This window comes from Ovis canadensis, chromosome 24 (assembly GCF_042477335.2).
Source record: "Ovis canadensis isolate MfBH-ARS-UI-01 breed Bighorn chromosome 24, ARS-UI_OviCan_v2, whole genome shotgun sequence".
In the NCBI taxonomy this organism is placed as follows: Eukaryota; Metazoa; Chordata; class Mammalia; order Artiodactyla; family Bovidae; genus Ovis; species Ovis canadensis.
The window spans coordinates 8,071,285-8,141,171 of NC_091268.1; positions in this window are offsets into that span (position 1 = coordinate 8,071,285).

Below are 69,887 nucleotides of genomic sequence, written 5' to 3' on the forward strand. Positions count from 1 at the left end.
GGAGAGCGCCTCCTCTTGAGATGCGACGGGAACGCCGGGAATTCTTTCCCTACCAAACAGGGAAAGGATCCCTCATCTCGAGCTAGGAGGCGGAAACGGGGCTCCCCTGGATGTGTGCGGGACCCCACGTGCTTCCTCTCGAGTGGGGACGGGTATGTTGGGGAAATTCTTGAGTTGCAGCAAGGGTGTGAAGGACCCTTTAGAAGTTCCAGTGGTTACATGTGATTAGCCTCGAGAAGCCTCAGCGGAAATGGGCCTCATCTCGCCTGGAGGGCAAAACCTCCTGGATTTTCTCGAGTTGCGGCAGGTGCTCTCGACTTTCGACGGGGACCTCAGGGACCCGCTCTGGAGGCCTCAGGAAAGGCCAGTCCCCATGCGAGTTCCTCAGGGGACCCTCGGGATTCCTCTCCCGTCGATGCCGGGGCCTAAGACCTTGTGTGGAGTCGGGGCCGGAACCTGAGGATTCCTCTCCAGTGCTGACATGGATCTTGGGGTACTTCTGGAGTCTCCCCAGGGGAGTCAGTCCTCGTCTCGAATGCGGGCATGCACTTGCGCTTTCCTCCAGAGCGGTAGCAGCAGTGTCACGCAGTCCGCCGCGTGGATCAAAGGATCTATGGTTTTCCCTCGAGTCTTTCCCACGAGGCTTTCCCACGAGGCTTTCCCACAGGGCTGTCTCACGTGCACACGTGGTGGGAGTCGATCCTCGGCTTGAACGTCAAGGCAGTGCAGGGAAAACAGGTTCCTCTGTAATGGACTGACCCATATGGGGGACTCTTGGAATGGTGGCACGACCCTGGAGTTCCTCTCGCCTTTCCTGTAGAGAGCGCCTCCTCTTGAGTTGCGACGGGAACGCCGGGAATTCTTTCCCTACGAAACAGGGAAAGGATCCCTCATCTCGAGCTAGGAGGCGGAAACGGGGCTCCCCTGGATGTGTGCGGGACCCTCGTTCTTCCTCTCGAGTGAAGACGGGTATGTCGGGGAACTTCTTGAGTTGCAGCAAGGGTGTGAAGGACCCTTTGAAAGTTCCAGTGGTTAGATGTGATTAGCCTCGAGAAGCCTCAGCGGAAATGGGCCTTATCTCGCCTGGAGGGCAAAACCTCCTGGATTTTCTCGAGTTGTGGTAGCTGCTCTCGACTTACGACGGGGACCTCAGGGACCCGCTCTGGTGGCCTCAGGAAAGGCCAGTCCCCATGCGAGTTCCTTAGGGGCCTCTCGGGACTCCTCTCCCCTCGATGCCGTGGCCTAAGACCTTGTGTGGAGTCGGGGCCGGAACCTGAGGATTCCTCTCCAGTGCTGACATGGATCTTTGGGTACTTCTGGAGTCTCCCCAGGGGAGTCAGTCCTCGTCTCGAATGCGGGCATGCACTTGCGCTTTCCTCCAGAGCTGTAGCAGCAGTGTCACGCAGTCCGCCGCGTGGATCAAAGGATCTATGGTTTTCCCTCGAGTCTTTCCCACGAGGCTTTCCCACGAGGCTTTCCCACAGAGCTGTCCCACGTACACACGTGGTGGGAGTCGATCCTCGGCTTGAACGTCAAGGCAGTGCAGGGAAAACAGGTTCCTCTGGAATGGACTGACACATCTGGGGGACTCTAGGAATGGTGGCACGACCCTGGAGTTCCTCTCGCCTTTCCTGTGGAGAGCGCCTCCTCTTGAGATGCGACGGGAACGCCGGGAATTCTTTCCCTACGAAACTGGGAAAGGATCCCTCATCTCGAGCTAGGAGGCCGAAACGGGGCTCCCCTGGATGTGTGCGGGACCCTCCTTCTTCCTCTCGAGTGAAGACGGGTATGTCGGGGAACTTCTTGAGTTGCAGCAAGGGTGTGAAGGACCCTTTGAAAGTTCCAGTGGTTAGATGTGATTAGCCTCGAGAAGCCTCAGCGGAAATGGGCCTCATCTCGCCTGGAGGGCAAAACCTCCTGGATTTTCTCGAGCTGCGGCAGGTGCTCTCGACTTACGGCGGGGACCTCAGGGACCCGCTCTGGTGGGCTCAGGAAAGGCCAGTCCCCATGCGAGTTCCTCGGGGGCCTCTCGGGATTCCTCTCCCGTCGATGCCGGGGCCTAAGACCTTGTGTGGATTCGAGGCCGGAACCTGAGTATTCCTCTCCAGTGCTGACATGGATCTTGGGGTACTTCTGGAGTCTCCCCAGGGGAGTCAGTCCTCGTCTCGAATGCGGGCATGCACTTGCGCTTTCCTACAGAGCGGTAGCAGCAGTGTCACGCAGTCCGCCGCGTGGGTCAAAGGATCTATGCTTTTCCCTCGAGTCTTTCTCACGAGGCTTTCCCACGAGGCTTTCCCACAGGGCTGTCCCACGTGCACACGTGGTGGGAGTCGATCCTCGGCTTGAACGTCAAGGCAGTGCAGGGAAAACAGGTTCCTCTGTAATGGACTGACCCATCTGGGGGACTCGTGGAATGGTGGCACGACCCTGGAGTTCCTCTCGCCTTTCCTGTGGAGAGCGCCTCCTCTTGAGATGCGACGGGAACGCCGGGAATTCTTTCCCTACGAAACAGGGAAAGGATCCCTCATCTCGAGCTAGGAGGCGGAAACGGGTCTCCCCTGGATGTGTGCGGGACCCTCGTGCTTCCTCTCGAGTGGAGACGGGTATGTCGGTGAACTTCTTGAGTTGCAGCAAGGGTGTGAAGGACTCTTTGGAAGTTCTAGTGGTTAGATGTGATTAGCCTCGAGAAGCCTCAGCGGAAATGGGCCTCATCTCGCCTGGAGGGCAAAATCTCCTGGATTTTCTCGAGTTGCGGCAGGTGCTCTCGACTTACGACGGGGACCTCAGGGACCCGCTCTGGTGGCCTCAGGAAAGGCCAGTCCCCATGCGAGTTCCTCGGGGGCCTCTCGGGATTCCTCTCCCATCGATGCCGGGGCCTAAGACCTTGTGTGGATTCGGGGCCGGAACCTGAGGATTCCTCTCCAGTGCTGACATGGATCTTGGGGTACTTCTGGAGTCTCCCCAGGGGAGTCAGTTCTCGTGTCGAATGCGGGTATGCACTTGCGCTTTCCTCCATAGCGGTAGCAGCAGTGTCAGGCAGTCCGCCGCGTGGATCAAAGGATCTATGGTTTTCCCTCGAGTCTTTCCCACGAGGCTTTCCCACGAGGCTTTCCCACAGGGCTGTCCCACGTGCACACGTGGTGGGAGACGATTATCGGTTTGAACGTCAAGGCAGTGCAGGGAAAACAGGTTCCTCTGTAATGGACTGACACATCTAGGGGTCTCTTGGAATGGTGGCACGACCCTGGAGTTCCTCTTCCCTTTCCTGTGGAGAGCGCCTCCTCTTGAGATGCGACGGGAACGCCGGGAATTCTTTCCCTACCAAACAGGGAAAGGATCCCTCATCTCGAGCTAGGAGGCGGAAACGGGGCTCCCCTGGATGTGTGCGGGACCCCACGTGCTTCCTCTCGAGTGGGGACGGGTATGTTGGGGAAATTCTTGAGTTGCAGCAAGGGTGTGAAGGACCCTTTAGAAGTTCCAGTGGTTACATGTGATTAGCCTCGAGAAGCCTCAGCGGAAATGGGCCTCATCTCGCCTGGAGGGCAAAACCTCCTGGATTTTCTCGAGTTGCGGCAGGTGCTCTCGACTTTCGGCGGGGACCTCAGGGACCCGCTCTGGAGGCCTCAGGAAAGGCCAGTCCCCATGCGAGTTCCTCAGGGGCCCCTCGGGATTCCTCTCCCGTCGATGCCGGGGCCTAAGACCTTGTGTGGAGTCGGGGCCGGAACCTGAGGATTCCTCTCCAGTGCTGACATGGATCTTGGGGTACTTCTGGAGTCTCCCCAGGGGAGTCAGTCCTCGTCTCGAATGCGGGCATGCACTTGCGCTTTCCTCCAGAGCGGTAGCAGCAGTGTCACGCAGTCCGCCGCGTGGATCAAAGGATCTATGGTTTTCCCTCGAGTCTTTCCCACGAGGCTTTCCCACGAGGCTTTCCCACAGGGCTGTCTCACGTGCACACGTGGTGGGAGTCGATCCTCGGCTTGAACGTCAAGGCAGTGCAGGGAAAACAGGTTCCTCTGTAATGGACTGACCCATCTGGGGGACTCTTGGAATGGTGGCACGACCCTGGAGTTCCTCTCGCCTTTCCTGTGGAGAGCGCCTCCTCTTGAGTTGCGACGGGAACGCCGGGAATTCTTTCCCTACGAAACAGGGAAACGATCCCTCATCTCGAGCTAGGAGGCGGAAACGGGGCTCCCCTGGATGTGTGCGGGACCCTCGTTCTTCCTCTCGAGTGAAGACGGGTATGTCGGGGAACTTCTTGAGTTGCAGCAAGGGTGTGAAGGACCCTTTGAAAGTTCCAGTGGTTAGATGTGATTAGCCTCGAGAAGCCTCAGCGGAAATGGGCCTTATCTCGCCTGGAGGGCAAAACCTCCTGGATTTTCTCGAGTTGTGGTAGCTGCTCTCGACTTACGACGGGGACCTCAGGGACCCGCTCTGGTGGCCTCAGGAAAGGCCAGTCCCCATGCGAGTTCCTTAGGGGCCTCTCGGGACTCCTCTCCCCTCGATGCCGTGGCCTAAGACCTTGTGTGGAGTCGGGGCCGGAACCTGAGGATTCCTCTCCAGTGCTGACATGGATCTTTGGGTACTTCTGGAGTCTCCCCAGGGGAGTCAGTCCTCGTCTCGAATGCGGGCATGCACTTGCGCTTTCCTCCAGAGCTGTAGCAGCAGTGTCACGCAGTCCGCCGCGTGGATCAAAGGATCTATGGTTTTCCCTCGAGTCTTTCCCACGAGGCTTTCCCACGAGGCTTTCCCACAGAGCTGTCCCACGTGCACACGTGGTGGGAGTCGATCCTCGGCTTGAACGTCAAGGCAGTGCAGGGAAAACAGGTTCCTCTGGAATGGACTGACACATCTGGGGGACTCTTGGAATGGTGGCACGACCCTGGAGTTCCTCTCGCCTTTCCTGTGGAGAGCGCCTCCTCTTGAGATGCGACGGGAACGCCGGGAATTCTTTCCCTACGAAACAGGGAAAGGATCCCTCATCTCGAGCTAGGAGGCGGAAACGGGGCTCCCCTGGATGTGTGCGGGACCCTCGTGCTTCCTCTCGAGTGGAGACGGGTATGTCGGGGAACTTCTTGAGTTGCAGCAAGGGTGTGAAGGATCCTTTGGAAGTTCCAGTGGTTAGATGTGATTAGCCTCGAGAAGCCTCAGTGGAAATGGGCCTCATCTCGCCTGGAGGGCAAAACCTCCTGGATTTTCTCGAGTTGCGGCAGGTGCTCTCGACTTACGGCAGGGTCCTCAGGGACCCGCTCTGTTGGCCTCAAGAAAGGCCAGTCCCCATGCGAGTTCCTCAGGGGCCTCTCGGGACTCCTCTCCTGTCGATGCCGTGGCCTAAGACCTTGTGTGGAGTCGGGGCCGGAACCTGAGGATTCCTCTCCAGTGCTGACATGGATCTTTGGGTACTTCTGGAGTCTCCCCAGGGGAGTCAGTCCTCGTCTCGAATGCGGGCATGCACTTGCGCTTTCCTCCAGAGCCGTAGCAGCAGTGTCACGCAGTCCGCCGCGTGGATCAAAGGATCTATGGTTTTCCCTCGAGTCTTTCCCACGAGGCTTTCCCACGAGGCTTTCACACAGGGCTGTCCCACGTGCACACGTTGTGGGAGTCGATCCTCGGCTTTAACGTCAAGGCAGTGCAGGGAAAACAGGTTCCTCTGGAATGGACTGACACATCTGGGGGACTCTTGGAATGGTGGCACGACCCTGGAGTTCCTCTCGCCTTTCCTGTGGAGAGCGCCTCCTCTTGAGATGCGACGGGAACGCCGGGAATTCTTTCCCTAAGAAACAGGGAAAGGATCCCTCATCTCGAGCTAGGAGGCGGAAACGGGGCTCCCCTGGATATGTGCGGGACCCTCGTTCTTCCTCTCGAGTGAAGACGGGTATGTCGGGGAACTTCTTGAGTTGCAGCAAGGGTGTGAAGGACCCTTTGAAAGTTCCAGTGGTTAGATGTGATTAGCCTCGAGAAGCCTCAGCGGAAATGGGCCTTATCTCGCCTGGAGGGCAAAACCTCCTGGATTTTCTCGAGTTGTGGTAGCTGCTCTCGACTTACGACGGGGACCTCAGGGACCCGCTCTGGTGGCCTCAGGAAAGGCCAGTCCCCATGCGAGTTCCTTAGGGGCCTCTCGGGACTCCTCTCCCGTCGATGCCGTGGCCTAAGACCTTGTGTGGAGTCGGGGCCGGAACCTGAGGATTCCTCTCCAGTGCTGACATGGATCTTTGGGTACTTCTGGAGTCTCCCCAGGGGAGTCAGTCCTCGTCTCGAATGCGGGCATGCACTTGCGCTTTCCTCCAGAGCTGTAGCAGCAGTGTCACGCAGTCCGCCTCGTGGATCAAAGGATCTATGGTTTTCCCTCGAGTCTTTCCCACGAGGCTTTCCCACGAGGCTTTCCCACAGAGCTGTCCCACGTGCACACGTGGTGGGAGTCGATCCTCGGCTTGAACGTCAAGGCAGTGCAGGGAAAACAGGTTCCTCTGGAATGGACTGACACATCTGGGGGACTCTTGGAATGGTGGCACGACCCTGGAGTTCCTCTCGCCTTTCCTGTGGAGAGCGCCTCCTCTTGAGATGCGACGGGAACGCCGGGAATTCTTTCCCTACGAAACAGGGAAAGGATCCCTCATCTCGAGCTAGGAGGCGGAAACGGGGCTCCCCTGGATGTGTGCGGGACCTCACGTGCTTCCTCTCGAGTGGAGACGGATATGTTGGGGAACTTCTTGAGTTGCAGCAAGGGTGTGAAGGACCCTTTGGAAGTTCCAGTGGTTACATGTGATTAGCGTCGAGAAGCCTCAGCGGAAATGGGCCTCATCTCGCCTGGAGGGCAAAACCTCCTGGATTTTCTCGAGTTGCGGCAGGTGCTCTCGACTTATGACGGGGACCTCAGGGACCCGCTATGGTGGCCTCAGGAAAGGCCAGTCCCCATGCGAGTTCCTCGAGGGCCTCTCGGGATTCCTCTCCCGTCGATGCCGGGGCCTAAGTCCTTGTGTGGAGTCAGGACCGGAACCTTAGGATACCTCTCCAGTGCTGACATGGATCTTGGGGTACTTCTGGAGTCTCCCCAGGGGAGTCAGTCCTCGTCTCGAATGCGGGCATGCACTTGCGCTTTCCTCCAGAGCGGTAGCAGCAGTGTCACGCAGTCCGCCACGTGGATCAAAGGATCTATGGTTTTCCCTCGAGTCTTTCCCACGAGGCTTTCCCACGAGGCTTTCCCACAGGGCTGTCCCACGTGCACACGTGGTGGGATTCGATCCTCGGCTTGAACGTCAAGGCAGTGCAGGGAAAACAGGTTCCTCTGGAATGGACTGACACATCTGGGGGACTCTAGGAATGGTGGCACGACCCTGGAGTTCCTCTCGCCTTTCCTGTGGAGAGCGCCTCCTCTTGAGATGCGACGGGAACGCCGGGAATTCTTTCCCTACGAAACTGGGAAAGGATCCCTCATCTCGAGCTAGGAGGCGGAAACGGGGCTCCCCTGGATGTGTACGGGACCCTCCTTCTTCCTCTCGAGTGAAGACGGGTATGTCGGGGAACTTCTTGAGTTGCAGCAAGGGTGTGAAGGACCCTTTGAAAGTTCCAGTGGTTAGATGTGATTAGCCTCGAGAAGCCTCAGCGGAAATGGGCCTTATCTCGCCTGGAGGGCAAAACCTCCTGGATTTTCTCGAGTTGTGGTAGCTGCTCTCGACTTACGACGGGGCCATCAGGGACCCGCTCTGTTGGCCTCAGGAAAGGCCAGTCCCCATGCGAGTTCCTCAGGGGCCTCTCGGGACTCCTCTCCCGTCGATGCCGTGGCCTAAGACCTTGTGTGGAGTCGGGGCCGGAACCTGAGGATTCCTCTCCAGTGCTGACATGGATCTTTGGGTACTTCTGGAGTCTCCCCAGGGGAGTCAGTCCTCGTCTCGAATGCGGGCATGCACTTGCGCGTTCCTCCAGAGCCGTAGCAGCAGTGTCACGCAGTCCGCCGCGTGGATCAAAGGATTTATGGTTTTCCCTCGAGTCTTTCCCACGAGGCTTTCCCACGAGGCTTTCCCACAGGGCTGTCCCACGTGCACACGTGGTGGGAGTCGATCCTCGGCTTGAACGTCAAGGCAGTGCAGGGAAAACAGGTTCCTCTGGAATGGACTGACACATCTGGTGGTCTCTTGGAATGGTGGCACGACCCTGGAGTTCCTCTCGCGTTTCCTGTGGAGAGCGCCTCCTCTTGATATGCGACGGGAACGCCGGAAATTCTTTCCCTACTAAACAGGGAAAGGATCCCTCATCTCAAGCTAGGAAGCGGAAACGGAGCTCCCCTGGATGTGTGCGGTACCCCACGTGCTTCCTCTCGAGTGGAGACGGGTATGTCGGGGAACTTCTCGAGTTGCAGCAAGGGTGTGAAGGACCCTTTGGAAATTCCAGTGGTTAGATGTGATTAGCCTCGAGAAGCCTCAGCGGAAATGGGCCTCATCTCGCCTGGAGGGCAAAACCTCCTGGATTTTCTCGAGTTGCGGCAGGTGCTCTCGACTTGCGACGGGGACTTCAGCGACCCGCCCTGGAGGCCTCAGGAAAGGCCAGTCCCCATGCGAGTTCCTCGGGGGCCTCTCGGGATTCCTCTCCCGTCGATGCCGGGGCCTAAGACCTTGTGTGGAGTCGAGGCCGGAACCTGAGTATTCCTCTCCAGTGCTGACATGGATCTTGGGGTACTTCTGGAGTCTCCCCAGGGGAGTCAGTCCTCGTCTCGAATGCGGGCATGCACTTGCGCTTTCCTCCAGAGCTGTAGCAGCAGTGTCACGCAGTCCGCCGCGTGGATCAAAGGATCTATGGTTTTCCCTCGAGTCTTTCCCACGAGGCTTTCCCACGAGGCTTTCCCACAGAGCTGTCCCACGTGCACACGTGGTGGGAGTCGATCCTCGGCTTGAACGTCAAGGCAGTGCAGGGAAAACAGGTTCCTCTGGAATGGACTGACACATCTGGGGGACTCTTGGAATGGTGGCACGACCCTGGAGTTCCTCTCGCCTTTCCTGTGGAGAGCGCCTCCTCTTGAGATGCGACGGGAACGCCGGGAATTCTTTCCCTACGAAACTGGGAAAGGATCCCTCATCTCGAGCTAGGAGGCGGAAACGGGGCTCCCCTGGATGTGTGCGGGACCCTCCTTCTTCCTCTCGAGTGAAGACGGGTATGTCGGGGAACTTCTTGAGTTGCAGCAAGGGTGTGAAGGACCCTTTGAAAGTTCCAGTGGTTAGATGTGATTAGCCTCGAGAAGCCTCAGCGGAAATGGGCCTTATCTCGCCTGGAGGGCAAAACCTCCTGGATTTTCTCGAGTTGTGGTAGCTGCTCTCGACTTACGACGGGGACCTCAGGGACCCGCTCTGGTGGCCTCAGGAAAGGCCAGTCCCCATGCGAGTTCCTTAGGGGCCTCTCGGGACTCCTCTCCCGTCGATGCCGTGGCCTAAGACCTTGTGTGGAGTCGGGGCCGGAACCTGAGGATTCCTCTCCAGTGCTGACATGGATCTTTGGGTACTTCTGGAGTCTCCCCAGGGGAGTCAGTCCTCGTCTCGAATGCGGGCATGCACTTGCGCTTTCCTCCAGAGCTGTAGCAGCAGTGTCACGCAGTCCGCCGCGTGGATCAAAGGATCTATGGTTTTCCCTCGAGTCTTTCCCACGAGGCTTTCCCACGAGGCTTTCCCACAGAGCTGTCACACGTGCACACGTGGTGGGAGTCGATCCTCGGCTTGAACGTCAAGGCAGTGCAGGGAAAACAGGTTCCTCTGGAATGGACTGACACATCTGGGGGACTCTTGGAATGGTGGCACGACCCTGGAGTTCCTCTCGCCTTTCCTGTGGAGAGCGCCTCCTCTTGAGATGCGACGGGAACGCCGGGAATTCTTTCCCTAAGAAACAGGGAAAGGATCCCTCATCTCGAGCTAGGAGGCGGAAACGGGGCTCCCCTGGATGTGTGCGGGACCCCACGTGCTTCTTCTCGAGTGGAGATGGGTATGTCGGGGAACTTCTTGAGTTGCAGCAAGGGTGTGAAGGACCCTTAGGAAGTTCCACTTGTTAGACGTGATTAGCCTCGAGAAGCCTCAGCGGAAATGGGCCTCATCTCGCCTGGAGGGCAAAAGCTCCTGGATTTTCTCGAGTTGCGGTAGGTGCTCTCGACTTACGACGGGGACCACAGGGACCCGCTCTGGTGGCCTCAGGAAAGGCCAGTCCCCATGCGAGTTCCTCGGGGGCCTCTCGGGATTCCTCTCCCGTCGATGCCGGGGCCTAAGACCTTGTGTGGAGTCGGGGCTGGAACCTGAGGATTCCTCTCCAGTGCTGACATGGATCTTGGGGTACTTCTGGAGTCTCCCCAGGGGAGTCAGTCCTCGTCTCGAATGCGGGCATGCACTTGCGCTTTCCTCCAGAGCGGTAGCAGCAGTGTCACGCAGTCCGCCGCGTGGATCAAAGGATCTATTTTTTTCCCTCGAGTCTTTCCCACGAGGCTTTCCCACGAGGCTTTCCCACAGGGCTGTCCCACGTGCACACGTGGTGGGAGTCGATCCTCTGCTTGAACGTCAAGGCAGTGCAGGGAAACAGGTTCCTCTGTAATGGACTGACATATCTGGGGGACTCTTGGAATGGTGGCACGACCCTGGAGTTCCTCTCGCCTTTCCTGTGGAGAGCGCCTCCTCTTGAGATGCGACGGGAACGCCCGGAATTCTTTCCCTACGAAACAGGGAAAGGAACCCTCATCTCGAGCTAGGAGGCGAAAACGGGGCTCCCCTGGATGTGTGCGGGACCCTCGTGCTTCCTCTCGAGTGGAGACGGGTATGTCGGGGAACTTCTTGAGTTGCAGCAAGGGTGTGAAGGATCCTTTGGAAGTTCCAGTGGTTAGATGTGATTAGCCTCGAGAAGCCTCAGCGGAAATGGGCCTCATCTCGCCTGGAGGGCAAAACCTCCTGGATTTTCTCGAGTTGCGGCAGGTGCTCTCGACTTACGGCAGGGACCTCAGGGACACGCTCTGGTGGCCTCAGGAAAGGCCAGTCCCCATGCGAGTTCCTCGGGGGCCTCTCGGGATTCCTCTCCCGTCGATGCCGGGGCCTAAGACCTTGTGTGGAGTCGGGGCCGGAACCTGAGTATTCCTCTCCAGTGCTGACATGGATCTTGGGGTACTTCTGGAGTCTCCCCAGGGGAGTCAGTCCTCGTCTCGAATGCGGGCATGCACTTGCGCTTTCCTCCAGAGCAGTAGCAGCAGTGTCACGCAGTCCGCCGCGTGGATCAAAGGATCTATGGTTTTCCCTTGAGTCTTTCCCACGAGGCTTTCCCACGAGGCTTTCCCACAGGGCTGTCCCACGTGCACACGTGGTGGGAGTCGATCCTCGGCTTGAACGTCAAGGCAGTGCAGGGAAAACAGGTTCCTCTGGAATGGACTGACACATCTGGGGGACTCTTGGAATGGTGGCACGATCCTAGAGTTCCTCTCGTCTTTCCTGTGGAGAGCGCCTCCTCTTGACATGCGACAGGAACGCCGGGAATTCTTTCCCTACGAAACAGGGAAAGGATCCCTCATCTCGAGCTAGGAGGCGGAAACGGGGCTCCCCTGGATGTGTGCGGGACCTCACGTGCTTCCTCTCGAGTGGAGACGGATATGTTGGGGAACTTCTTGAGTTGCAGCAAGGGTGTGAAGGACCCTTTGGAAGTTCCAGTGGTTACATGTGATTAGCGTCGAGAAGCCTCAGCGGAAATGGGCCTCATCTCGCCTGGAGGGCAAAACCTCCTGGATTTTCTCGAGTTGCGGCAGGTGCTCTCGACTTATGACGGGGACCTCAGGGACCCGCTCTGGTGGCCTCAGGAAAGGCCAGTCCCCATGCGAGTTCCTCGAGGGCCTCTCGGGATTCCTCTCCCGTCGATGCCGGGGCCTAAGTCCTTGTGTGGAGTCAGGACCGGAACCTAAGGATACCTCTCCAGTGCTGACATGGATCTTGGGGTACTTCTGGAGTCTCCCCAGGGGAGTCAGTCCTCGTCTCGAATGCGGGCATGCACTTGCGCTTTCCTCCAGAGCGGTAGCAGCAGTGTCACGCAGTCCGCCACGTGGATCAAAGGATCTATGGTTTTCCCTCGAGTCTTTCCCACGAGGCTTTCCCACGAGGCTTTCCCACAGGGCTGTCCCACGTGCAAACGTGGTGGGATTCGATCCTCGGCTTGAACGTCAAGGCAGTGCAGGGAAAACAGGTTCCTCTGGAATGGACTGACCCATCTGGGGGACTCGTGGAATGGTGGCACGACCCTGGAGTTCCTCTCCCCTTTCCTGTGGAGAGCGCCTCCTCTTGAGATGCGACGGGAACGCCGGGAATTCTTTCCCTACGAAACAGGGAAAGGATCCCTCATCTCGAGCTAGCAGGCGGAAACGGGGCTCCCCTGGATTTGTGCGGGACCCCACGTGCTTCCTCTCGAGTGGAGACGGGTATGTCGGGGAACTTCTTGAGTTGCAGCAAGGGTGAGAAGGACCCTTAGGAAGTTCCAGTGGTTAGACGTGATTAGCCTCGAGAAGCCTCAGCGGAAATGGGCCTCATCTCGCCTGGAGGGCAAAACCTCCTGGATTTTCTCGAGTTGCGGCAGGTGCTCTCGACTTACGACGGGGACCTCAGGGACCCGCTCTGGTGACCTCAGGAAAGGCCAGTCCCCATGCGAGTTCCTCGGGGGCCTCTCAGGATTCCTCTCCCGTCGATGCCGGGGACTAAGACCTTGTGTGGAGTCGGGGCCGGAACCTCAGGATTCCTCTCCAGTGCTGACATGGATCTTGGGGTACTTCTGGAGTCTCCCCAGGGGAGTCAGTCCTCGTCTCGAATGCGGGCATGCACTTGCGCTTTCCTCCAGAGCGGTAGCAGCAGTGTCACGCAGTCCGCCGCGTGGATCAAAGGATCTATGGTTTTATCTCGAGTCTTTCCCACGAGGCTTTCCCACGAGGCTTCCCACAGGGCTGTCCCACGTGCACACGTGGTGGGAGTTGATCTTCGGCTTGATCGTCAAGGCAGTACAGGGAAAACAGGTTCCTCTGGAATGGACTGATATATATGGTGTCTCTTGGAATGGTGGCACGACCCTGGAGTTCCTCTCGCCTTTCCTGTGGAGAGCGCCTCCTCTTGAGTTGCGACGGGAACGCCGGGAATTCTTTCCCTACGAAACAGGGAAAGGATCCCTCCTCTCGAGCTAGGAGGCGGAAACGGGGCTCCCCTGGATGTGTGCGGGACCCTCGTTCTTCCTCTCGAGTGAAGACGGGTATGTCGGGGAACTTCTTGAGTTGCAGCAAGGGTGTGAAGGACCCTTTGAAAGTTCCAGTGGTTAGATGTGATTAGCCTCGAGAAGCCTCAGCGGAAATGGGCCTTATCTCGCCTGGAGGGCAAAACCTCCTGGATTTTCTCGAGTTGTGGTAGCTGCTCTCGACTTACGACGGGGACCTCAGGGACCCGCTCTGGTGGCCTCAGGAAAGGCCAGTCCCCATGCGAGTTCCTTAGGGGCCTCTCGGGACTCCTCTCCCCTCGATGCCGTGGCCTAAGACCTTGTGTGGAGTCGGGGCCGGAACCTGAGGATTCCTCTCCAGTGCTGACATGGATCTTTGGGTACTTCTGGAGTCTCCCCAGGGGAGTCAGTCCTCGTCTCGAATGCGGGCATGCACTTGCGCTTTCCTCCAGAGCTGTAGCAGCAGTGTCACGCAGTCCGCCGCGTGGATCAAAGGATCTATGGTTTTCCCTCGAGTCTTTCCCACGAGGCTTTCCCACGAGGCTTTCCCACAGAGCTGTCCCACGTACACACGTGGTGGGAGTCGATCCTCGGCTTGAACGTCAAGGCAGTGCAGGGAAAACAGGTTCCTCTGGAATGGACTGACACATCTGGGGGACTCTAGGAATGGTGGCACGACCCTGGAGTTCCTCTCGCCTTTCCTGTGGAGAGCGCCTCCTCTTGAGATGCGACGGGAACGCCGGGAATTCTTTCCCTACGAAACTGGGAAAGGATCCCTCATCTCGAGCTAGGAGGCGGAAACGGGGCTCCCCTGGATGTGTGCGGGACCCCACGTGCTTCCTCTCGAGTGAAGACGGGTATGTCGGGGAATTTCTTGAGTTGCAGCAATGGTGTGAAGGACCCTTTGAAAGTTCCAGTGGTTAGATGTGATTAGCCTCGAGAAGCCTCAGCGGTAATGGGCCTCATCTCGCCTGGAGGGCAAAACCTCCTGGATTTTCTCGAGCTGCGGCAGGTGCTCTCGACTTACGGCGGGGACCTCAGGGACCCGCTCTGGTGGCCTCAGGAAAGGCCAGTCCCCATGCGAGTTCCTCGGGGGCCTCTCGGGATTCCTCTCCCGTCGATGCCGGGGCCTAAGACCTTGTGTGGATTCGAGGCCGGAACCTGAGTATTCCTCTCCAGTGCTGACATGGATCTTAGGGTACTTCTGGAGTCTCCCCAGGGGAGTCAGTCCTCGTCTCGAATGCGGGCATGCACTTGCGCTTTCCTCCAGAGCGGTAGCAGCAGTGTCACGCAGTCCGCCGCGTGGATCAAAGGATCTATGCTTTTCCCTCGAGTCTTTCTCACGAGGCTTTCCCACGAGGCTTTCCCACAGGGCTGTCCCACGTGCACACGTGGTGGGAGTCGATCCTCGGCTTGAACGTCAAGGCAGTGCAGGGAAAACAGGTTCCTCTGTAATGGACTGACCCATCTGGGGGACTCGTGGAATGGTGGCACGACCCTGGAGTTCCTCTCGCCTTTCCTGTGGAGAGCGCCTCCTCTTGAGATGCGACGGGAACGCCGGGAATTCTTTCCCTACGAAACAGGGAAAGGATCCCTCATCTCGAGCTAGGAGGCGGAAACGGGTCTCCCCTGGAAGTGTGCGGGACCCTCGTGCTTCCTCTCGAGTGGAGACGGGTATGTCGGTGAACTTCTTGAGTTGCAGCAAGGGTGTGAAGGACTCTTTGGAAGTTCTAGTGGTTAGATGTGATTAGCGTCGAGAAGCCTCAGCGGAAATGGGCCTCATCTCGCCTGGAGGGCAAAATCTCCTGGATTTTCTCGAGTTGCGGCAGGTGCTCTCGACTTACGACGGGGACCTCAGGGACCCGCTCTGGTGGCCTCAGGAAAGGCCAGTCCCCATGCGAGTTCCTCGGGGGCCTCTCGGGATTCCTCTCCCATCGATGCCGGGGCCTAAGACCTTGTGTGGATTCGGGGCCGGAACCTGAGGATTCCTCTCCAGTGCTGACATGGATCTTGGGGTACTTCTGGAGTCTCCCCAGGGGAGTCAGTTCTCGTGTCGAATGCGGGTATGCACTTGCGCTTTCCTCCATAGCGGTAGCAGCAGTGTCAGGCAGTCCGCCGCGTGGATCAAAGGATCTATGGTTTTCCCTCGAGTCTTTCCCACGAGGCTTTCCCACGAGTCTTTCCCACAGGGCTGTCCCACGTGCACACGTGGTGGGAGACGATTATCGGCTTGAACGTCAAGGCAGTGCAGGGAAAACAGGTTCCTCTGTAATGGACTGACACATCTAGGGGTCTCTTGGAATGGTGGCACGACCCTGGAGTTCCTCTTCCCTTTCCTGTGGAGAGCGCCTCCTCTTGAGATGCGACGGGAACGCCGGGAATTCTTTCCCTACCAAACAGGGAAAGGATCCCTCATCTCGAGCTAGGAGGCGGAAACGGGGCTCCCCTGGATGTGTGCGGGACCCCACGTGCTTCCTCTCGAGTGGGGACGGGTATGTTGGGGAAATTCTTGAGTTGCAGCAAGGGTGTGAAGGACCCTTTAGAAGTTCCAGTGGTTACATGTGATTAGCCTCGAGAAGCCTCAGCGGAAATGGGCCTCATCTCGCCTGGAGGGCAAAACCTCCTGGATTTTCTCGAGTTGCGGCAGGTGCTCTCGACTTTCGGCGGGGACCTCAGGGACCCGCTCTGGAGGCCTCAGGAAAGGCCAGTCCCCATGCGAGTTCCTCAGGGGCCCCTCGGGATTCCTCTCCCGTCGATGCCGGGGCCTAAGACCTTGTGTGGAGTCGTGGCCGGAACCTGAGGATTCCTCTCCAGTGCTGACATGGATCTTTGGGTACTTCTGGAGTCTCCCCAGGGGAGTCAGTCCTCGTCTCGAATGCGGGCATGCACTTGCGCTTTCCTCCAGAGCGGTAGCAGCAGTGTCACGCAGTCCGCCGCGTGGATCAAAGGATCTATGGTTTTCCCTCGAGTCTTTCCCACGAGGCTTTCCCACGAGGCTTTCCCACAGGGCTGTCTCACGTGCACACGTGGTGGGAGTCGATCCTCGGCTTGAACGTCAAGGCAGTGCAGGGAAAACAGGTTCCTCTGTAATGGACTGACCCATCTGGGGGACTCTTGGAATGGTGGCACGACCCTGGAGTTCCTCTCGCCTTTCCTGTGGAGAGCGCCTCCTCTTGAGTTGCGACGGGAACGCCGGGAATTCTTTCCCTACGAAACAGGGAAAGGATCCCTCATCTCGAGCTAGGAGGCGGAAACGGGGCTCCCCTGGATGTGTGCGGGACCCTCGTTCTTCCTCTCGAGTGAAGACGGGTATGTCGGGGAACTTCTTGAGTTGCAGCAAGGGTGTGAAGGACCCTTTGAAAGTTCCAGTGGTTAGATGTGATTAGCCTCGAGAAGCCTCAGCGGAAATGGGCCTTATCTCGCCTGGAGGGCAAAACCTCCTGGATTTTCTCGAGTTGTGGTAGCTGCTCTCGACTTACGACGGGGACCTCAGGGACCCGCTCTGGTGGCCTCAGGAAAGGCCAGTCCCCATGCGAGTTCCTTAGGGGCCTCTCGGGACTCCTCTCCCCTCGATGCCGTGGCCTAAGACCTTGTGTGGAGTCGGGGCCGGAACCTGAGGATTCCTCTCCAGTGCTGACATGGATCTTTGGGTACTTCTGGAGTCTCCCCAGGGGAGTCAGTCCTCGTCTCGAATGCGGGCATGCACTTGCGCTTTCCTCCAGAGCTGTAGCAGCAGTGTCACGCAGTCCGCCGCGTGGATCAAAGGATCTATGGTTTTCCCTCGAGTCTTTCCCACGAGGCTTTCCCACGAGGCTTTCCCACAGAGCTGTCCCACGTGCACACGTGGTGGGAGTCGATCCTCGGCTTGAACGTCAAGGCAGTGCAGGGAAAACAGGTTCCTCTGGAATGGACTGACACATCTGGGGGACTCTTGGAATGGTGGCACGACCCTGGAGTTCCTCTCGCCTTTCCTGTGGAGAGCGCCTCCTCTTGAGATGCGACGGGAACGCCGGGAATTCTTTCCCTACGAAACAGGGAAAGGATCCCTCATCTCGAGCTAGGAGGCGGAAACGGGGCTCCCCTGGATGTGTGCGGGACCCTCGTGCTTCCTCTCGAGTGGAGACGGGTATGTCGGGGAACTTCTTGAGTTGCAGCAAGGGTGTGAAGGATCCTTTGGAAGTTCCAGTGGTTAGATGTGATTAGCCTCGAGAAGCCTCAGTGGAAATGGGCCTCATCTCGCCTGGAGGGCAAAACCTCCTGGATTTTCTCGAGTTGCGGCAGGTGCTCTCGACTTACGGCAGGGTCCTCAGGGACCCGCTCTGGTGGCCTCAGGAAAGGCCAGTCCCCATGCGAGTTCCTCGGGGGCCTCTCGGGATTCCTCTCCCGTCGATGCCGGGGCCTAAGACATTGTGTGGAGTCGAGGCCGGAACCTGAGTATTCCTCTCCAGTGCTGACATGGATCTTGGGGTACTTCTGGAGTCTCCCCAGGGGAGTCAGTCCTCGTCTCGAATGCGGGCATGCACTTGCGCTTTCCTCCAGAGCAGTAGCAGCAGTGTCACGCAGTCCGCCGCGTGGATCAAAGGATCTATGGTTTTCCCTCGAGTCTTTCCCACGAGGCTTTCCCACGAGGCTTTCCCACAGGGCTGTCCCACGTGCACACGTGGTGGGATTCGATCCTCGGCTTGAACGTCAAGGCAGTGCAGGGAAAACAGGTTCCTCTGGAATGGACTGACACATCTGGGGGACTCTAGGAATGGTGGCACGACCCTGGAGTTCCTCTCGCCTTTCCTGTGGAGAGCGCCTCCTCTTGAGATGCGACGGGAACGCCGGGAATTCTTTCCCTACGAAACTGGGAAAGGATCCCTCATCTCGAGCTAGGAGGCGGAAACGGGGCTCCCCTGGATGTGTGCGGGACCCTCCTTCTTCCTCTCGAGTGAAGACGGGTATGTCGGGGAACTTCTTGAGTTGCAGCAAGGGTGTGAAGGACCCTTTGAAAGTTCCAGTGGTTAGATGTGATTAGCCTCGAGAAGCCTCAGCGGAAATGGGCCTTATCTCGCCTGGAGGGCAAAACCTCCTGGATTTTCTCGAGTTGTGGTAGCTGCTCTCGACTTACGACGGGGACCTCAGGGACCCGCTCTGGTGGCCTCAGGAAAGGCCAGTCCCCATGCGAGTTCCTTAGGGGCCTCTCGGGACTCCTCTCCCGTCGATGCCGTGGCCTAAGACCTTGTGTGGAGTCGGGGCCGGAACCTGAGGATTCCTCTCCAGTGCTGACATGGATCTTTGGGTACTTCTGGAGTCTCCCCAGGGGAGTCAGTCCTCGTCTCGAATGCGGGCATGCACTTGCGCTTTCCTCCAGAGCTGTAGCAGCAGTGTCACGCAGTCCGCCGCGTGGATCAAAGGATCTATGGTTTTCCCTCGAGTCTTTCCCACGAGGCTTTCCCACGAGGCTTTCCCACAGAGCTGTCACACGTGCACACGTGGTGGGAGTCGATCCTCGGCTTGAACGTCAAGGCAGTGCAGGGAAAACAGGTTCCTCTGGAATGGACTGACACATCTGGGGGACTCTTGGAATGGTGGCACGACCCTGGAGTTCCTCTCGCCTTTCCTGTGGAGAGCGCCTCCTCTTGAGATGCGACCGGAACGCCGGGAATTCTTTCCCTGCGAAACAGGGAAAGGATCCCTCATCTCGAGCTAGGAGGCGGAAACGGGGCTCCCCTGGATGTGTGCGGGACCCCACGTGCTTCTTCTCGAGTGGAGATGGGTATGTCGGGGAACTTCTTGAGTTGCAGCAAGGGTGTGAAGGACCCTTAGGAAGTTCCACTTGTTAGACGTGATTAGCCTCGAGAAGCCTCAGCGGAAATGGGCCTCATCTCGCCTGGAGGGCAAAAGCTCCTGGATTTTCTCGAGTTGCGGTAGGTGCTCTCGACTTACGACGGGGACCACAGGGCCCCGCTCTGGTGGCCTCAGGAAAGGCCAGTCCCCATGCGAGTTCCTCGGGGGCCTCTCGGGATTCCTCTCCCGTCGATGCCGGGGCCTAAGACCTTGTGTGGAGTCGGGGCTGGAACCTGAGGATTCCTCTCCAGTGCTGACATGGATCTTGGGGTACTTCTGGAGTCTCCCCAGGGGAGTCAGTCCTCGTCTCGAATGCGGGCATGCACTTGCGCTTTCCTCCAGAGCGGTAGCAGCAGTGTCACGCAGTCCGCCGCGTGGATCAAAGGATCTATTTTTTTCCCTCGAGTCTTTCCCACGAGGCTTTCCCACGAGGCTTTCCCACAGGGCTGTCCCACGTGCACACGTGGTGGGAGTCGATCCTCTGCTTGAACGTCAAGGCAGTGCAGGGAAACAGGTTCCTCTGTAATGGACTGACATATCTGGGGGACTCTTGGAATGGTGGCACGACCCTGGAGTTCCTCTCGCCTTTCCTGTGGAGAGCGCCTCCTCTTGAGATGCGACGGGAACGCCCGGAATTCTTTCCCTACGAAACAGGGAAAGGAACCCTCATCTCGAGCTAGGAGGCGAAAACGGGGCTCCCCTGGATGTGTGCGGGACCCTCGTGCTTCCTCTCGAGTGGAGACGGGTATGTCGGGGAACTTCTTGAGTTGCAGCAAGGGTGTGAAGGATCCTTTGGAAGTTCCAGTGGTTAGATGTGATTAGCCTCGAGAAGCCTCAGCGGAAATGGGCCTCATCTCGCCTGGAGGGCAAAACCTCCTGGATTTTCTCGAGTTGCGGCAGGTGCTCTCGACTTACGGCAGGGACCTCAGGGACACGCTCTGGTGGCCTCAGGAAAGGCCAGTCCCCATGCGAGTTCCTCGGGGGCCTCTCGGGATTCCTCTCCCGTCGATGCCGGGGCCTAAGACCTTGTGTGGAGTCGGGGCCGGAACCTGAGTATTCCTCTCCAGTGCTGACATGGATCTTGGGGTACTTCTGGAGTCTCCCCAGGGGAGTCAGTCCTCGTCTCGAATGCGGGCATGCACTTGCGCTTTCCTCCAGAGCGGTAGCAGCAGTGTCACGCAGTCCGCCGCGTGGATCAAAGGATCTATGGTTTTCCCTTGAGTCTTTCCCACGAGGCTTTCCCACGAGGCTTTCCCACAGGGCTGTCCCACGTGCACACGTGGTGGGAGTCGATCCTCGGCTTTAACGTCAAGGCAGTGCAGGGAAAACAGGTTCCTCTGGAATGGACTGACACATCTGGGGGACTCTTGGAATGGTGGCACGATCCTAGAGTTCCTCTCGTCTTTCCTGTGGAGAGCGCCTCCTCTTGACATGCGACAGGAACGCCGGGAATTCTTTCCCTACCAAACAGGGAAAGGATCCCTCATCTCGAGCTAGGAGGCGGAAACGGGGCTCCCCTGGATGTGTGCGGGACCTCACGTGCTTCCTCTCGAGTGGAGACGGATATGTTGGGGAACTTCTTGAGTTGCAGCAAGGGTGTGAAGGACCCTTTGGAAGTTCCAGTGGTTACATGTGATTAGCGTCGAGAAGCCTCAGCGGAAATGGGCCTCATCTCGCCTGGAGGGCAAAACCTCCTGGATTTTCTCGAGTTGCGGCAGGTGCTCTCGACTTATGACGGGGACCTCAGGGACCCGCTCTGGTGGCCTCAGGAAAGGCCAGTCCCCATGCGAGTTCCTCGAGGGCCTCTCGGGATTCCTCTCCCGTCGATGCCTGGGCCTAAGTCCTTGTGTGGAGTCAGGACCGGAACCTAAGGATACCTCTCCAGTGCTGACATGGATCTTGGGGTACTTCTGGAGTCTCCCCAGGGGAGTCAGTCCTCGTCTCGAATGCGGGCATGCACTTGCGCTTTCCTCCAGAGCGGTAGCAGCAGTGTCACGCAGTCCGCCACGTGGATCAAAGGATCTATGGTTTTCCCTCGAGTCTTTCCCACGAGGCTTTCCCACGAGGCTTTCCCACAGGGCTGTCCCACGTGCACACGTGGTGGGATTCGATCCTCGGCTTGAACGTCAAGGCAGTGCAGGGAAAACAGGTTCCTCTGGAATGGACTGACACATCTGGGGGACTCTAGGAATGGTGGCACGACCCTGGAGTTCCTCTCGCCTTTCCTGTGGAGAGCGCCTCCTCTTGAGATGCGACGGGAACGCCGGGAATTCTTTCCCTACGAAACAGGGAAAGGATCCCTCATCTCGAGCTAGGAGGCGAAAGCGGGGCTCCCCTGGATGTGTACGGGACCCCACGTGCTTCCTCTCGAGTGGAGACGGGTATGTCGCGGAACTGCTTGAGTTGCAGCAAGGGTGTGAAGGACCCTTTTTAAGTTCCAGCGGTTAGATGTGATTAGCCTCGAGAAGCCTCAGCGGAAATGGCCCTCATCTCGCCTGGAGGGCAAAACCTCCTGGATTTTCTCGAGTTGCGGCAAGCTCTCGACTTGCGACGGGGACCTCAGGGACCCGCTCTGGTGGCCTCAGGAAAGGCCAGTCCCCATGCGAGTTCCTCGGGGGCCTCTTGGAATTCCTCTCCAGTCGATCCCGGGGCCTAAGTCCTTGTGTGGAGTCGGGGCCGGAACCTGAGGATTCCTCTCCAGTGCTGACATGGATCTTGGGGTTCTTCTGGAGTCTCCCCAGGGGAGTCAGTCCTCGTCTCGAATGCGGGCATGCACTTGCGCTTTCCTCCAGAGTGGTAGCAGCAGTGTCACGCAGTCCGCCGCGTGGATCAAAGGATCTATGGTTTTCCCTCGAGTCTTTCCCACCAGGCTTTCCCACGAGGCTTTCCCACAGGGCAGTCCCACGTGCACACGTGGTGGGAGTCGATCCTCGGCTTGAACGTCAAGGCAGTGCAGGGAAAATAGATTCCTCTGGAATGGATTGACACATCTGGGGGACTCTTGGAATGGTGGCACGACCCTGGAGTTCCTCTCGCCTTTCCTGTGGAGAGCGCCTCCTCTTGAGATGCGACGGGAACGCCGGGAATTCTTTCCCTACGAAACAGGGAAAGGATCCCTCATCTCGAGCTAGGAGGCGGAAACGGGTCTCCCCTGGATGTGTGCGGGACCCCATGTGCTTCCTCTCGAGTGGAGACTGTTATGTCGGGGAGCATCTTGAGTTGCAGCAAGGGTGTGAAGGACCCTTTGGAAATTCCAGTGGTTAGATGTGATTAGCCTCGAGAAGCCTCAGCGGAAATGGGCCTCATCTCGCCTTTACGGCAAAACCTCCTGGATTTTCTCGAGTTGCGGCAGATGCTCTCGACTTACGACGGGGACCTCAGGGACCCGCTCTGGTGGCCTCAGGAAAGGCCAGTCCCCATGGGAGTTCCTCGGGGGCCTCTCGGGATTCCTCTCCGGTCGATGCCGGGGCCTAAGACCTTGTGTGGAGTCGGGGCAGGAACCTGAGGATTCCTCTCCAGTGCTGACATGGATCTTGGGGTACTTCTGGAGTCTCCCCAGGGGAGTCAGTCCTCGTCTCGAATGCGGGCATGCACTTGCGCTTTCCTCCAGAGCGGTAGCAGCATTGTCACGCAGTCCGCCGCGTGGATCAAAGGATCTATGGTTTTCCCTCGAGTCTTTCCCACGAGGCTTTCCCACGAGGCTTTCCCACGAGGCTTTCTCACAGGGCTGTCACACGTGCACACGTGGTGGGACTCGATCCTCGGGTTGAACGTCAAGGCAGTGCAGGGAAAACAGGTTCCCATGGAATGGACTGACCCATCTGGGGGACTCTTGGAATGGTGGCACGACCCTGGTGTTCCTCTCGCCTTTCCTGTGGAGAGCGCCTCCTCTTGAGATGCGACGGGAACGCCGGGAATTCTTTCCCTATGAAACAGGGAAAGGATCCCTCATCTCGAGCTAGGAGGCGGAAACGGGGCTCCCCTGGATGTGTGCGGGACCCTCGTGCTTCCTCTCGAGTGGAGACGGGTATGTCGGGGAACTTCTTGAGTTGCAGCAAGGGTGTGAAGGACCCTTTGAAAGTTCCAGTGGTTAGATATGTTTAGCCTCGAGAAGCCTCAGCGGAATTGGGCCTCATCTCGGCTGGAGGGCAAAACCTCCTGGATTTTCTCGAGTTGCGGCAGGTGCTCTCGACTTACGACGGGGACCTCAGGGACCCGCTCTGGTGGCCTCAGGAAAGGCCAGTCCCCATGCGAGTTCCTCGGGGGCCTCTCGGGATTCCTCTCTCGTGGATGCCGGGGCCTAAGACCTTGTGTGTATTCGGGGCCGGAACCTGAGGATTCCTCTCCAGTGCTGACATGGATCTTGGGGTACTTCTGGAGTCTCCCCAGGGGAGTCAGTCCCCGTCTCGAATGCGGGCATGCACTTGCGCTTTCCTCCAGAGCGGTAGCAGCAGTGTCACGCAGTCCGCCGCGTGGATCAAAGGATCTATGCTTTTCCCGCGAGTTTTCCCATGAGGCTTTCCCACGACGCTTTCCCACAGGGCTGTCCCACGTGCACACGTGGTGGGAGTCGATCCTCGGCTTGAACGTCAAGGCAGTGCAGGGAAAACAGGTTCCTCTGGAATGGACTGACCCATCTGGGGGACTCTTGGAATGGTGGCACGACCCTGGTGTTCCTCTCGCCTTCCTGTGGAGAGCGCCTCCTCTTGAGATGCGACGGGAACGCTGGGAATTCTTTCCCTAGGAAACAGGGAAAGGATCCCTCATCTCGAGCTAGGAGGCGGAAACGGGGCTCTCCTGGATGTGTGCGGGACCCCACGTGCTTCCTCTCGAGTGGAAACGGTTATGTCGTGGAACTTCTTGAGTTGCAGCAAGGGTGTGAAGGACCCTTTGGAAGTTCCAGTGGTTAGACCTGATTAGCCTCGAGAAGCCTCAGCGGAAATGGGCCTCATCTCGCCTGGAGGGCAACACCTGGTGGATTTTCTCGAGTTGCGGCAGGTGCTCTCGACTTACGACAGGGACCTCAGGGACCCGGTCTGGTGGCCTCAGGAACGGCCAGTCCCCATGCGAGTTCCTCGGGGGCCTCTCGGGATTCCTCTCCCGTCGATGCCGGGGCCTAAGACCTTGTGTGGAGTCGGGGCCGGAACCTGAGGATTCCTCTCCAGTGCTGACATGGATCTTGGGGTACTTCTGGAGTCTCCCCAGGGGAGTCAGTCCTCGTCTCGAATGCGGGCATGCACTTGCGCTTTCCTCCAGAGCGGTAGCAGCAGTGTCACGCAGTCCGCCGCGTGGATCAAAGGATCTATGGTTTTCCCTCGAGTCTTTCCCACGAGGCTTTTCCTCGAGGCTTTCCCACAGGGCAGTCCCACGTGCACACGTGTTGGGAGTCGATCCTCGGCTTGAACGTCAAGGCAGTGCGGGGAAAACAGGTTCCTCTGGAATGGACTGACACATCTGGTGGACTGTTGGAATGGTGGCATGACCCTGGAGTTCCTCTCGCCTTTCCTGTGGAGAGCGCCTCCTCTTGAGATGCGACGGGAACGCCGGGAATTCTTTCCCTACGAAACAGGGAAAGGATCCCTCATCTCGAGCTAGGAGGCGGAAACGGGGCTCCCCTGGATGTGTGCGGGACCCCACGTGCTTCCTCTCGAGTGGAGACGGGTATGTCGTGGAACTGCTTGAGTTGCAGCAAGGGTGTGAAGGACCCTTTGGAAGTTCCAGTGGTTAGATGTGATTAGCCTCGAGAAGCCTCACCGGAAATGGGCCTCATCTCGCCTGGAGGGCAACACCTGGTGGATTTTCTCGAGTTGCGGCAGGTGCTCTCGACTTACGACGGGGACCTCAGGGACCCGGTCTGGTGGCCTCAGGAACGGCCAGTCCCCATGCGAGTTCCTCGGGGGCCTCTCGGGATTCCTCTCCCGTCGATGCCGGGGCCTAAGACCTTGTGTGGAGTCGGGGCCGGAACCTGAGGATTCCTCTCCAGTGCTGACATGGATCTTGGGGTACTTCTGGAGTCTCCCCAGGGGAGTCAGTCCTCGTCTCGAATGCGGGCATGCACTTGCGCTTTCCTCCAGAGCGGTAGCAGCAGTGTCACGCAGTCCGCCGCGTGGATCAAAGGATCTATGGTTTTCCCTCGAGTCTTTCCCACGAGGCTTTCCCTCGAGGCTTTCCCACAGGGCAGTCCCACGTGCACACGTGGTGGGAGTCGATCCTCGGCTTGAACGTCAAGGCAGTGCGGGGAAAACAGGTTCCTCTGGAATGGACTGACACATCTGGGGGACTGTTGGAATGGTGGCATGACCCTGGAGTTCCTCTCGCCTTTCCTGTGGAGAGCGCCTCCTCTTGAGATGCGACGGGAACGCCGGGAATTCTTTCCCTACGAAACAGGGAAAGGGTCCCTCATCTCGAGCTAGGAGGCGGAAACGGGGCTGCCCTGCATGTGTGCGGGACCCCACGTGCTTCCTCTCGAGTGGAGACGGGTATGTCGCGGAACTGCTTGAGTTGCAGCAAGGGTGTGAAGGACCCTTTGGAAGTTCCAGTGGTTAGATGTGATTAGCCTCGAGAAGCCTCAGCGGAAATGGGCCTCATCTCGCCTGTAGGGCAAAACCTCCTGGATTTTCTCGAGTTGCGGCAGGTGCTCTCGACTTATGACGGGGACCTCAAGGACCCGGTCTGGTGGCCTCAGGAACGGCCAGTCCCCATGAGAGTTCCTCGGGGGCCTCTCGGGATTCCTCTCCCGTCGATGTCGTGGCCTAAGACCTTGTGTGGATTCGGGGCCGGAACCTGAGGATTCCTCTCCAGTGCTGACATGGATCTTGGGGTACTTCTGGAGTCTCCCCAGGGGAGTCAGTCCTCGTCTCGAATGCGGGCATGCACTTGCGCTTTCCTCCAGAGCGGTAGCAGCAGTGTCACGCAGTCCGCCGCGTAGATCAAAGGATCTATGATTTTCCCTCGAGTCTTTCCCACGAGGCTTTCCCACGAGGCTTTCCCACAGGGCTGTCCTACGTGCACACGTGGTGGGAGTCGATCCTCGGCTTGAACGTCAAGGCAGTGCCGGGAAAACAGGTTCCTCTGGAATGGACTGACACATTTGGGGGACTCTTGGAATGGTGGCACGACCCTGGAGTTCCTCTCGCCTTTCCTGTGGAGAGCGCCTTCTCTTGAGATGCGACGGGAACGCCGGGAATTCTTTCCCTATGAAACAGGGAAAGGATCCCTCATCTCGATCTAGGAGGCGGAGACGGGGCTCCCCTGGATGTGTGCCGGACCCCACGTGCTTCCTCTCGAGTGGAGACGGGTATGTCGGGGAACTTCTTGAGTTGCAGCAAGGGTGTGAAGGACCCTTAGGAAGTTCCAGTGGTTAGACGTGATTAGCCTCGAGAAGCCTCAGCGGAAATGGGCCTCATCTCGCCTGGAGGGCAAAACCTCCTGGATTTTCTCGAGTTGCGGCAGGTGCTCTCGACTTAGGACGGGGACCTCAGGGACCCGGTCTGGTGGCCTCAGGAACGGCCAGTCCCCATGCGAGTTCCTCGGGGGCCTCTCGGGATTCCTCTCCCGTCGATGCCGGGGACTAAGACCTTGTTTGGATTCGGGGCCGGAACCTAAGGATTCCTCTCCAGTGCTGACATGGATCTTGGGGTACTTCTGGAGTCTCCCCAGGGGAGTCAGTCCTCGTCTCGAATGCGGGCATGCACTTGCGCTTTCCTCCAGAGCGGTAGCAGCAGTGTCACGCAATCCGCCGCGTGGATCAAAGGATCTGTGGTTTTCCCTGGAGTCTTTCCCTCGAGGCTTTCCCACGAGGCTTTCCCACAGGGCTGTCCCACGTGCACACGTGGTGGGATTCGATCCTCGGCTTGAACGTCAACGCAGTGCGGGGAAAACAGGTTCCTCTGGAATGGACTGACACATCTGGGGGACTCTTGGAATGGTGGCACGACCCTGGAGTTCCTCTCCCCTTTCCTGTGGAGAGCGCCTCCTCTTGAGATGCGACGGGAACGCCGGGAATTCTTTCCCTAAGAAACAGGGAAAGGATCCCTCATCTCGAGCTAGGAGGAGGAAACGGGGCTCCCCTGGATGTGTGCGGGACCCCACGTGCTTCCTCTCGAGTGGAGATGGGTATGTCGGGGAACTTCTTGAGTTGCAGCAAGGGTGTGAAGGACCCTTTGGAAGTTCCAGTGGTTAGATGTGATTAGCCTCGAGAAGCCTCAGCAGAAATGGGCCTCATCTCGCCTGGAGGGCAAAACCTCCTGGATTTTCTCGAGTTGCGGCAGGTGCTCTCGACTTACGTCGGAGACCTCAGGGACCCGCTCTGGTGGCCTCAGGAAAGGCAAGTCCCCATGCGAGTTCCTCGGGGGCCTCTCGGGATTCCTCTCCCGTCGATGCCGGGGCCTAAGACCTTGTGTGGAGTCGGGGCCGGAACCTGAGGATTCCTCTCCAGTGCTGACATGGATCTTGGGGTACTTCTGGAGTCTCCCCAGTGGAGTCAGTCCTCGTCTCGAATGCGGGCATGCACTTGCGCTTTCCTCCAGAGCGGTAGCAGCAGTGTCACGCATTCCGCCACGTGGATCAAAGGATCTATGGTTTTCCCTCGAGTCTTTCCCACGAGGCTTTCCCACGAGGCTTTCCCACAGGGCTGTCCCACGTGCACACGTGGTGGGAGTCGATCCTCGGCTTGAACGTCAAGGCAGTTCAGGGAAAAAAGGTTCCTCTGGAATGGACTGACACATCTGGGGGACTCTTGGAATGGTGGCACGACCCTGGAGTTCCTCTCGCCTTTCCTGTGGAGAGCGCCTCCTCTTGAGATGCGACGGGAACGCCGGGAATACTTTCCCTACGAAACAGGGAAAGGATCCCTCATCTCGAGCTAGGAGGCGGAAACGGGGCTCCCCTGGATGTGTGCGAGACCCCACGTGCTTCCTCTCGAGTGGAGACGGGTATGTCGCGGAACTGCTTGAGTTGCAGCAAGGGTGTGAAGGACCCTTTGGAAGTTCCAGTGGTTAGATGTGATTGGCCTCGAGAAGCCTCAGCGGAAATGGGCCTCATCTCGCCTGGAGGGCAAAACCTCCTGGATTTTCTCGAGTTGCGGCAGGTGCTCTCGACTTAGGACGGGGACCTCAGGGACCCGCTCTGGTGGCCTCAGGAAAGGCCAGTCCCCATGCGAGTTCTTCGGGGGCCTCTCGGGATTCCTCTCCGGTCGATGCCGGGGCCTAGGACCTAGTGTGGAGTCTGGGCCGGAACCTGAGGATTCCTCTCCAGTGCTGACATGGATCTTGGGGTACTTCTGGAGTCTCCCCAGGGGAGTCAGTCCTCGTCTCGAATGCGGGCATACACTTGTGCTTTCCTCCAGAGCGGTAGCAGCAGTGTCACGCAGTCCGCCGCGTGGATCAAAGGATCTATGGTTTGCCCTCGAGTCTTTCCCACGAGGCTTTCACACGAGGCTTTCCCACAGGGCTGTCCCACGTGCACACGTGGTGGGAGTCGATCCTCGGCTTGAACGTCAAGGCAGTGCAGGGAAAACAGGTTCCTCTGGAATGGACTGACACATCTGGGGGACTCTTGGAATGGTGGCACGACCCTGGAGTTCCTCTCGCCTTTCCTGTGGAGAGCGCCTCCTCTTGAGATGCGACGGGAACGCCGGGAATTCTTTCCCTACGAATCAAGGAAAGGATGACTCATCTCGAGCTAGGAGGCGGAAACGGGGCTCCTCTGGATGTGTGAGGGACCCTCGTGCTTCCTCTAGAGTGGAGACGGGTATGTCGGAGAACTTCTTGAGTTGCAGCAAGGGTGTGAAGGACCCTTTGGAAGTTCCAGTTGTTAGATGTGATTAGCCTCGAGAAGCCTCAGCGGAAATGGACCTCATCTCGCCTGGAGCGCAAAACCTCCTGGATTTTCTCGAGTTGCCGCAGGTGCTCTCGACTTAGGACGGGGACCTCAGGGACCCGCTCTGGTGGCCTCAGGAAAGGCAAGTCCCCATGCGAGTTCCTCGGGCGCCTCTCGGAATTCCTCTCCGGTCGATGCCGGGCCCTAGGACCTAGTGTGGAGTCGGGGCCGGAATCTGAGGATTCCTCTCCAGTGCTGACATGGATCTTGGGGTACTTCTGGAGTCTCCCCAGGGGAGTCAGTCCTCGTCTCGAATGCGGGCATGCACTTGCGCTTTCCTCCAGAGCGGTAGCAGCAGTGTCACGCAGTCCGCCGCGTGGATCAAAGGATCTATGGTTTTCCCTCGAGTCTTTCCCACGAGGGTTTCCCACGAGGCTTTCCCACAGGGCTGTCCCACGTGCACACGTGGTGGGAGTCGATCCTCGGCTTGAACGTCAAGGCAGTGCCGGGAAAACAGGTTCCTCTGGAATGGACTGACACATCTGGGGGACACTTGGAATGGTGGCACGACCCTGGAGTTCCTCTCGCCTTTCCTGTGGAGAGCGCCTCCTCTTGAGATGCGACGGGAACGCCGGGAATTCTTTCCCTACGAAACAGGGAAAGGATCCCTCATTTCGAGCTAGGAGGCGGAAACGGAGCTCCTCTGGATGTGTGTGGGACCCTCGTGCTTCTTCTTCAGTGGAGACGGGTATGTAGGGGAACTTCTTGAGTTGCAGCAAGGGTGTGAAGGACCCTTTGGAAGTTCCAGTGGTTAGATGTGATTAGCCTCGAGAAGCCTCAGCGGAAATGGGCCTCATCTCTCCTGGAGGGCAAAACCTCCTGGATTTTCTCGAGTTGCGGCAGGTGCTCTCGACTTAAGACGGGGACTACAGGGACCCGCTCTGGTGGCCTCAGGAAAGGCGAGTCCCCATGCGAGTTCCTCGGGGGCCTCTCGGGATTCCTCTCCCGTCGATGCCGGGGCCTAAGACCTTGTGTGGAGTCGGGGCCGGAACCTGAGGATTCCTCTCCAGTGCTGACATGGATCTTGGGGTACTTCTGGAGTCTCCCCAGGGGAGTCAGTCCTCGTCTCGAATGCGGGCATGCACTTGCGCTTTCCTCCAGAGCGGTAGCAGCAGTGTCACGCAGTCCGCCGCGTGGATCAAAGGATCTATGGTTTTCCCTCGAGTCTTTCCCACGAGGCTTTCCCACGAGGCTTTCCCACAGGGCTGTCCCACGTGCACACGTGGTGGGAGTCGATCCTCGGCTTGAACGTCAAGGCAGTGCCGGGAAAACAGGTTCCTCTGGAATGGACTGACACATCTGGGGGACTCTTGGAATGGTGGCACGACCCTGGAGTTCCTCTCGCCTTTCCTGTGGAGAGCGCCTCCTCTTGAGATGCGACGGGAACGCCGGGAATTCTTTCCCTACGAAACAACGAAAGGATCCCTCATTTCGAGCTAGGAGGCGGAAACGGAGCTCCTCTGGATGTGTGCGGGACCCTCGTGCTTCTTCTCGAGTGGAGACGGGTATGTAGGGGAACTTCTTGAGTTGCAGCAAGGGTGTGAAGGACCCTTTGGAAGTTCCAGTGGTTAGATGTGATTAGCCTTGAGAAGCCTCAGCGGAAATGGGCCTCATCTCGCCTGGAGGGCAAAACTTCCTGGATTTTCTCGAGTTGCGGCAGGTGCTCTCGACTTAAGACGGGGACCACAGGGACCCGCTCTGGTGGCCTCAGGAAAGGCCAGTCCCCATGCGAGTTCCTCGGGGGCCTCTCGGGATTCCTCTCCCGTCGATACCGGGGCCTAAGACCTTGTGTGGAGTCGGGGCCGAAACCTGAGGATTCCTCTCCAGTGCTGACATGGATCTTGGGGTACTTCTGGAGTCTCCCCAGGGGAGTCAGTCCTCGTCTCGAATGCGGGCATGCACTTGCGCTTTCCTCCAGAGCGGTAGCAGCAGTGTCACGCAGTCCGCCGCGTGGATCAAAGGATCTATGGTTTTCCCTCGAGTCTTTCCCACGAGGCTTTCCCACGAGGCTTTCCCACAGGGATGTCCCACGTGCACACGTGGTGGGAGTCGATCCTCGGCTTGAACGTCAAGGCAGTGCAGGGAAAACAGGTTCCTCTGGAATGGACTGACACATCTGGGTGTCTCTTGGAATGCTGGCACGACCCTGGAGTTCCTCTCGCCTTTCCTGTGGAGAGCGCCTCCTCTTGAGATGCGACGGGAACGCCGGGAATTCTTTCCCTAAGAAACAGGGAAAGGATCCCTCATCTCGAGCTAGGAGGCGGAAACGGGGCTCCCCTGGATGTGTGCGGCACCCAACGTGCTTCCTCTCGAGTGGAGACGGGTATGTCGCGCAACTGCTTGAGTTGCAGCAAGGGTGTGAAGGACCCTTTGGAAGTTCCAGTGGTTAGATGTGATTAGCCTCGAGAAGCCTCAGCGGAAATGGGCCTCATCTCGCCTGGAGGGCAAAACCTCATGGATTTTCTCGAGTTGCGGCAGGTGCTCTCAACTTACGACGGGGACCTCAGGGACCCGCTCTGGTGGCCTCAGGAAAGGCCAGTCCCCATGCGAGTTCCTCGGGGGCCTCTCGGGATTCCTCTCCCATTGATGCCGGGGCCTAAGACCTTGTGTGGAGTAGGGGCCGGAACCTGAGGATTCTTCTCCAGTGCTGACATGGATCTTGGGGTACTTCTGGACTCTCCCCAGGGGAGTCAGTCCTCGTCTCGAATGCGGGCATGCACTTGCGCTTTCCTCCAGAGCGGTAGCAGCAGTGTCACGCAGTCCGCCACGTGGATCAAAGGATCTATGCATTTCCCTCGAGTCTTTCCCACGAGGCTTTCCCACGAGGCTTTCCCACAGGGCTGTCCCACGTGCACACGTGGTGGGAGTCGATCCTCGGCTTGAACATCAAGGCAGTGCAGGGAAAACAGGTTCCTCCGGAATGGACTGACACATCTGGGGCTCTCTTGGAATGGTGGCACGACCCTGGAGTTCCTCTCCCCTTTCCTGTGGAGAGCGCCTCCTCTTGAGATGCGACGGGAACGCCGGGAATTCTTTCCCTACGAAACAGGGAAAGGATCCCTCATCTCGAGCTAGGAGGCGGAAACGGGGCTCCCCTGGATGTGTGCGGGACCCTCGTGCTTCCTCTCGAGTGGACACGGGTATATCGGGGAACTTCTTGAGTTGCAGCAAGGGTGTGAAGGACCCTTTGGAAGTTCCAGTGGTTAGATGTGATTAGCCTCGCGAAGCCTCAGCGGAAATGGGCCTCATCTCGCCTGGAGGGCAAAACCTCCTGGATTTTCTCGAGTTGCGGCAGGTGCTCTCGACTTACGACGGGGACCTCAGGGACCCGCTCTGGTGGCCTCAGGAAAGGCCAGTCCCCATGCGAGTTCCTCGGGGGCCTCTCGGGATTCCTCTCCCGTCGATGCCGGGGCCTAAGACCTTGTGTGGAGTCGGGGCCGGAACCTGAGGATTCCTCTCCAGTGCTGACATGGATCTTGGGGTACTTCTGGAGTCTCCCCAGTGGAGTCAGTCCTCGTCTCGAATGCGGGCATGCACTTGCGCTTTCCTCCAGAGCGGTAGCAGCAGTGTCACGCAGTCCGCCGCGTGGATCAAAGGATCTATGGTTTTCCCTCGAGTCTTTCCCACGAGGCTTTCCCACGAGGCTTTCCCACAGGGCTGTCCCACGTGCACACGTGGTGGGAGTCGATCCTCGGCTTGAACGTCAAGGCAGTTCAGGGAAAAAAGGTTCCTCTGGAATGGACTGACACATCTGGGGGACTCTTGGAATGGTGGCACGACCCTGGAGTTCCTCTCGCCTTTCCTGTGGAGAGCGCCTCCTCTTGAGATGCGACGGGAACGCCGGGAATACTTTCCCTACGAAACAGGGAAAGGATCCCTCATCTCGAGCTAGGAGGCGGAAACGGGGCTCCCCTGGATGTGTGCGAGACCCCACGTGCTTCCTCTCGAGTGGAGACGGGTATGTCGCGGAACTGCTTGAGTTGCAGCAAGGGTGTGAAGGACCCTTTGGAAGTTCCAGTGGTTAGATGTGATTGGCCTCGAGAAGCCTCAGCGGAAATGGGCCTCATCTCGCCTGGAGGGCAAAACCTCCTGGATTTTCTCGAGTTGCGGCAGGTGCTCTCGACTTAGGACGGGGACCTCAGGGACCCGCTCTGGTGGCCTCAGGAAAGGCCAGTCCCCATGCGAGTTCTTCGGGGGCCTCTCGGGATTCCTCTCCGGTCGATGCCGGGGCCTAGGACCTAGTGTGGAGTCTGGGCCGGAACCTGAGGATTCCTCTCCAGTGCTGACATGGATCTTGGGGTACTTCTGGAGTCTCCCCAGGGGAGTCAGTCCTCGTCTCGAATGCGGGCATACACTTGTGCTTTCCTCCAGAGCGGTAGCAGCAGTGTCACGCAGTCCGCCGCGTGGATCAAAGGATCTATGGTTTGCCCTCGAGTCTTTCCCACGAGGCTTTCACACGAGGCTTTCCCACAGGGCTGTCCCACGTGCACACGTGGTGGGAGTCGATCCTCGGCTTGAACGTCAAGGCAGTGCAGGGAAAACAGGTTCCTCTGGAATGGACTGACACATCTGGGGGACTCTTGGAATGGTGGCACGACCCTGGAGTTCCTCTCGCCTTTCCTGTGGAGAGCGCCTCCTCTTGAGATGCGACGGGAACGCCGGGAATTCTTTCCCTACGAATCAAGGAAAGGATGACTCATCTCGAGCTAGGAGGCGGAAACGGGGCTCCTCTGGATGTGTGAGGGACCCTCGTGCTTCCTCTAGAGTGGAGACGGGTATGTCGGAGAACTTCTTGAGTTGCAGCAAGGGTGTGAAGGACCCTTTGGAAGTTCCAGTTGTTAGATGTGATTAGCCTCGAGAAGCCTCAGCGGAAATGGACCTCATCTCGCCTGGAGCGCAAAACCTCCTGGATTTTCTCGAGTTGCCGCAGGTGCTCTCGACTTAGGACGGGGACCTCAGGGACCCGCTCTGGTGGCCTCAGGAAAGGCAAGTCCCCATGCGAGTTCCTCGGGCGCCTCTCGGGATTCCTCTCCGGTCGATGCCGGGCCCTAGGACCTAGTGTGGAGTCGGGGCCGGAATCTGAGGATTCCTCTCCAGTGCTGACATGGATCTTGGGGTACTTCTGGAGTCTCCCCAGGGGAGTCAGTCCTCGTCTCGAATGCGGGCATGCACTTGCGCTTTCCTCCAGAGCGGTAGCAGCAGTGTCACGCAGTCCGCCGCGTGGATCAAAGGATCTATGGTTTTCCCTCGAGTCTTTCCCACGAGGGTTTCCCACGAGGCTTTCCCACAGGGCTGTCCCACGTGCACACGTGGTGGGAGTCGATCCTCGGCTTGAACGTCAAGGCAGTGCCGGGAAAACAGGTTCCTCTGGAATGGACTGACACATCTGGGGGACACTTGGAATGGTGGCACGACCCTGGAGTTCCTCTCGCCTTTCCTGTGGAGAGCGCCTCCTCTTGAGATGCGACGGGAACGCCGGGAATTCTTTCCCTACGAAACAGGGAAAGGATCCCTCATTTCGAGCTAGGAGGCGGAAACGGAGCTCCTCTGGATGTGTGTGGGACCCTCGTGCTTCTTCTTCAGTGGAGACGGGTATGTAGGGGAACTTCTTGAGTTGCAGCAAGGGTGTGAAGGACCCTTTGGAAGTTCCAGTGGTTAGATGTGATTAGCCTCGAGAAGCCTCAGCGGAAATGGGCCTCATCTCTCCTGGAGGGCAAAACCTCCTGGATTTTCTCGAGTTGCGGCAGGTGCTCTCGACTTAAGACGGGGACTACAGGGACCCGCTCTGGTGGCCTCAGGAAAGGCGAGTCCCCATGCGAGTTCCTCGGGGGCCTCTCGGGATTCCTCTCCCGTCGATGCCGGGGCCTAAGACCTTGTGTGGAGTCGGGGCCGGAACCTGAGGATTCCTCTCCAGTGCTGACATGGATCTTGGGGTACTTCTGGAGTCTCCCCAGGGGAGTCAGTCCTCGTCTCGAATGCGGGCATGCACTTGCGCTTTCCTCCAGAGCGGTAGCAGCAGTGTCACGCAGTCCGCCGCGTGGATCAAAGGATCTATGGTTTTCCCTCGAGTCTTTCCCACGAGGCTTTCCCACGAGGCTTTCCCACAGGGCTGTCCCACGTGCACACGTGGTGGGAGTCGATCCTCGGCTTGAACGTCAAGGCAGTGCCGGGAAAACAGGTTCCTCTGGAATGGACTGACACATCTGGGGGACTCTTGGAATGGTGGCACGACCCTGGAGTTCCTCTCGCCTTTCCTGTGGAGAGCGCCTCCTCTTGAGATGCGACGGGAACGCCGGGAATTCTTTCCCTACGAAACAACGAAAGGATCCCTCATTTCGAGCTAGGAGGCGGAAACGGAGCTCCTCTGGATGTGTGCGGGACCCTCGTGCTTCTTCTCGAGTGGAGACGGGTATGTAGGGGAACTTCTTGAGTTGCAGCAAGGGTGTGAAGGACCCTTTGGAAGTTCCAGTGGTTAGATGTGATTAGCCTTGAGAAGCCTCAGCGGAAATGGGCCTCATCTCGCCTGGAGGGCAAAACTTCCTGGATTTTCTCGAGTTGCGGCAGGTGCTCTCGACTTAAGACGGGGACCACAGGGACCCGCTCTGGTGGCCTCAGGAAAGGCCAGTCCCCATGCGAGTTCCTCGGGGGCCTCTCGGGATTCCTCTCCCGTCGATACCGGGGCCTAAGACCTTGTGTGGAGTCGGGGCCGAAACCTGAGGATTCCTCTCCAGTGCTGACATGGATCTTGGGGTACTTCTGGAGTCTCCCCAGGGGAGTCAGTCCTCGTCTCGAATGCGGGCATGCACTTGCGCTTTCCTCCAGAGCGGTAGCAGCAGTGTCACGCAGTCCGCCGCGTGGATCAAAGGATCTATGGTTTTCCCTCGAGTCTTTCCCACGAGGCTTTCCCACGAGGCTTTCCCACAGGGATGTCCCACGTGCACACGTGGTGGGAGTCGATCCTCGGCTTGAACGTCAAGGCAGTGCAGGGAAAACAGGTTCCTCTGGAATGGACTGACACATCTGGGTGTCTCTTGGAATGCTGGCACGACCCTGGAGTTCCTCTCGCCTTTCCTGTGGAGAGCGCCTCCTCTTGAGATGCGACGGGAACGCCGGGAATTCTTTCCCTAAGAAACAGGGAAAGGATCCCTCATCTCGAGCTAGGAGGCGGAAACGGGGCTCCCCTGGATGTGTGCGGCACCCAACGTGCTTCCTCTCGAGTGGAGACGGGTATGTCGCGCAACTGCTTGAGTTGCAGCAAGGGTGTGAAGGACCCTTTGGAAGTTCCAGTGGTTAGATGTGATTAGCCTCGAGAAGCCTCAGCGGAAATGGGCCTCATCTCGCCTGGAGGGCAAAACCTCATGGATTTTCTCGAGTTGCGGCAGGTGCTCTCAACTTACGACGGGGACCTCAGGGACCCGCTCGGGTGGCCTCAGGAAAGGCCAGTCCCCATGCGAGGTCCTCGGGGGCCTCTCGGGATTCCTCTCCCATTGATGCCGGGGCCTAAGACCTTGTGTGGAGTAGGGGCCGGAACCTGAGGATTCTTCTCCAGTGCTGACATGGATCTTGGGGTACTTCTGGACTCTCCCCAGGGGAGTCAGTCCTCGTCTCGAATGCGGGCATGCACTTGCGCTTTCCTCCAGAGCGGTAGCAGCAGTGTCACGCAGTCCGCCACGTGGATCAAAGGATCTATGCATTTCCCTCGAGTCTTTCCCACGAGGCTTTCCCACGAGGCTTTCCCACAGGGCTGTCCCACGTGCACACGTGGTGGGAGTCGATCCTCGGCTTGAACATCAAGGCAGTGCAGGGAAAACAGGTTCCTCCGGAATGGACTGACACATCTGGGGCTCTCTTGGAATGGTGGCACGACCCTGGAGTTCCTCTCCCCTTTCCTGTGGAGAGCGCCTCCTCTTGAGATGCGACGGGAACGCCGGGAATTCTTTCCCTACGAAACAGGGAAAGGATCCCTCATCTCGAGCTAGGAGGCGGAAACGGGGCTCCCCTGGATGTGTGCGGGACCCTCGTGCTTCCTCTCGAGTGGACACGGGTATATCGGGGAACTTCTTGAGTTGCAGCAAGGGTGTGAAGGACCCTTTGGAAGTTCCAGTGGTTAGATGTGATTAGCCTCGCGAAGCCTCAGCGGAAATGGGCCTCATCTCGCCTGGAGGGCAAAACCTCCTGGATTTTCTCGAGTTGCGGCAGGTGCTCTCGACTTACGACGGGGACCTCAGGGACCCGCTCTGGTGGCCTCAGGAAAGGCCAGTCCCCATGCGAGTTCCTCGGGGGCCTCTCGGGATTCCTCTCCCGTCGATGCCGGGGCCTAAGACCTTGTGTGGAGTCGGGGCCGGAACCTGAGGATTCCTCTGCAGTGCTGACATGGATCTTGGGGTACATCTGGAGTCTCCCCAGGGGACTCAGTCCTCGTCTCGAATGCGGGCATGCACTTGCGCTTTCCTCCAGAGCGGTAGTAGCAGTGTCACGCAGTCCGCCACGTGGATCAAAGGATCTATGGTTGTCCCTCGTGTCTTTCCCACGAGGCTTTCCCACGAGGCTTTCCCACAGGGCTGTCCCACGTGCACACGTGGTGGGAGTCGATCCTCGGCTTGAACGTCAAGGCAGTGCAGGGAAAACAGGTTCCTCTGGAATGGACTGACACATCTGGGGGACTCTTGGAATGGTGGCACGACCCTGGAGTTCCTCTCGCCTTTCCTGTGGAGAGCGCCTCCTCTTGAGATGCGACCGGAACGCCGGGAATTCTTTCCCTGCGAAACAGGGAAAGGATCCCTCATCTCGAGCTAGGAGGCGGAAACGGGGCTCCCCTGGATGTGTGCAGGACACCACGTGCTTCCTCTCGAGTGGAGACGGGTATGTCGGGGAACTTCTTGAGTTGCAGCAAGGGTGTGAAGGACCCTTTGGAAGTTCCAGTGGTTAGACGTGATTAGCCTCGAGAAGCCTATACGGAAATGTGCCTCATCTCGCCTGGAGCGCAAAACCTCCTGGATTTTCTCGAGTTGCGGCAGGTGCTCTCGACTTACGACGGGGACCTCAGGGACCCGCTCTGGTGGCCTCAGGAAAGGCCAGTCCCCATGCGAGTTCCTCGGGGGCCACTCGGGATTCCTCTCCCGTCGATGCCGGGGCCTAAGACCTTGTGTGGAGTCGGGGCCGGAACCTGAGGATTCCTCTCCAGTGCTGACATGGATCTTGGGGTACTTCTGGAGTCTCCCCAGGGGAGTCAGTCCTCCTCTCGAATGCGGGCATGCACTTGCGCTTTCCTCCAGAGCGGTAGCACCAGTGTCACGCAGTCCGCCGCGTGGATCAAAGGATCTATGGTTTTCCCTCGAGTCTTTCCCACGAGGCTTTCCCACGAGGCTTTCCCACAGGGCTGTCCCACGTGCACACGTGGTGGGAGTCGATCCTCGGCTTGAACGTCAAGGCAGTGCAGGGAAAACAGGTTCCTCTGGAATGGACTGACACATCTGGGGGACTCTTGGAATGGTGGCACGACCCTGGAGTTCCTCTCGCCTTTCCTGTGGAGAGCGCCTCTTCCTGAGATGCGACGGTAACGCCGGGAATTCTTTCCCTACGAAACAGGGAAAGGATCCCACATCTCGAGCTAGGAGGCGGAAACGGGGCTCCCCTGGATGTGTGCGGGACCCTCGTGCTTCCTCTCGAGTGTAGACGGGTATGTCGGGGAACTTCTTGAGTTGCAGCAAGGGTGTGAAGGACCCTTTGGAAGTTCCAGGGGTTAGACGTGATTAGCCTCGAGAAGCCTCAGCGGAAATGGGCCTCATCTTGCCTGGAGGGCAAAACCTCCTGGATTTTCTCGAGTTGCGGCAGGTGCTCTCGACTTACGACGGGGACCTCAGGGACCCGCTCTGCTGGCCGCAGGAAAGGCCAGTCCCCATGCGAGTTCCTCGGGGGCCTCTCGGGATTCCTCTCCCGTCGATGCCGGGGCCTAAGACCTTGTGTGGAGTCGGGGCCGGAACCTGAGGATTCCTCTCCAGTGCTGACATGGATCTTGGGGTACTTCTGGAGTCTCCCCAGGGGAGTCAGTCCTCGTCTCGATTGCGGGCATGCACTTGCGCTTTCCTCCAGAGCGGTAACAGCAGTGTCACCCAGTCCGCCGCGTGGATCAAAGGATCTATGGTTTTCCCTCGAGTCTTTCCCACGAGTCTTTCCCACGAGGCTTTCCCACAGGGCTGTCCCACGTGCACACGTGGTGGGAGTCGATCCTCGGCTTGAACGTCAAGGCAGTGCAGGGAAAACAGGTTCCTCTGGAATGGACTGACACATCTGGGGGACTCTTGGAATGGTGGCACGACCCTGGAGTTCCTCATGCCTTTCCTGTGGAGAGCGCCTCCTCTTGAGATGCGACGGGAACGCCGGGAATTCTTTCCCTACGAAACAGGGAAAGCATCCCTCATCTCGAGCTAGGAGGCGGAAACGGGGCTCCCCTGGGTGTGTGCGGGACCCTCGTGCTTCCTCTCGAGTGGACACGGGTATGTCGGGAAACTTCTTGAGTTGCAGCAAGGGTGTGAAGGACCCTTTGGAAGTTCCAGTGGTTAGATGTGATTAGCCTCGAGAAGCCTCAGCGGAAATGGGCCTCATCTCGCCTGGAGGGCAAAACCTCCTGGATTTTCTCGAGTTGCGGCAGGTGCTCTCGACTTACGACGGGGACCTCGGGGACTCGCTCTGGTGGCCTCAGGAAAGGCCAGTCCCCATGCGAGTTCCTCGGGGGCCTCTCGGGATTCCTCTCCCGTCGATGCCAGGGCCTAAGACCTTGTGTGGAGTCGGGGCCGGAACCTGAGGATTCCTCTCCAGTGCTGACATGGATCATGGGGTACTTCTGGAGTCTCCCCAGGGGAGTCAGTCCTCGTCTCGAATGCGGGCATGCAGTTGTGCTTTCCTCCAGAGCTGTAGCAGCAGGGTCACGCAGTCCGCCGCGTGGATCAAAGGATCTATGGTTTTCCCTCGAGTCTTTCCCACGAGGCTTTCCCACGAGGCTTTCCCACAGGGCTGTCCCACGTGCACACGTGGTGGGAGTCGATCCTCGGCTTGAACATCAAGGCAATGCAGGGAAAACAGGTTCCTCTGGAATGGACTGACACATCTGGGGGACTCTTGGAATGGTGGCACGACCCTGGAGTTCCTCTCGCCTTTCCTGTGGAGAGCACCGCCTCTTGAGATGCGACGGGAACGCCGGGAATTCTTTCCCTACGAAACAGGGAAAGGATCCCTCATCTCGAGCTAGGAGGCGGAAACGGTGCTCCCCTTGATGTGTGCGGGACCCCACGTGCTTCCTCTCGAGTGGAGACGGGTATGTCGGGGAAATTCTTGAGTTGCAGCAAGGGTGTGAAGGACCCTTTGGAAGTTCCAGTGGTTAGACGTGATTAGCCTCGAGAAGCCTCAGCGGAAATGTGCCTCATCTCGTCTGGAGGGCAAAACCTCCTGGATTTTCTCGAGTTGCGGCAGGTGCTCTCGACTTACGACAGGGACCTCAGGGACCCGCTCTGGTGGCCTCAGGAAAGGCCAGTCCCCATGCGAGTTCCTCGGGGGCCTCTCGGGATTCCTCTCCCGTCGATGCCGGGGCCTAAGACCTTGTGTGGAGTCGGGGCCGGAACCTGAGGATTCCTCTCCAGTGCTAACATGGATCTTGGGGTACTTCTGGAGTCTCCCCAGGGGAGTCAGTCCTCGTCTCGAATGCGGGCATGCACTTGCGCTTTCCTCCAGGGCGGTAGCAGCAGTGTCACGCAGTCCGCCGCGTGGATCAAAGGATCTATGGTTTTCCCTCGAGTCTTTCCCAAGAGTCTTTCCCACGAGGCTTTCCCACAGGGCTGTCCCACGTGCACACGTGGTGGGATTCGATCCTCGGCTTGAACGTCAAGGCAGTGCAGGGAAAACAGGTTCCTCTGGAATGGACTGACACATCTGGGAGACTCTTGGAATGGTGGCAAGACCCTGGAGTTCCTCTCGCCTTTCCTGTGGAGAGCGCCTCCTCTTGAGATGCGACGGGAACGCCGGGAATTCTTTCCCTACGAAACAGGGAAAGGATCCCTCATCTCGAGCTAGGAGGCGGAAACGGGGCTCCCCTGGATGTGTGCGGGACCCCACGTGCTTCCTCTCGAGTGGAGACGGGTATGTCGGGGAACTTCTTGAGTTGCAGCAAGGGTGTGAAGGACCCTTTGGAAGTTCCAGTGGTTAGACGTGATTAGCCTCGAGAAGCCTCAGCGGAAATGGGCCTCATCTCGCCTGGAGGCCAAAACCTCCTGGATTTTCTCGAGTTGGCGGCAGGTGCTCTCGACTTACGACTGGGACCTCAGGGACCCGCTCTGGTGGCCTCAGGAAAGGTCAGTCCCCATGCGAGTTCCTCGGGGGCCTCTCGGGATTCCTCTGCCGTCGATGCCGGGGCCTAAGACCTTGTGTGGAGTCGGGGCCGGAACCTGAGGATTCCTCTCCAGTGCTGACATGGATCTTGGGGTACTTCTGGAGTCTCCCCAGGGGAGTCAGTCCTCGTCTCGAATGCGGGCATGCACTTGCGCTTTCCTCCAGAGCGGTAGCAGCAGTGTCACGCAGTCCGCCGCGTGGATCAAAGGATCTATGGTTTTCCCTCGAGTCTTTCCCACGAGGCTTTCCCACGAGGCTTTCTCACAGGGCTGTCATACGTGCACACGTGGTGGGAGTCGATCCTCGGCTTGAACGTCAAGGCAGTGCAGGGAAAACAGGTTCCTCTGGAATGGACTGACACATCTGGGGGACTCTTGGAATGGTGGCACGACCCTGGAGTTCCTCTCGCCTTTCCTGTGGAGAGCGCCTCTTCCTGAGATGCGACGGTAACGCCGGGAATTCTTTCCCTACGAAACAGGGAAAGGATCCCACATCTCGAGCTAGGAGGCGGAAACGGGGCTCCCCTGGATGTGTGCGGGACCCTCGTGCTTCCTCTCGAGTGTAGACGGGTATGTCGGGGAACTTCTTGAGTTGCAGCAAGGGTGTGAAGGACCCTTTGGAAGTTCCAGGGGTTAGACGTGATTAGCCTCGAGAAGCCTCAGCGGAAATGGGCCTCATCTTGCCTGGAGGGCAAAACCTCCTGGATTTTCTCGAGTTGCGGCAGGTGCTCTCGACTTACGACGGGGACCTCAGGGACCCGCTCTGCTGGCCTCAGGAAAGGCCAGTCCCCATGCGAGTTCCTCGGGGGCCTCTCGGGATTCCTCTCCCGTCGATGCCGGGGCCTAAGACCTTGTGTGGAGTCGGGGCCGGAACCTGAGGATTCCTCTCCAGTGCTGACATGGATCTTGGGGTACTTCTGGAGTCTCCCCAGGGGAGTCAGTCCTCGTCTCGATTGCGGGCATGCACTTGCGCTTTCCTCCAGAGCGGTAACAGCAGTGTCACCCAGTCCGCCGCGTGGATCAAAGGATCTATGGTTTTCCCTCGAGTCTTTCCCACGAGTCTTTCCCACGAGGCTTTCCCACAGGGCTGTCCCACGTGCACACGTGGTGGGAGTCGATCCTCGGCTTGAACGTCAAGGCAGTGCAGGGAAAACAGGTTCCTCTGGAATGGACTGACACATCTGGGGGACTCTTGGAATGGTGGCACGACCCTGGAGTTCCTCATGCCTTTCCTGTGGAGAGCGCCTCCTCTTGAGATGCGACGGGAACGCCGGGAATTCTTTCCCTACGAAACAGGGAAAGCATCCCTCATCTCGAGCTAGGAGGCGGAAACGGGGCTCCCCTGGGTGTGTGCGGGACCCTCGTGCTTCCTCTCGAGTGGACACGGGTATGTCGGGAAACTTCTTGAGTTGCAGCAAGGGTGTGAAGGACCCTTTGGAAGTTCCAGTGGTTAGATGTGATTAGCCTCGAGAAGCCTCAGCGGAAATGGGCCTCATCTCGCCTGGAGGGCAAAACCTCCTGGATTTTCTCGAGTTGCGGCAGGTGCTCTCGACTTACGACGGGGACCTCGGGGACTCGCTCTGGTGGCCTCAGGAAAGGCCAGTCCCCATGCGAGTTCCTCGGGGGCCTCTCGGGATTCCTCTCCCGTCGATGCCAGGGCCTAAGACCTTGTGTGGAGTCGGGGCCGGAACCTGAGGATTCCTCTCCAGTGCTGACATGGATCATGGGGTACTTCTGGAGTCTCCCCAGGGGAGTCAGTCCTCGTCTCGAATGCGGGCATGCAGTTGTGCTTTCCTCCAGAGCTGTAGCAGCAGGGTCACGCAGTCCGCCGCGTGGATCAAAGGATCTATGGTTTTCCCTCGAGTCTTTCCCACGAGGCTTTCCCACGAGGCTTTCCCACAGGGCTGTCCCACGTGCACACGTGGTGGGAGTCGATCCTCGGCTTGAACATCAAGGCAATGCAGGGAAAACAGGTTCCTCTGGAATGGACTGACACATCTGGGGGACTCTTGGAATGGTGGCACGGGCCTGGAGTTCCTATCGCCTTTCCTGTAGATAGCGCCTCCCCTTGAGAGGCGACGGGATCGTCGGGAATTCTTTCCCTACGAAACAGGGAAAGGATCCCTCATCTCGAGCTAGGAGGCGGAAACGGGGCTCCCCTGGATGTGTGCGGGACCCTCGTGCTTCCTCTCGAGTGGAGACGGGTATGTCGGGGAACTTCTTGAGTTGCAGCAAGGGTGTGAAAGACCCTTTGGTAGTTCCAGTGGTTAGATGTGATTACCCTCGAGAAGCCTCAGCGGAAATGGGCCTCATCTCGCCTGGAGGGCAAAACCTCCTGGATTTTCTCGAGTTGTGGCAGGTGCTCTCGACTTACGACGGGGACCTCGGGGACTCGCTCTGGTGGCCTCAGGAAAGGCCAGTCCCCATGCGAGTTCCTCGGGGGCCTCTCGGGATTCCTCTCCCGTCGATGCTGGGGCCTAAGACCTTGTGTGGAGTCGGGGCCGGATCCTGAGGATTCCTCTCCAGTGCTGACATGGATCTTGGGCTACTTCTGGAGTCTCCCCAGGGGAGTCAGTCCTCGTCTCGAATGCGGGCATGCACTTGCGCTTTCCTCCAGAGCGGTAACAGCAGTGTCACGCAGTCCGCCGCGTGGATCAAAGGATCTATGGTTTTCCCTCGAGTCTTTCCCATGAGGCTTTCCCACGAGGCTTTCCCACAGGGCTGTCCCACGTGCACACGTGGTGGGAGTCGATCCTCGGCTTAAACGTCAAGGCAGTGCAGGGAAAACAGGTTCCTCTGGAATGGACTGACACATCTGGGGGACTCTTGGAATGGTGGCACGACTCTGGAGTTCCTCTCGCCTTTCCTGTGGAGAGCGCCTCCTCTTGAGATGCGACGGGAACGCCGGGAATTCTTTCCCTACGAAACAGGGAAAGGATCCCTCATCTCGAGCTAGGAGGCGGAAACGGGACTCCCCTGGATGTGTGCGGGACCCTCGTGCTTCCTCTCGAGTGGAGACGGGTATGTCGGGGAACTTCTTGAGTTGCAGCAAGGGTGTGAAGGACCCTTTGGAAGTTCCAGTTGTTAGATGTGATTAGCCTCGAGAAGCCTCAGCGGAAATGGGCCTCATCTCGCCTGGAGGGCAAAATCTCCTGGATTTTCTCGAGTTGCGGCAGGTGCTGTCGACTTACGACGGAGACCTCGGGGACCCGCTCTGGTGGCCTCAGGAAAGGCCAGTCCCCATGCGAGTTCCTCGGGGGCCTCTCGGGATTCCTCTCCCGTCGATACCGGGGCCTAAGACCTTGTGTGGAGTCGGGGCCGGATCCTGAGGATTCCTCTCCAGTGCTGACATGGATCTTGGGCTACTTCTGGAGTCTCCCCAGGGGAGTCAGTCCTCGTCTCGAATGCGGGCATGCACTTGCGCTTTCCTCCAGAGCGGTAACAGCAGTGTCACGCAGTCCGCCGCGTGGATCAAAGGATCTATGGTTTTCCCTCGAGTCTTTCCCACGAGGCTTTCCCACGAGGCTTTCCCACAGGGCTGTCCCACGTGCACACGTGGTGGGAGTCGATCCTCGGCTTGAATGTCAAGGCAGTGCAGGGAAAACAGGTTCCTCTGGAATGGACTGACACATCTGGGGGACTCTTGGAATGGTGGCACGACCCTGGAGTTCCTCTCGCCTTTCCTGTGGAGAGTGCCTCCTCTTGAGATGCGACGGGAACGCCGGGAATTCTTTCCCTACGAAACAGGGAAAGGATCCCTCATCTCGAGCTAGGATGCGGAAACGGGGCTCCCCTGGATGTGTGCGGGACCCCACGTGCTTCCTCTCGAGTGGAGACGGGTATGTCGGGGAACTTCTTGAGTTGCAGCAAGTCTGTGAAGGACACTTTGGAAGTTCCAGAGGTTAGATGTGATTAGCCTGGAGAAGCCGCAGCGGAAATGGGCCTCATCTCGCCTGGAGGGCAAAACCTCCTGGATTTTCTCGAGTTGCGGCAGGTGCTCTCGACTTACGACGGGGACCTCGGGGACCCGCTCTGGTGGCCTCAGGAAAAGCCAGTCCCCATGCGAGTTCCTCGGGGGCCTCTCGGGATTCCTCTCCCGTCGATGCCAGGGCCTAAGACCTTGTGTGGAGTCGCGGCCGGAACATGAGGATTCCTCTCCAGTGCTGACATGGATCTTGGGGTAATTCTTGAGTCTCCCCAGGGGAGTCAGTCCTCGTCTCGAATGCGGGCATGCAGTTGTGCTTTCCTCCAGAGCTGTAGCAGCAGTGTCACGCAGTCCGCCGCGTGGATCAAAGGATCTATGGTTTTCCCTCGAGTCTTTCCCACGAGGTTTTCAAACGAGGCTTTCCCACAGGGCTGTCCCACGTGCACACGTGGTGGGAGTCGATCCTCGGCTTGAACATCAAGGCAATGCAGGGAAAACAGGTTCCTCTGGAATGGACTGACACATCTGGGGGACTCTTGGAATGGTGGCACGGGCCTGGAGTTCCTCTCGCCTTTCCTGTAGATAGCGCCTCCCCTTGAGATGCGACGGGATCGTCGGGAATTCTTTCCCTACGATACAGGGAAAGGATCCCTCATCTCGAGCTAGGAGGCGGAAACGGGGCTCCCCTGGATGTGTGCGGGACCCTCGTGCTTCCTCTCGAGTGGAGACGGGTATGTCGGGGAACTTCTTGAGTTGCAGCAAGGGTGTGAAAGACCCTTTGGTAGTTCCAGTGGTTAGATGTGATTACCCTCGAGAAGCCTCAGCGGAAATGGGCCTCATCTCGCCTGGAGGGCAAAACCTCCTGGATTTTCTCGAGTTGTGGCAGGTGCTCTCGACTTACGACGGGGACCTCGGGGACTCGCTCTGGTGGCCTCAGGAAAGGCCAGTCCCCATGCGAGATCCTCGGGGGCCTCTCGGGATTCCTCTCCCGTCGATGCCGGGGCCTAAGACCTTGTGTGGAGTCGGGGCCGGATCCTGAGGATTCCTCTCCAGTGCTGACATGGATCTTGGGCTACTTCTGGAGTCTCCCCAGGGGAGTCAGTCCTCGTCTCGAATGCGGGCATGCACTTGCGCTTTCCTCCAGAGCGGTAACAGCAGTGTCACGCAGTCCGCCGCGTGGATCAAAGGATCTATGGTTTTCCCTCGAGTCTTTCCCACGAGGCTTTCCCACGAGGCTTTCCCACAGGGCTGTCTTACGTGCACACGTGGTGGGAGTCGATCCTCGGCTTGAACGTCAAGGCACTGCAGGGAAAACAGGTTCCTCTGGAATGGACTGACACATCTGGGGGACTCTTGAAATGGTGGCACGACCCTGGAGTTCCTCTCGCCTTTCCTGTGGAGAGCGCCTCCTCTTGAGATGCGACGGGAACGCCGGGAATTCTTTCCCTACGAAACAGGGAAAGGATCCCTCATCTCGAGCTAGGAGGCGGAAACGGGACTCCCCTGGATGTGTGCGGGACCCTCGTGCTTCCTCTCGAGTGGAGACGGGTATGTCGGGGAACTTCTTGAGTTGCAGCAAGTCTCTGAAGGACCCTTTGGAAGTTCCAGAGGTTAGATGTGATTAGCCTGGAGAAGCCTCAGCGGAAATGGGCCTCATCTCGCCTGGAGGGCAAAACCTCCTGGATTTTCTCGAGTTGCGGCAGGTGCTCTCGACTTACGACGGGGACCTCGGGGACCCGCTCTGGTGGCCTCAGGAAAAGCCAGTCCCCATGCGAGTTCCTCGGGGGCCTCTCGGGGTTTCTCTCCCGTCGATGCCAGGGCCTAAGACCTTGTGTGGAGTCGGGGCCGGAACCTGAGGATTCCTCTGCAGTGCTGACATGGATCTTGGGGTAATTCTTGAGTCTCCCCAGGGGAGTCAGTCCTCGTATCGAATGCGGGCATGCACTTGCGCTTTCCTCCAGAGCGGTAACAGCCGTGTCACGCAGTCCACCGCGTGGATCAAAGGATCTATGGTTTTCCCTCGAGACTTTCCCACGAGGCTTTCCCACGAGGCTTTCCCACAGGGCTGTCCCACGTGCACACGTGGTGGGAGTCGATCCTCGGCTTGAACGTCAAGGCAGTGCAGGGAAAACAGGTTCCTCTGGAAAGGACTGACACATCTGGGGGACTCTTGGAATGGTGGCACGATCCTGGAGTTCCTCTGGCCTTTCCTGTGGAGAGCGCCTCCTCCTGAGATGCGACGGGAACGCCGGGAATTCTTTCCCTACGAAACAGGGAAAGGATCCCTCATCTCGAGCTAGGAGGCGAGAACGGGACTCCCCTGGATGTGTGCGGGACCCTCGTGCTTCCTCTCGAGTGGAGACGGGTATGTCGGGGAACTTCTTGAGTTGCAGCAAGGGTGTGAAGGACCCTTTGGAAGTTCCAGTGGTTAGACGTGATTAGCCTCGAGAAGCCTATACGGAAATGTGCCTCATCTCGCCTGGAGCGCAAAACCTCCTGGATTTTCTCGAGTTGCGGCAGGTGCTCTCGACTTACGACGGGGACCTCAGGGACCCGCTCTGGTGGCCTCAGGAAAGGCCAGTCCCCATGCGAGTTCCTCGGGGGCCACTCGGGATTCCTCTCCCGTCGATGCCGGGGCCTAAGACCTTGTGTGGAGTCGGGGCCGGAACCTGAGGATTCCTCTCCAGTGCTGACATGGATCTTGGGGTACTTCTGGAGTCTCCCCAGGGGAGTCAGTCCTCCTCTCGAATGCGGGCATGCACTTGCGCTTTCCTCCAGAGCGGTAGCACCAGTGTCACGCAGTCCGCCGCGTGGATCAAAGGATCTATGGTTTTCCCTCGAGTCTTTCCCACGAGGCTTTCCCACGAGGCTTTCCCACAGGGCTGTCCCACGTGCACACGTGGTGGGAGTCGATCCTCGGCTTGAACGTCAAGGCAGTGCAAGGAAAACAGGTTCCTCTGGAATGGACTGACACATCTGGGGGACTCTTGGAATGGTGGCACGACCCTGGAGTTCCTCTCGCCTTTCCTGTGGAGAGCACCGCCTCTTGAGATGCGACGGGAACGCCGGGAATTCTTTCCCTACGAAACAGGGAAAGGATCCCTCATCTCGAGCTAGGAGGCGGAAACGGTGCTCCCCTTGATGTGTGCGGGACCCCACGTGCTTCCTCTCGAGTGGAGACGGGTATGTCGGGGAAATTCTTGAGTTGCAGCAAGGGTGTGAAGGACCCTTTGGAAGTTCCAGTGGTTAGACGTGATTAGCCTCGAGAAGCCTCAGCGGAAATGTGCCTCATCTCGTCTGGAGGGCAAAACCTCCTGGATTTTCTCGAGTTGCGGCAGGTGCTCTCGACTTACGACAGGGACCTCAGGGACCCGCTCTGGTGGCCTCAGGAAAGGCCAGTCCCCATGCGAGTTCCTCGGGGGCCTCTCGGGATTCCTCTCCCGTCGATGCCGGGGCCTAAGACCTTGTGTGGAGTCGGGGCCGGAACCTGAGGATTCCTCTCCAGTGCTAACATGGATCTTGGGGTACTTCTGGAGTCTCCCCAGGGGAGTCAGTCCTCGTCTCGAATGCGGGCATGCACTTGCGCTTTCCTCCAGGGCGGTAGCAGCAGTGTCATGCAGTCCGCCGCGTGGATCAAAGGATCTATGGTTTTCCCTCGAGTCTTTCCCAAGAGTCTTTCCCACGAGGCTTTCCCACAGGGCTGTCCCACGTGCACACGTGGTGGGATTCGATCCTCGGCTTGAACGTCAAGGCAGTGCAGGGAAAACAGGTTCCTCTGGAATGGACTGACACATCTGGGAGACTCTTGGAATGGTGGCAAGACCCTGGAGTTCCTCTCGCCTTTCCTGTGGAGAGCGCCTCCTCTTGAGATGCGACGGGAACGCCGGGAATTCTTTCCCTACGAAACAGGGAAAGGATCCCTCATCTCGAGCTAGGAGGCGGAAACGGGGCTCCCCTGGATGTGTGCGGGACCCCACGTGCTTCCTCTCGAGTGGAGACGGGTATGTCGGGGAACTTCTTGAGTTGCAGCAAGGGTGTGAAGGACCCTTTGGAAGTTCCAGTGGTTAGACGTGATTAGCCTCGAGAAGCCTCAGCGGAAATGGGCCTCATCTCGCCTGGAGGCCAAAACCTCGTGGATTTTCTCGAGTTGTGGCAGGTGCTCTCGACTTACGACGGGGACCTCAGGGACCCGCTCTGGTGGCCTCAGGAAAGGTCAGTCCCCATGCGAGTTCCTCGGGGGCCTCTCGGGATTCCTCTCCCGTCGATGCCGGGGCCTAAGACCTTGTGTGGAGTCGGGGCCGGAACCTGAGGATTCCTCTCCAGTGCTGACATGGATCTTGGGGTACTTCTGGAGTCTCCCCAGGGGAGTCAGTCCTCGTCTCGAATGCGGGCATGCACTTGCGCTTTCCTCCAGAGCGGTAGCAGCAGTGTCACGCAGTCCGCCGCGTGGATCAAAGGATCTATGGTTTTCCCTCGAGTCTTTCCCACGAGGCTTTCCCACGAGGCTTTCTCACAGGGCTGTCATACGTGCACACGTGGTGGGAGTCGATCCTCGGCTTGAACGTCAAGGCAGTGCAGGGAAAACAGGTTCCTCTGGAATGGACTGACACATCTGGGGGACTCTTGGAATGGTGGCCCGACCCTGGAGTTCCTCTCGCCTTTCCTGTGGAGAGCGCCTCTTCCTGAGATGCGACGGTAACGCCGGGAATTCTTTCCCTACGAAACAGGGAAAGGATCCCACATCTCGAGCTAGGAGGCGGAAACGGGGCTCCCCTGGATGTGTGCGGGACCCTCGTGCTTCCTCTCGAGTGTAGACGGGTATGTCGGGGAACTTCTTGAGTTGCAGCAAGGGTGTGAAGGACCCTTTGGAAGTTCCAGGGGTTAGACGTGATTAGCCTCGAGAAGCCTCAGCGGAAATGGGCCTCATCTTGCCTGGAGGGCAAAACCTCCTGGATTTTCTCGAGTTGCGGCAGGTGCTCTCGACTTACGACGGGGACCTCAGGGACCCGCTCTGCTGGCCTCAGGAAAGGCCAGTCCCCATGCGAGTTCCTCGGGGGCCTCTCGGGATTCCTCTCCCGTCGATGCCGGGGCCTAAGACCTTGTGTGGAGTCGGGGCCGGAACCTGAGGATTCCTCTCCAGTGCTGACATGGATCTTGGGGTACTTCTGGAGTCTCCCCAGGGGAGTCAGTCCTCGTCTCGATTGCGGGCATGCACTTGCGCTTTCCTCCAGAGCGGTAACAGCAGTGTCACCCAGTCCGCCGCGTGGATCAAAGGATCTATGGTTTTCCCTCGAGTCTTTCCCACGAGTCTTTCCCACGAGGCTTTCCCACAGGGCTGTCCCACGTGCACACGTGGTGGGAGTCGATCCTCGGCTTGAACGTCAAGGCAGTGCAGGGAAAACAGGTTCCTCTGGAATGGACTGACACATCTGGGGGACTCTTGGAATGGTGGCACGACCCTGGAGTTCCTCATGCCTTTCCTGTGGAGAGCGCCTCCTCTTGAGATGCGACGGGAACGCCGGGAATTCTTTCCCTACGAAACAGGGAAAGCATCCCTCATCTCGAGCTAGGAGGCGGAAACGGGGCTCCCCTGGGTGTGTGCGGGACCCTCGTGCTTCCTCTCGAGTGGACACGGGTATGTCGGGAAACTTCTTGAGTTGCAGCAAGGGTGTGAAGGACCCTTTGGAAGTTCCAGTGGTTAGATGTGATTAGCCTCGAGAAGCCTCAGCGGAAATGGGCCTCATCTCGCCTGGAGGGCAAAACCTCCTGGATTTTCTCGAGTTGCGGCAGGTGCTCTCGACTTACGACGGGGACCTCGGGGACTCGCTCTGGTGGCCTCAGGAAAGGCCAGTCCCCATGCGAGTTCCTCGGGGGCCTCTCGGGATTCCTCTCCCGTCGATGCCAGGGCCTAAGACCTTGTGTGGAGTCGGGGCCGGAACCTGAGGATTCCTCTCCAGTGCTGACATGGATCATGGGGTACTTCTGGAGTCTCCCCAGGGGAGTCAGTCCTCGTCTCGAATGCGGGCATGCAGTTGTGCTTTCCTCCAGAGCTGTAGCAGCAGGGTCACGCAGTCCGCCGCGTGGATCAAAGGATCTATGGTTTTCCCTCGAGTCTTTCCCACGAGGCTTTCCCACGAGGCTTTCCCACAGGGCTGTCCCACGTGCACACGTGGTGGGAGTCGATCCTCGGCTTGAACATCAAGGCAATGCAGGGAAAACAGGTTCCTCTGGAATGGACTGACACATCTGGGGGACTCTTGGAATGGTGGCACGGGCCTGGAGTTCCTATCGCCTTTCCTGTAGATAGCGCCTCCCCTTGAGAGGCGACGGGATCGTCGGGAATTCTTTCCCTACGAAACAGGGAAAGGATCCCTCATCTCGAGCTAGGAGGCGGAAACGGGGCTCCCCTGGATGTGTGCGGGACCCTCGTGCTTCCTCTCGAGTGGAGACGGGTATGTCGGGGAACTTCTTGAGTTGCAGCAAGGGTGTGAAAGACCCTTTGGTAGTTCCAGTGGTTAGATGTGATTACCCTCGAGAAGCCTCAGCGGAAATGGGCCTCATCTCGCCTGGAGGGCAAAACCTCCTGGATTTTCTCGAGTTGTGGCAGGTGCTCTCGACTTACGACGGGGACCTCGGGGACTCGCTCTGGTGGCCTCAGGAAAGGCCAGTCCCCATGCGAGTTCCTCGGGGGCCTCTCGGGATTCCTCTCCCGTCGATGCTGGGGCCTAAGACCTTGTGTGGAGTCGGGGCCGGATCCTGAGGATTCCTCTCCAGTGCTGACATGGATCTTGGGCTACTTCTGGAGTCTCCCCAGGGGAGTCAGTCCTCGTCTCGAATGCGGGCATGCACTTGCGCTTTCCTCCAGAGCGGTAACAGCAGTGTCACGCAGTCCGCCGCGTGGATCAAAGGATCTATGGTTTTCCCTCGAGTCTTTCCCATGAGGCTTTCCCACGAGGCTTTCCCACAGGGCTGTCCCACGTGCACACGTGGTGGGAGTCGATCCTCGGCTTAAACGTCAAGGCAGTGCAGGGAAAACAGGTTCCTCTGGAATGGACTGACACATCTGGGGGACTCTTGGAATGGTGGCACGACTCTGGAGTTCCTCTCGCCTTTCCTGTGGAGAGCGCCTCCTCTTGAGATGCGACGGGAACGCCGGGAATTCTTTCCCTACGAAACAGGGAAAGGATCCCTCATCTCGAGCTAGGAGGCGGAAACGGGACTCCCCTGGATGTGTGCGGGACCCTCGTGCTTCCTCTCGAGTGGAGACGGGTATGTCGGGGAACTTCTTGAGTTGCAGCAAGGGTGTGAAGGACCCTTTGGAAGTTCCAGTTGTTAGATGTGATTAGCCTCGAGAAGCCTCAGCGGAAATGGGCCTCATCTCGCCTGGAGGGCAAAATCTCCTGGATTTTCTCGAGTTGCGGCAGGTGCTGTCGACTTACGACGGAGACCTCGGGGACCCGCTCTGGTGGCCTCAGGAAAGGCCAGTCCCCATGCGAGTTCCTCGGGGGCCTCTCGGGATTCCTCTCCCGTCGATACCGGGGCCTAAGACCTTGTGTGGAGTCGGGGCCGGATCCTGAGGATTCCTCTCCAGTGCTGACATGGATCTTGGGCTACTTCTGGAGTCTCCCCAGGGGAGTCAGTCCTCGTCTCGAATGCGGGCATGCACTTGCGCTTTCCTCCAGAGCGGTAACAGCAGTGTCACGCAGTCCGCCGCGTGGATCAAAGGATCTATGGTTTTCCCTCGAGTCTTTCCCACGAGGCTTTCCCACGAGGCTTTCCCACAGGGCTGTCCCACGTGCACACGTGGTGGGAGTCGATCCTCGGCTTGAATGTCAAGGCAGTGCAGGGAAAACAGGTTCCTCTGGAATGGACTGACACATCTGGGGGACTCTTGGAATGGTGGCACGACCCTGGAGTTCCTCTCGCCTTTCCTGTGGAGAGTGCCTCCTCTTGAGATGCGACGGGAACGCCGGGAATTCTTTCCCTACGAAACAGGGAAAGGATCCCTCATCTCGAGCTAGGATGCGGAAACGGGGCTCCCCTGGATGTGTGCGGGACCCCACGTGCTTCCTCTCGAGTGGAGACGGGTATGTCGGGGAACTTCTTGAGTTGCAGCAAGTCTGTGAAGGACACTTTGGAAGTTCCAGAGGTTAGATGTGATTAGCCTGGAGAAGCCGCAGCGGAAATGGGCCTCATCTCGCCTGGAGGGCAAAACCTCCTGGATTTTCTCGAGTTGCGGCAGGTGCTCTCGACTTACGACGGGGACCTCGGGGACCCGCTCTGGTGGCCTCAGGAAAAGCCAGTCCCCATGCGAGTTCCTCGGGGGCCTCTCGGGATTCCTCTCCCGTCGATGCCAGGGCCTAAGACCTTGTGTGGAGTCGCGGCCGGAACATGAGGATTCCTCTCCAGTGCTGACATGGATCTTGGGGTAATTCTTGAGTCTCCCCAGGGGAGTCAGTCCTCGTCTCGAATGCGGGCATGCAGTTGTGCTTTCCTCCAGAGCTGTAGCAGCAGTGTCACGCAGTCCGCCGCGTGGATCAAAGGATCTATGGTTTTCCCTCGAGTCTTTCCCACGAGGTTTTCAAACGAGGCTTTCCCACAGGGCTGTCCCACGTGCACACGTGGTGGGAGTCGATCCTCGGCTTGAACATCAAGGCAATGCAGGGAAAACAGGTTCCTCTGGAATGGACTGACACATCTGGGGGACTCTTGGAATGGTGGCACGGGCCTGGAGTTCCTCTCGCCTTTCCTGTAGATAGCGCCTCCCCTTGAGATGCGACGGGATCGTCGGGAATTCTTTCCCTACGATACAGGGAAAGGATCCCTCATCTCGAGCTAGGAGGCGGAAACGGGGCTCCCCTGGATGTGTGCGGGACCCTCGTGCTTCCTCTCGAGTGGAGACGGGTATGTCGGGGAACTTCTTGAGTTGCAGCAAGGGTGTGAAAGACCCTTTGGTAGTTCCAGTGGTTAGATGTGATTACCCTCGAGAAGCCTCAGCGGAAATGGGCCTCATCTCGCCTGGAGGGCAAAACCTCCTGGATTTTCTCGAGTTGTGGCAGGTGCTCTCGACTTACGACGGGGACCTCGGGGACTCGCTCTGGTGGCCTCAGGAAAGGCCAGTCCCCATGCGAGATCCTCGGGGGCCTCTCGGGATTCCTCTCCCGTCGATGCCGGGGCCTAAGACCTTGTGTGGAGTCGGGGCCGGATCCTGAGGATTCCTCTCCAGTGCTGACATGGATCTTGGGCTACTTCTGGAGTCTCCCCAGGGGAGTCAGTCCTCGTCTCGAATGCGGGCATGCACTTGCGCTTTCCTCCAGAGCGGTAACAGCAGTGTCACGCAGTCCGCCGCGTGGATCAAAGGATCTATGGTTTTCCCTCGAGTCTTTCCCACGAGGCTTTCCCACGAGGCTTTCCCACAGGGCTGTCTTACGTGCACACGTGGTGGGAGTCGATCCTCGGCTTGAACGTCAAGGCACTGCAGGGAAAACAGGTTCCTCTGGAATGGACTGACACATCTGGGGGACTCTTGAAATGGTGGCACGACCCTGGAGTTCCTCTCGCCTTTCCTGTGGAGAGCGCCTCCTCTTGAGATGCGACGGGAACGCCGGGAATTCTTTCCCTACGAAACAGGGAAAGGATCCCTCATCTCGAGCTAGGAGGCGGAAACGGGACTCCCCTGGATGTGTGCGGGACCCTCGTGCTTCCTCTCGAGTGGAGACGGGTATGTCGGGGAACTTCTTGAGTTGCAGCAAGTCTCTGAAGGACCCTTTGGAAGTTCCAGAGGTTAGATGTGATTAGCCTGGAGAAGCCTCAGCGGAAATGGGCCTCATCTCGCCTGGAGGGCAAAACCTCCTGGATTTTCTCGAGTTGCGGCAGGTGCTCTCGACTTACGACGGGGACCTCGGGGACCCGCTCTGGTGGCCTCAGGAAAAGCCAGTCCCCATGCGAGTTCCTCGGGGGCCTCTCGGGGTTTCTCTCCCGTCGATGCCAGGGCCTAAGACCTTGTGTGGAGTCGGGGCCGGAACCTGAGGATTCCTCTGCAGTGCTGACATGGATCTTGGGGTAATTCTTGAGTCTCCCCAGGGGAGTCAGTCCTCGTATCGAATGCGGGCATGCACTTGCGCTTTCCTCCAGAGCGGTAACAGCCGTGTCACGCAGTCCACCGCGTGGATCAAAGGATCTATGGTTTTCCCTCGAGACTTTCCCACGAGGCTTTCCCACGAGGCTTTCCCACAGGGCTGTCCCACGTGCACACGTGGTGGGAGTCGATCCTCGGCTTGAACGTCAAGGCAGTGCAGGGAAAACAGGTTCCTCTGGAAAGGACTGACACATCTGGGGGACTCTTGGAATGGTGGCACGATCCTGGAGTTCCTCTGGCCTTTCCTGTGGAGAGCGCCTCCTCCTGAGATGCGACGGGAACGCCGGGAATTCTTTCCCTACGAAACAGGGAAAGGATCCCTCATCTCGAGCTAGGAGGCGAGAACGGGACTCCCCTGGATGTGTGCGGGACCCTCGTGCTTCCTCTCGAGTGGAGACGGGTATGTCGGAGAACTTCTTGAGTTGCAACAAGGGTGTGAAGGACCCTTTGGAAGTTTCAGTGGTTAGATGTGATTAGCCTCAAGAAGCCTCAGGGGAAATGGGCCTCATCTCGCCTGGAGGGCAAAACCTCCTGGATTTTCTCGAGTTGCAGCAGGTGCTCTCGGCTTACGACTGGGACCTCAGGGACACGCTCTGGTGGCCTCAGGAAAGGCCAGTCCCCATGCGAGTTCCTCGGGAGCCTCTCGGGATTCCTCTCCCGTCGATGCCGGGGCCTAAGACCTTGTGTGGAGTCGGGGCCGGAACCTGAGGATTCCTCTCCAGTGCTGACATGGATCGTGGGGTACTTCTGGAGTCTCCCCAGGGGAGTCAGTCCTCGTCTCGAATGCGGGCATGCAGTTGTGCTTTCCTCCAGAGCTGTAGCAGCAGTGTCACGCAGTCCGCCGCGTGGATCTAAGGATCTATGGTTTTCCCTCGAGTCTTTCCCACGAGGCTTTCCCACGAGGCTTTCCCACAGGGCTGTCCCACGTGCACACGTGGTGGGAGTCGATCCTCGGCTTGAACATCAAGGCAATGCAGGGAAAACAGGTTCCTCTGGAATGGACTGACACATCTGGGGGACTCTTGGAATGGTGGCACGGGCCTGGAGTTCCTCTCGCCTTTCCTGTAGATAGCGCCTCCCCTTGAGATGCGACAGGATCGTCGGGAATTCTTTCCCTAAGAAACAGGGAAAGGATCCCTCATCTCGAGCTAGGAGGCGGAAACGGGGCTCCCCTGGATGTGTGCGGGACCCTCGTGCTTCCTCTCGAGTGGAGACGGGTATGTCGGGGAACTTCTTGAGTTGCAGCAAGGGTGTGAAGGACCCTTTGGAAGTTCCAGTGGTTAGAGGTGATTAGCCTCGAGAAGCCTCAGCGGAAATGGGCCTCATCTCGCCTGGAGGGCAAAACCTCCTGGATTTTCTCGAGTTGCGGCAGGTGCTCTCGACTTACGATGAGGACCTCGGGGACCCGCTCTGGTGGCCTCAGGAAAGGCCAGTCCCCATGCGAGTTCCTCGGGGGCCTCTCGGGATTCCTCTCCCGTCGATGCCGGGGCCTAAGACCTTGTGTGGAGTCGGGGCCGGAACCTGAGGATTCCTCTCCAGTGCTGACATGGATCGTGGGGTACTTCTGGAGTCTCCCCAGGGGAGTCAGTCCTCGTCTCGAATGCGGGCATGCAGTTGTGCTTTCCTCCAGAGCTGTAGCAGCAGTGTCACGCAGTCCGCCGCGTGGATCAAAGGATCTATGGTTTTTCCTCGAGTCTTTCCCACGAGGCTTTCCCACGAGGCTTTCCCACAGGGCTGTCCCACGTGCACACGTGGTGGGAGTCGATCCTCGGCTTGAACATCAAGGCAATGCAGGGAAAACAGGTTCCTCTGGAATGGACTGACACATCTGGGGGACTCTTGGAATGGTGGCACGGGCCTGAAGTTCCTATCGCCTTTCCTGTAGATAGCGCCTCCCCTTGAGATGCGACGGGATCGTCGGGAATTCTTTCCCTACGAAACAGGGAATGGATCCCTCATCTCGAGCTAGGAGGCGGAAACGGGGCTCCCCTGGATGTGTGCGGGACCCTCGTGCTTCCTCTCGAGTGGAGACGGGTATGTCGGGGAACTTCTTGAGTTGCAGCAAGGGTGTGAAAGACCCTTTGGTAGTTCCAGTGGTTAGATGTGATTACCCTCGAGAAGCCTCAGCGGAAATGGGCCTCATCTCGCCTGGAGGGCAAAACCTCCTGGATTTTCTCGAGTTGCGGCAGGTGCTCTCGACTTACGACGGGGACCTCGGGGACTCGCTCTGGTGGCCTCAGGAAAGGCCAGTCCCCATGCGAGTTCCTCGGGGGCCTCTCGGGATTCCTCTCCCGTCGATGCCGGGGCCTAAGACCTTGTGTGGAGTCGGGGCCGGATCCTGAGGATTCCTCTCCAGTGCTGACATGGATCTTGGGCTACTTCTGGAGTCTCCCCAGGGGAGTCAGTCCTCGTCTCGAATGCGGGCATGCACTTGCGCTTTCCTCCAGAGCGGTAACAGCAGTGTCACGCAGTCCGCCGCGTGGATCAAAGGATCTATGGTTTTCCCTCGAGTCTTTCCCACGAGGCTTTCCCACGAGGCTTTCCCACAGGGCTGTCCCACGTGCACACGTGATGGGAGTCGATCCTCGGCTTGAACGTCAAGGCAGTGCAGGGAAAACTGGTTCCTCTGGAATGGACTGACACATCTGGGGGACTCTTGGAATGGTGGCACGACCCTGGAGTTCCTCTCGCCTTTCCTGTGAAGAGCGCCTCCTCTTGAGATGCGACGGGAACGCCGGGAATTCTTTCCCTACGAAACAGGGAAAGGATCCCTCATCTCGAGCTAGGAGGCGGAAACGGGGCTCCCCTGGAAGTGTGCGGGACGTTCGTGCTTCCTCTCGAGTGGAGACGGGTATGTCGGGGAACTTCTTGAGTTGCAACAAGGGTGTGAAGGACCCTTTGGAAGTTCCAGTGGTTAGACGTGATTAACCTCGAGAAGCCTCAGCGGAAATGGGCCTCATCTCGCCTGGAGGGCAAAACCTCCTGGATTTTCTCGAGTTGCGGCAGGTGCTCTCGACTTACGATGGGGACCTCGGGGACCCGCTCTGGTGGCCTCAGGAAAGGCCAGTCCCCATGCGAGTTCCTCGGGGTCCGCTCGGGATTCCTCTCCCGTCGATGCCGGGGCCTAAGACCTTGTGTGGATTCGGGGCCGGAACCTGAGGATTCCTCTCCAGTGCTGACATGGATCTTGGGGTAATTCTGGAGTCTCCCCAGGGGAGTCAGTCCTCGTCTCGAATGCGGGCATGCACTTGCGCTTTCCTTCAGAGCGGTAGCAGCAGTGTCACGCAGTCCGCCGCGTGGATCAAAGGATCTATGGTTTTCCCTTGAGTCTTTCCCACGAGGCTTTCCCACGAGGCTTTCCCACAGGGCTGTCCCACGTGCACACGTGGTGGGAGTCGATCCTCGGCTTGAACGTCAAGGCAGTGCAGGGAAAACAGGTTCCTCTGGAATGGACTGACACATCTAGGGGACTCTTGGAATGGTGGCACGACCCTGGAGTTCCTCTCGCCTTTCCTGTGGAGAGCGCCTCCTCTTGAGATGCGACGGGAACGCCGGGAATCTTTCCCTACGAAACAGGGAAAGGATCCCTCATCTCGAGCTAGGAGGCGGAAAAGTGGCTCCCCTGGATGTGTGCGGGACCCTCGTGCTTCCTCTCGAGTGGAGACGGGTATGTCGGGGAACTTCTTGAGTTGCAGCAAGGGTGTGAAAGACCCTTTGGTAGTTCCAGTGGTTAGATGTGATTACCCTCGAGAAGCCTCAGCGGAAATGGGTCTCATCACGCCTGGAGGGCAAAACCTGCTGGATTTTCTCGAGTTGCGGCAGGTGCTCTCGACTTACGACGGGGACCTCGGGGACTCGCTCTGGTGGCCTCAGGAAAGGCCAGTCCCCATGCGAGTTCCTCGGGGGCCTCTCGGGATTCCTCTCCCGTCAATGCCGGGGCCTAAGACCTTGTGTGGAGTCGGGGCCGGATCCTGAGGATTCCTCTCCAGTGCTGACATGGATCTTGGGGTACTTCTGGAGTCTCCCCAGGGGAGTCAGTCCTCGTCTCGAATGCGGGCATGCACTTGCGCTTTCCTCCAGAGCGGTAACAGCAGTGTCACGCAGTCCGCCGCGTGGATCAAAGGATCTATGGTTTTCCCTCGAGTCTTTCCCACGAGGCTTTCCCACGAGGCTTTCCCACAGGGCTGTCCCACGTGCACACGTGGTGGGAGTCGATCCTCGGCTTGAACGTCAAGGCAGTGCAGGGAAAACTGGTTCCTCTGGAATGGACTGACACATCTGGGGGACTCTTGGAATGGTGGCACGACCCTGGAGTTCCTCTCGCCTTTCCTGTGAAGAGCGCCTCCTCTTGAGATGCGACGGGAACGCCGGGAATTCTTTCCCTACGAAACAGGGAAAGGATCCCTCATCTCGAGCTAGGAGGCGGAAACGGGGCTCCCCTGGAAGTGTGCGGGAACTTCGTGCTTCCTCTCGAGTGGAGACGGGTATGTCGGGGAACTTCTTGAGTTGCAGCAAGGGTGTGAAGGACCCTTTGAATGTTCCAGTGGTTAGAGGTGATTAGCCTGGAGAAGCCTCAGCGGAAATGGGTCTCATCTCGCCTGGAGGGCAAAACCTCCTGGATTTTCTCGAGTTGCGGCAGGTGCTCTCGACTTACGATGGGGACCTCGGGGACCCGCTCTGGTGGCCTCAGGAAAGGCCAGTCCCCATGCGAGTTCCTCGGGGGCCTCTCGGGATTCCTCTCCCGTCGATGCCGGGGCCTAAGACCTTGTGTGGAGTCGGGGCCGGAACCTGAGGATTCCTCTCCAGTGCTGACATGGATCTTGGGGTAATTCTGGAGTCTCCCCAGGGGAGTCAGTCCTCGTCTCGAATGCGGGCATGCACTTGCGCTTTCCTCCAGAGCGGTAGCAGCAGTGTCACGCAGTCCTCCGCGTGGATCAAAGGATCTATGGTTTTCCCTCGAGTCTTTCCCACGAGGCTTTCCCACGAGGCTTTCCCACAGGGCTGTCTTACGTGCACACGTGGTGGGAGTCGATCCTCGGCTTGAACGTCAAGGCAGTGCAGGGAAAACAGGTTCCTCTGGAATGGACTGACACATCTGGGGGACTCTTGGAATGGTGGCACGACCCTGGAGTTCCTCTCGCCTTTCCTGTGGAGAGCGCCTCCTCTTGAGATGCGACGGGAACGCCGGGAATTCTTTCCCTACGAAACAGGGAAAGGATCCCTCATCTCGAGCTAGGAGGCGGAAACGGGACTCCCCTGGATGTGTGCGGGACCCTCGTGCTTCCTCTCGAGTGGAGACGGGTATGTCGGGGAACTTCTTGAGTTGCAGCAAGTCTGTGAAGGACCCTTTGGAAGTTCCAGAGGTTAGATGTGATTAGCCTGGAGAAGCCTCAGCGGAAATGGGCCTCATCTCGCCTGGAGGGCAAAACCTCCTGGATTTTCTCGAGTTGCGGCAGGTGCTCTCGACTTACGACGGGGACCTCGGGGACCCGCTCTGGTGGCCTCAGGAAAAGCCAGTCGCCATGCGAGTTCCTCGGGGTCCTCTCGGGATTCCTCTCCCGTCGATGCCAGGGCCTAAGACCTTGTGTGGAGTCGGGGCCGGAACCTGAGGATTCCTCTCCAGTGCTGACATGGATCTTGGGGTAATTCTTGAGTCTCCCCAGGGGAGTCAGTCCTCGTATCGAATGCGGGCATGCACTTGCGCTTTCCTCCAGAGCGGTAACAGCCGTGTCACGCAGTCCACCGCGTGGATCAAAGGATCTATGGTTTTTCCTCGAGACTTTCCCACGAGGCTTTCCCACGAGGCTTTCCCACAGGGCTGTCCCACGTGCACACGTGGTGGGAGTCGATCCTCGGCTTGAACGTCAAGGCAGTGCAGGGAAAACAGGTTCCTCTGGAAAGGACTGACACATCTGGGGGACTCTTGGACTGGTGGCACGATCCTGGAGTTCCTCTGGCCTTTCCTGTGGAGAGCGCCTCCTCCTGAGATGCGACGGGAACGCCGGGAATTCTTTCCCTACGAAACAGGGAAAGGATCCCTCATCTCGAGCTAGGAGGCGAAAACGGGACTCCCCTGGATGTGTGCGGGACCCTCGTGCTTCCTCTCGAGTGGAGACGGGTATGTCGGAGAACTTCTTGAGATGCAACAAGGGTGTGAAGGACCCTTTGGAAGTTTCAGTGGTTAGATGTGATTAGCCTCAAGAAGCCTCAGGGGAAATGGGCCTCATCTCGCCTGGAGGGCAAAACCTCCTGGATTTTCTCGAGTTGCAGCAGGTGCTCTCGGCTTACGACTGGGACCTCAGGGACCCGCTCTGGTGGCCTCAGGAAAGGCCAGTCCCCATGCGAGTTCCTCGGGAGCCTCTCGGGATTCCTCTGCCGTCGATGCCGGGGCCTAAGACCTTGTGTGGAGTCGGGGCCGGAACCTGAGGATTCCTCTCCAGTGCTGACATGGATCGTGGGGTACTTCTGGAGTCTCCCCAGGGGAGTCAGTCCTCGTCTCGAATGCGGGCATGCAGTTGTGCTTTCCTCCAGAGCTGTAGCAGCAGTGTCACGCAGTCCGCCGCGTGGATCTAAGGATCTATGGTTTTCCCTCGAGTCTTTCCCACGAGGCTTTCCCACGAGGCTTTCCCACAGGGCTGTCCCACGAGCACACGTGGTGGGAGTCGATCCTCGGCTTGAACATCAAGGCAATGCAGGGAAAACAGGTTCCTCTGGAATGGACTGACACATCTGGGGGACTCCTGGAATGGTGGCACGGGCCTGGAGTTCCTCTCGCCTTTCCTGTAGATAGCGCCTCCCCTTGAGATGCGACGGGATCGTCGGGAATTCTTTCCCTACGAAACAGGGAAAGGATCCCTCATCTCGAGCTAGGAGGCGGAAACGGGGCTCCCCTGGATGTGTGCGGGACCCTCGTGCTTCCTCTCGAGTGGAGACGGGTATGTCGGGGAACTTCTTGAGTTGCAGCAAGGGTGTGAAAGACCCTTTGGTAGTTCCAGTGGTTAGAAGTGATTACCCTCGAGAAGCCTCAGCGGAAATGGGCCTCATCTCGCCTGGAGGGCAAAACCTCCTGGATTTTCTCGAGTTGTGGCAGGTGCTCTCGACTTAGGACGGGGACCTCGGGGACTCGCTCTGGTGGCCTCAGGAAAGGCCAGTCCCCATGCGAGTTCCTCGGGGGCCTCTCGGGATTCCTCTCCCGTCGATGCCGGGGCCTAAGACCTTGTGTGGAGTCGGGGCCGGATCCTGAGGATTCCTCTCCAGTGCTGACATGGATCTTGGGCTACTTCTGGAGTCTCCCCAGGGGAGTCAGTCCTCGTCTCGAATGCGGGCATGCACTTGCGCTTTCCTCCAGAGCGGTAACAGCAGTGTCACGCAGTCCGCCGCGTGGATAAAAGGATCTATGGTTTTCCCTCGAGTCGTTCCCACGAGGCTTTCCCACGAGGCTTTCCCACAGGGCTGTCCCACGTGCACACGTGGTGGGAGTCGATCCTCGGCTTGAACGTCAAGGCAGTGCAGGGAAAACTGGTTCCTCTGGAATGGACTGACACATCTGGGGTACTCTTGGAATGGTGGCACGACCCTGGAGTTCCTCTCGCCTTTCCTGTGAAGAGCGCCTCCTCTTGAGATGCGACGGGAACGCCGGGAATTCTTTCCCTACGAAACAGGGAAAGGATCCCTCATCTCGAGCTAGGAGGCGGAAACGGGGCTCCCCTGGAAGTGTGCGGGACCTTCGTGCTTCCTCTCGAGTGGAGACGGGTATGTCGGGGAACTTCTTGAGTTGCAGTAAGGGTGTGAAGGACCCTTTGAAAGTTCCAGTGGTTAGAGGTGATTAGCCTCGAGAAGCCTCAGCGGAAATGGGCCTCATCTCGCCTGGAGGGCAAAACCTCCTGGATTTTCTCGAGTTGCGGCAGGTGCTCTCGACTTACGATGGGGACCTCGGGGACCCGCTCTGGTGGCCTCAGGAAAGGCCAGTCCCCATGCGAGTTCCTCGGGGGCCTCTCGGGATTCCTCTCCCGTCGATGCCGGGGCCTAAGACCTTGTGTGGAGTCGGGGCCGGAACCTGAGGATTCCTCTCCAGTGCTGACATGGATCTTGGGGTAATTCTGGAGTCTCCCCAGGGGAGTCAGTCCTCGTCTCGAATGCGGGCATGCACTTGCGCTTTCCTCCAGAGCGGTAGCAGCAGTGTCACGCAGTCCTCCGCGTGGATCAAAGGATCTATGGTTTTCCCTCGAGTCTTTCCCACGAGGCTTTCCCACGAGGCTTTCCCACAGGGCTGTCCCACGTGCACACGTGGTGGGAGTCGATCCTCGGCTTGAACGTCAAGGCAGTGCAGGGAAAACAGGTTCCTCTGGAATGGACTGACACATCTGGGGGACTCTTGGAATGGTGGCACGACCCTGGAGTTCCTCTCGCCTTTCCTGTGGAGAGAACTCCTCTTGAGATGCGACGGGAACGCCGGGAATTCTTTCCCTACGAAACAGGGAAAGGATCCCTCATCTCGAGCTAGGAGGCGGAAACGGGACTCCCCTGGATGTGTGCGGGACCCTCGTGCTTCCTCTCGAGTGGAGACGGGTATGTCGGGGAACTTCTTGAGTTGCAGCAAGTCTGTGAAGGACCCTTTGGAAGTTCCAGAGGTTAGATGTGATTAGCCTGGAGAAGCCTCAGCGGAAATGGGCCTCATCTCGCCTGGAGGGCAAAACCTCCTGGATTTTCTCGAGTTGCGGCAGGTGCTCTCGACTTACGACGGGGACCTCGGGGACCCGCTCTGGTGGCCTCAGGAAAAGCCAGTCCCCATGCGAGTTCCTCGGGGTCCGCCCGGGATTCCTCTCCCGTCGATGCCGGGGCCTAAGACCTTGTGTGGAGTCGGGGCCGGATCCTGAGGATTCCTCTCCAGTGCTGACATGGATCTTGGGGTAATTCTGGAGTCTCCCCAGGGGAGTCAGTACTCGTCTCGAATGCGGGCATGCACTTGCGCTTTCCTCCAGAGCGGTAGCAGCAGTGTCACTCAGTCCGCCGCGTGGATAAAAGGATCTATGGTTTTCCCTCGAGTCTTTCCCACGAGGCTTTCCCACGAGGCTTTCCCACAGGGCTGTCCCACGTGCACACGTGGTGGGAGTCGATCCTCTGCTTGAACGTCAAGGCAGTGAAGGGAAAACAGGTTCCTCTGGAATGGACTGACACATCTGGGGGACTCTTGGAATGGTGGCACGACCCTGGAGTTGCTCTCGCCTTTCCTGTGGAGAGCGTCTTCTCTTGAGATGCGACGGGAACGCCGGGAATTCTTTCCCTACGAAACAGTTAAAGGATCCCTCATCTCGAGCTAGGAGGCGGAAACGGGGCTCCCCTGGAAGTGTGCGGGACGCTCGTGCTTCCTCTCGAGTGGAGACGGGTATGTCGGGGAACTTCTTGAGTTGCAGCAAGGGTGTGAAGGACCCTTTGGAAGTTCCAGTGGTTAGACGTGATTAACCTCGAGAAGCCTCAGCGGAAATGGGCCTCATCTCGCCTGGAGGGCAAAACCTCCTGGATTTTCTCGAGTTGCGGCAGGTGCTCTCGACTTACGATGGGGACCTCGGGGACCCGCTCTGGTGGCCTCAGGAAAGGCCAGTCCCCATGCGAGTTCCTCGGGGTCCGCTCGGGATTCCTCTCCCGTCGATGCCGGGGCCTAAGACCTTGTGTGGAGTCGGGGCCGGAACCTGAGGATTCCTCTCCAGTGCTGACATGGATCTTGGGGTAATTCTGGAGTCTCCCCAGGGGAGTCAGTCCTCGTCTGGAATGCGGGCATGCACTTGCGCTTTCCTCCAGAGCGGTAGCAGCAGTGTCACGCAGTCCGCCGCGTGGATCAAAGGATCTATGGTTTTCGCTCGAGTCTTTCCCACGAGGCTTTCCCACGAGGCTTTCCCACAGGGCTGTCCCACGTGCACACGTGGTGGGAGACGATCTTCGGCTTTAACGTCAAGGCAGTTCAGGGAAAACAGGTTCCTCTGGAATGGACTGACACATCTGGGGGTCTCTTGGAATGCTGGCTCGACCCTGGAGTTCCTATCCCCTTTCCTGTGGAGAGCGCCTCCTCTTGAGATGCGACGGGAATGCCGGGAATTCTTTCCCTACGAAACAGGGAAAGGATCCCTCATCTCGAGCTAGGAGGCGGAAACGGGGCTCCCCTGGATGTGTGCGGGACCCCACGTGCTTCCTCTCGAGTGGAGACGGGTATGTCGGGGAACTTCTTGAGTTGCAGCAAGGGTGTGAAGGACCCTTTGGAAGTTCCAGTGGTTAGATGTGATTAGCCTCGAGAAGCCTCAGCGGAAACGGGCCTGATCTCGCCTGGAGGGCAAAACCTCATGGATTTTCTCGAGTTGCGGCAGGTGATCTCGACTTACGAGGGGGACCTCAGGGATCCGCTCTGGTGGCCTCAGGAAAGGCCAGTCCCCATGCGAGTTCCTCGGGGGCATCTCGGGATTCCTCTCCCGTCGATGCCGGGGCCTAAGACCTTGTGTGGAGTCGGGGCCGGAACCTGAGGATTCCTCTCCAGTGCTGACATGGATCTTGGGGTCCTTCTGGAGTCTCCCCAGGGTAGTCAGTTCTCGTTTCGAATGCGGGCATGCACTTGCGCTTTCCTCCAGAGCAGTAGCAGCAGTGTCACGCAGTCCGCCGCGTGGATCAAAGGATCTATGGTTTTCCCTCGAGTCTTTCCCACGAGGCTTTCCCACGAGGCTTTCCCACAGGGCTGTCCCACGTGCACACGTGGTGGGAGTCGATCCTCGGCTTTAACGTCAAGGCAGTGCAGGGAAAGCAGGTTCCTCTGGAATGGACTGACCCATCTGGGGGACTCTTGGAATGGTGGCACGACCCTGGAGTTCCTCTCGCCTTTCCTGTGGAGAGCGCCTCCTCTTGAGATGCGACGGGAACGCCGGGAATTCTTTCCCTACGAAACAGGGAAAGGATCCCTCATTTCGAGCTAGGAGGCGTAAACGAGGATCCCCTGGATGTGTGCGGGACCCCACGTGCTTCCTCTCGAGTGGAGACGGGTATGTCGCAGAACTGCTTGAGTTGCAGCAAGGGTGTGAAGGACCCTTTGGAAGTTCCAGTGGTTAGATGTGATTAGCCTCGAGAAGCCTCAGCGGAAATGGGCCTCATCTCGCCTGGAGGGCAAAACCTCCTGGATTTTCTCGAGTTGCGGCAGGTGCTCTCGACTTACGACGGGGACCTCAGGAACCCGCTCTGGAGGCCTCAGGAAATGCCAGTCCCCATGCGAGTTCCTCGGGGGCCTCTCGGGATTCCTCTCCCGTCGATGCCGGGGCCTAAGACCTTGTGTGGAGTCGGGGCCGGAACCTGAGGATTCCTCTCCAGTGCTGACATGGATCTTGGGGTACTTCTGGAGTCTCCCCAGGGGAGTCAGTCCTCGTCTCGAATGCGGGCATGCACTTGCGCTTTCCTCCAGAGTGGTATCAGCAGTGTCACGCAGTCCGCCGCATGGATCAAAGGATCTATGGTCTTCCCTCGAGTCTTTCCCACGAGGCTTTCCCACGAGGCTTTCCCACAGGGCTGTCCCACGTGCACACGTGGTGGGAGTCGATCCTCGGCTTTAACGTCAAGGCAGTTCAGGGAAAACAGTTTCCTCTGTAATGGACTGACACATCTGGGGGACTCGTGTAATGGTGGCTCGACCCTGGAGTTCCTCTCGCCTTTCCTGTGGAGAGCGCCTCCTCTTGAGATGCGACGGGAACGCCGGGAATTCTTTCCCTACGAAACAGGGAAAGGATCCCTCATCTCGAGCTAGGAGGCGGAAACGGGGCTCCCCTGGATGTGTGCGGGACCCTCGTGCTTCCTCTCGAGTGGAGACGGGTATGTGGGGGAACTTCTTGAGTTGCAGCAAGGGTGTGAAAGACCCTTTGAAAGTTCCAGTGGTTAGATGTGATTAGCCTCGAGAAGCCTCAGCGGAAATGGGCCTCATCTCGCCTGGAGGGCAAAACCTCCTGGATTTTCTCGAGTTGCGGCAGGTGCTCTCGACTTACGACGGGGACCTCAGGGACCCGCTCTGGTGGAATCAGGAAAGGCCAGTCCCCATGCGAGTTCCTCGGGGGCCTCTCGGGATGCCTCTCCCGTCGATGCCGGGGCCTAAGACCTTGTGTGGAGTCGGGGCCGGAACCTGAGGATTCCTCTCCAGTGCTGACATGGATCTTGGGGTACTTCTAGAGTCTCCCCAGGGGAGTCAGTCCTCGTCTCGAATGCGGGCATGCACTTGTGCTTTCCTCCAGAGCGGTAGCAGCACTGTCACGCAGTCCGCCGCGTGGATCAAAGTATCTATCGTTTTCCCTCGAGTCTTTCCCACGAGGCTGTGCCACGAGGCTTTCCCACAGGGCTGTCCCAGGTGCACACGTGGTGGGAGTCGATCCTCGGCTTGAACGTCAAGGCAGTGCAGGGAAAACAGGTTCCTCTGGAATGGACTGACCCATCTGGGGGACTCTAGGAATGGTGGCACGACCCTGGAGTTCCTCTCGCCTTTCCTGTGGAGAGCGCCTCCTCTTGTGATGCGACGGGAACGCCGGGAATTCTTTCCCTACGAAACAGGGAAAGGATCCCTCATCTCGAGCTAGGAGGCGGAAACGGGGCTCCCCTGGATGTGTGCGGCACCCCACGTGCTTCCTCTCGAGTGGAGACGGGTATGTCGGGGAACTGCTTGAGTTGCAGCAAGGGTGTGAAGGACCCTTTGGAAGTTCCAGTGGTTAGATGTGATTAGCCTCGAGAAGCCTCAGCGGAAATGGGCCTCATCTCGCCTGGAGGGCAAAACCTCCGGGATTTTCTCGAGTTGCGGCAGGTGCTCTCGACATACGACGGGGACCTCAATGAACCGCTCTGGTGGCCTCAGGAAAGGCCAGTCCCCATGCGAGTTCCTCGGGGGCCTCTCGGGATTCCTCTCCCGTCGATGCCGGGTCCTAAGACCTTGTGTGGAGTCGGGGCCGGAACCTGAGGATTCCTCTCCAGTGCTGACATGGATCTTGGGGTACTTCTGGTGTCTCCCCAGGGGAGTCAGTCCTCGTCTCGATTGCGGGCATGCACTTGCGCTTTCCTCCAGAGCAGTAGCAGCAGTGTCACGCAGTCCGCCGCGTGGATCAAAGGATCTATGGTTTTCCCTCGAGTCTTTCCCACGAGGCTTTCCCACGAGACTTTCCCACAGGGCTGTCCCACGTGCACACGTGGTGGGAGTCTATCCTCGGCTTGAACGTCAAGGCAGGGCAGGGAAAACAGGTTCCTCTGGAATGGACTGACACATCTGGAGGTCTCTTGGAATGGTGGCACGACCCTGGAGTTCCTCTCGCATTTCCTGTGGAGAGCGCCTCCTCTTGAGATACGACGGGAACGCCGGGAATTCTTTCCCTACGAAACAGGGAAAGGATCCCTCATCTCGAGCTAGGAGGCGGAAACGGGGCTCCCCTGGATGTGTGCGGGACCCTCGTGCTTCGTCTCGAGTGGAGACGTGTATGTCGGGGAGCTTCTTGAGTTGCAGCAAGGGTGTGAAGGACCCTTTGGAAGTTCCAGCGGTTAGATGTGATTACCCTCGAGAAGCCTCAGCGGAAATGTGCCTCATCTCGCCTGGAGGGCAAAACCTCCTGGATTTTCTCGAGTTGCGGCAGGTGCTCTCGACTTACGACGGGGACCTCAGGGACCCGCTCTGGTGGCCTCAGGAAAGGCCAGTCCCCATTCGAGTTCCTCGGGGGCCTCTCGGGATTCCTCTCCCGTCGATGCTCGGGCCTAAGACCTTGTGTGGAGTCGAGGCCGGAACCTGAGGATTCCTCTCCAGTGCTGACATGGATCTTGGGGTACTTCTGGAGTCTCCCCAGGGGAGTCAGTCATCGTCTCGAATGCGGGCATGCACTTGCGCATTCTTCCAGAGTGGTAGCAGCAGTGTCACGCAGTCCGCCGCGTGGATCAAAGGATCTATGGTTTTCCATCGAGTCTTTCCCACGAGGCTTTCCCACGAGGCTTTCCAACAGGACTGTCCCACGTGCACACGTGGTGGGAGTCGATCCTCGGCTTGAACGTCAAGGCAGTGCAGGGAAAACAGGTTCTTCTGGAATGGCCTGAGCCATCTGGGGGACTCTTGGAATGGTGGCACGACCCTGGAGTTCCTCTCGCCTTTCCTGTGGAGAGCGCCTCCTCTTGAGATGCGACGGGAACACCGGGAATTCTTTCCTTACAAAACAGGGAAAGGATCCCTCATCTCGAGCTAGGAGGTGGAAACGGGGCTCCCCTGGATGTGTGCGGGACCCCACGTGCTTCCTCTCGAGTGGAGATGGGTATGTCGGGGAACTTCTTGAGTTGCAGCAATAGTGTGAAGGACCCTTTGGAATTTCCAGTGGTTAGATGTGATTAGCCTCGAGAAGCCTCAGCGGAAATGGGCCTCATCTCGCCTGGAGGGCAAAACCTCATGGATTTTCTCGAGTTGCGGCAGGTGCTCTCGACTTACGACGGGACCTCAGGGACCCGCTCTGGTGGCCTCAGGAAAGGCCAGTCCCCATGCGAGTTCCTCGGGGGCCTCTCGGGATTCCTC